Raw genomic sequence first — 72,089 nt, forward strand, 5'->3', positions numbered from 1 at the left:
CTCAAATTAAAATAAAATCCAGTCAACAGCTATTAAATTATTAGTTACTACCTTTTCCTAAATCTTATTTCAGGTAGCCTTTTTATAAGGGAGAGTTTTCCAAAAGAAATTATAAGATGACACAAAATTGAAGAAAAATATTTCTCCAGAGGGTCTTTTTATTTTGCTTCCTCTTAAATTGCTGAATGCTAAAATACTTGAAGTTTAATATTTTAAGATCTATCCAGCACTGTCAACATTCATGAGTCCGTTGCGTGTCTTTGAGAGCTTCAAGATATTTAGCAACAGCGCTCAAACTATTTAAAAATGACTACCTAATCTTTTCACTGTTTCATTATATTTGCCATGTTTAGTTATTTAATTTTTTTTATATCTTTGCTTTATCTTATTTTAGAACGATGAATTTAGGAGCCTTCGCATGGAATTACTTATAATCCAGCTCATCGTGGGGTAGATTGAAATTCAACCAGTGTCTTACTTAGGTTTTATTTTACAAAATAAGTGGAATTCACTGGTAATCTTCAGAGTGTTTCTCTATACTGTTAATCAGCTAAACATAACCATCAATTATAAATGCAAATTTTCAGGGTTAAATTGAGTGTTCAGATGCTCTAATGTAGCTTTTATTGGCTGTACATTGCCAAGTCTACACAACACAAAATAAAGTGTTGGGTCAATATTTATTTTTGAATTGGTGCTCTACAGAGAGCTAATATGGGGGTAATTCAGGTCAAGAAAAAAGAAATAAGGGTGTTACAAATGCAATAAGAAGGGTTTTTTTTTTATTTGCGTAGTTTTGCGTGAATTATCTGGATTATGTCAACTGTGTAGACGTCTGTCTGGGAGTAGGATCTGGGAAGTTTATTCAAATGCTGACACTTACGAAGAATAATATGAAGAGAGTACAGAAATCAGAAAAGAAAAAACGTATTTTCACACGTGAGGAAGAGAAAAAAAAATCATGGACCTTGGAGACGATGTTTTTTCATGGTCATTCCTTGTCCACCATTTTCTGATGAAAGCCTAGTTAAGAACCCATTTTCCTATCGAAATGTTATAGAGAAAAATAAGCAGAGCTTAGTCATACAGCCCAATTTTTTCCCCTTTTTATCAACATCTCCAGAATAAGAATCATTTATAAGCTTTACTAGCAGTATACCATAGTGACAGGCTTCCAAACAAGGAGAAATAATTTATTAGCTCACAATGTTTTTCCAGCCTCCCGCCCCCCCCCCCGCCCCACCCTGAGGTGGTGTATAGGTTGTGCAATGAATAAATTAAGTATATTTTCTGCCCTGCGCTTGGCATAAATCATTACTTTTCCTGGACCAAAGGGTGATTGACTATTTGCGCTACTATTTTGAGTTAAATAAGCTTTGTAATCAAGAAGAGTGGGCATTTCACTTTATTTATTTATTTTGCGATAAATAAGTAAATAATATCACAAAATATTTATTTGCAAGGTAGCCGTGACGATTAAAATCATACTTTCTATTGTGAAAAGAAAAAAAAAAAAAAAAACCGTGACTGAGAAAAGACCAAGAGGATGAATCCACGCAAAATCAAATTGGTTTACTGAGTTTTCACTGCATGTAAAGATTTCTTTCCTTTTGGTTATAATTACAGCTTTTATACCAAGCATAACATATCCATAATGTTATTTTTGTTATAATTATTGCAGCTAATGGTATCACAACTTACAAGGAGGATTTTCTTCACAAAGACAGTTAGGCATATATAAAATGTATCTTATTTTATAATACGCTGTTTCATGTATTCCCAAGGAGACTGACTATTACGGAAGAATATATTTTCATGTGGAACCATTGAGTAAATGTTTTAAGGGAAGACAATTAAAACCCTAGTCAACGATGTATATTTATGCATTACATTTTATAGCCCTGTTACATCTTAATAAACTAAGACAAATTACAATTTTTTCTTTAACAGGGATTTTAGGAAAAATGAAGATCATAGCCTCAGCTATAGCTCTTTTCATGCTCAAGGCATTACATTAGACTTTCGAATCAGAGCAACAGATGTGAGAAAACGTTACCACACCAGGCAAGGCATTTTGCAAAAAGGGTCTAGAGCTCGCTTTTGCTCCCCAGCCCTACATCTTGATTAAATGTGGAGCAGGATGATAGTCCAAAGTAGAATGTTTGTCAGAGGATGAAAAATGGTTGGAAATAATAATTTAAAAAACCAGACTAATTTAAAGCTAATTTAAAACATAAAGATGTTAACATAAATTCAATGATACGCCTCCATTAGAGAGGATGCAGATGATAAATTTAAGATCGTGGGAAGGTGCCGGTAGTATATCAATACCCAGACAAAGCAAGTTACAAAACCAGTATGTACCTTATAATGTAACTTTTCTAACATGTTACAGACTTGCAGAAGTAAGTCTGGAAGGAGATACACGAAGATTTTAACCCTACTTATTTCTCCCATTTAAATGATCATTATATCTTGCATGCTATATCTTCTCCCTGTTGTGTACCGACCAGAGTAGGATTGCTTCTGTAATAAAAATGAGTGACTTTGGAATTTTGAAACACATCTTAATTTCAGAATCTTTTCTCTATAGCTTGCTATCAGATTTTCAAAGTTACCAGTATTTTTTAACTGAAGTTCATTTATGCATTTATTTTGAGAGAGACAAAAAGAGAGAGCACAGGTGGGGGAGGGGCAGAGAGAGAAGGGGACAGAGGATCCGAAGCAGGCTCTGTGCTGAAAGCAGAGAACCCGACGCGGGGCTCACACTCACAAACCACGAGATCGTGACCTGCGCCGAAGTCGGAAGCTTAACCAACGGAGCCACCCAGGTGCCCCTATTTGATGCATTTCTAAAAGGAGAACATCAGAGCTGTACCAAACAGCTCTCACGTTCATATGTGGAACGTGAGAAACTTAACAAAAGACCATGGGGGAAGGGAAGGGGAAATAATAGTTACAGAGAGGGAAGGAGGCAAACCATAAGAGACTCTTAAATACAGAGAATAATCTGAGGATGGATGCGGGGGGGTGGGGGAGAGGGGAAAATGGGTGATGGGCATTGAGGAGGGCACCTGTTGGGATGGGCACTGGGTGTTGTATGTAAGCGATGAACCACGGGAATCTACCCCCAAACCCCCCACACTTTACACACTGTATATTAGCCAATTTGGCAGTAAATTATATTAAAGAAAAAAAAAGAAAGAAAAGAGTTCACAGGTACAGAAATTGAAAAGAAAATGTAACTTGACCTGATGTTGAGATATTATTCCAGAAGCTATGAAAGATATAATCACGGGAAATGACGTAAAAAATAACTTGACAGGATATAAACATTTGTATATTTTAGTAATAATTTATTCATTTTAATCCATTTGCCAGCCAGATATTAGAATTTCTTCACCAAGATTTTGTGGGAACGTGTGAGAATGCTTCCAGACTATCATGAACTAATTATTTCAAGGTGACTACATAAACAAAATGAGTCGTAAGTGTTAATAAGTAGGGAAGATTGTGTTTTGTTTCATTTTTCCTCTCAGTGATTTAACTTCAATAATTATTTGACATTTCTGTTATTACAACAAAGGAGGTAAAGAGATGAGTTTCTAAAAAGCGTGTGGTTTTTTTTAAAGCGCTGTACTGAAATATCTCCCCGCTCAGTTCTCTCTGGAAGGTTCCCTTGGGCTTACTGGGGGCCCCTGTGTTGAATACACGGGGGACCAGAAGTGAGAATGAGAGTCATGTGATCCCGTGAGTAGAAGCAGAGGGCAGCTTGTCTGAAGCAAGCAACATTTAAATCAGTGGCCCTGCTGCCGAAAGCTGTAATCTGACTGGAATATTTAGTTTCGTAGTGTTCAAAAGAGTTTAGAGTTTTGTTTGTTTGTTGTTGATGTTCTCCCTTTTTGGAGGAAAGATAGGCTGCACACTTAATAAATATTTATACACCGTGATAAATAATACAATGCATCTCAGACGAAGACAGCCTCTCAAACAGGTACAAATAATTTACCAGATCATATATATATATATATATATATATATATTTTTTTTTTTTTTTTTTTTTTTTTTTTTTTTTTTTTTTTTGCCTTTTTGTCTCCGTGAGCATCAGGTTGGTTGGGTTAGAATTTAAGGAAGAGAGGAGAGAAATGGTCATTCTTATTAAAAGTAGCAGTCATGTGAACAAAACGTGAACTCTCCCTGGCATTATGGGAATCAACTCTAACTCTCAGGGATGATTTAAGCACAGTGCTTCTAGGCAACCATTTATTTTTGTTGTTGTTGTTGTTTTGTAATTTCTCCATAGTGAGATGTCCCAAAGTGAATCCTTTGACGCTCCTGTTTGTAGTGTGAGATTTCCTAGTCTGCCCCCAGGCGGTGTGCTGATTTGGGGCGCCTTGTTTAGTCCAGAATGCGAGCGCTGTGCAGCATCGGAGCCTCAACATCTACGAGGTGCCCACGTATGGGAGCGAAACAAGAGTGTTCGCTGAACCCACGGCTTCTCAGTGACCCTCTTAAGGCAGGCAACACAGATCTCAGGTTTCAGATCGATGGAAAAAATTATTCTTTCCCGACAGACACTCTCTTCTTTTTAGGTCATTTAGCTGAATGGGAAAGAGGCCCCCCTTGCTGGCTGATTCAGTGTCATCAAAAGACGGAGGTCCCTCTCAGGGTCTCCGTCTTAGACGTTCTGGTCTTCGCTCAAATACTACCCAGTGTATGATTTCTTCAGTGAGCTTTGGACCTGGAAGAGAAGTAAAACGGACTTTCCGAAATTTTCCAAAGTCCCCCCCCGCTTTTTTTTTTTTTAAAGAGAACCAGAGATCAACTACTGATCTTGAAGGTCACGTGCTCTCCTGGCACGTGAGTCTACCTCCAGAGAACTTAAACAAGGTACCTTAACTAAAAAACAAAACCCTATTTAGAGGTGAACTTCAATGAACCATATTCATGTGACTCTAGAAGGGACAGAGAGAAGACACCTGTCTTTCTGTCTGACTTCTCCTGATTCTCTGTTAGTTCTAACGGCAAGAAAGGAATGTTGGAATTAAGAGATGAAGTTGGGAGGGCCAGCAGGCTATAGGAATTTCTTCTGAGAATCCTGTATTTCACCTCTCTTACTGGGGCCTTTAAGTCATATAATAATGGGTTTCCTAGGGACACCTGAGTGGCTCAGTCGGTTAGGCGCCCGAATTCAGCTCAGGTCATGATCTCACAGTTTGTGGATTCAACCTCCACCTTGGGCTCTGGGCTCCTTCAGATTCTGCGTCTCCCTCTCTCTGCCCGCCCCCCAAAAAATAAACAATATATATTTTTTAATATAATGGGTTTCCCCTTCATTGTATGTAATCGAAACATCCCATTGAACAGTAGAAATTCAACATTATTATCTTTTCATAAAAAGAACATTTTTTTTTCGTTAGCTGTTGACCTATATGTTATTCTCAACACTCTTCGATACCTTCAGCGCTTTTCCTTCCTTGTTTGGGAGAAAAACAGTGAAGTTTTACCAATGAATAACGATGTGAATAAATACATGGTGTAGGTAATGAAAACCTTGCGGGCGGCACAAGAAGGCCGCGCCTTGAAAAGAGTTAGGAAACCAAACACCAAATGAGAGGTTGAGCCCTTGAATATAATCAAGGCGAACATCTCAGCCATAGGGCCTTAGCTCTGATTTCACAAAGTTTTAGGTATTGAAACACTCGCTCGCACTTTGTGAGCTTGGGAAAACGAAATGCGGCATGCATCAGTGAGCACATGCCTTCGTGAGCACATTTGGAGCCGGTGGTGCTTGAACAGGCACCTGCCACTCTTCGGAATCTGGATGGATTGGAACTGGAAAGTAAACACCGCGGTGAGGTGAGCAGGGGGCTGTGGTAAATCATGGCCAAGGGGGGCCATTTGGGGTTTCAGCGGGGGAGGGACCCTGGAGAGCTGGAGATGAGAGACGTCTGGGTGCAATGCTGAAGGGACCTAAGAGTTCTGTGATGAGTTATTGAATTGTTATTCCTTGAGAGAGAGAGAGAGAGAGAGAGAGAGAGAGAGAGAGAGAGAGATACTGGAATTCTTTTTTATACTTTTGACTGCAGGACCAGGTATTTCTTAGTTCCTTTGGGAGTTGTGACCCTATGTGGGTTCCTTTGGTGCCTAAGGCTAGCTGAGGCACAAGATCTTTTGTTGGTTTGCATTTAACTTCCAATGAGTTAGCATACAGGGTCATATTAGTTTCCGGTGTGCAATGTAGTGATTCAACACTTCCATACGTCGCCCAGGGCTCATCACAGCAAGTGCACAACTTAATCCCATCACCTAGTTTACCCTTCCCCCCCCCACCCACCTCCTCTCTGGTAACCATCAGCTTGTTCTGTATAATTAAGAGTCTGTTGCTGGGCGTGTCTCGCTTTTTTACTTTGCTCATTTGTTTTGTTTCTTAAATTCCATGTTTGAGTGAAAGCATATGGTATTTGTCTTTCTCTGACTGACTTATTTCACTTAGCATTGACTCTCTACCTCCATCCAAATCATTGCAAGTGGCAAGATTTCATTCTTTTTTTGTGGCTGAGTAATATTCCATTATATATATATGTGTGTGTGTGTGTGTGTATACACACACACACACACACACACACACACACACATATATACATATATACACACACACACACATATGTATATATTCATCAGTCATCAGTCGATGGAAATTTGGGATGTTTCCATAATTTTTATAATTTGGCTATTGTAGATAATGCTGCTATAAACACAAGGGTGCATATATCCCTTCAGATTAGTATTTTTATAAATATCTAGTAGTGAAATTGCTGGACAGATCTTTTTGAGTAAATGGCAGGTGTTCTTCTATCCCATGCACACTACGTTGACTTTGGAATGGAAATGTAGACCTTTGCATTCACCCCCAGTCAATTTTACTAGTTGACTTTGACCACGGCTTTAAACTAACCATAACTCATAGAATGTTATATTAATATTGAAAAACAAGTAGTACATGTTACCTACAGTTTAGAAAATACTGAAAAATAAAAGGGAAAAAAATAACCTAAAGCATGTCATTCAGAGATAACATTTGGAATAATAGCCTGTTTTCAACCAGTCTCTTTTCCCCTAAGCTATGTATATATGCACACACAGTGCCTATACATAAAGTTTCATCCCTAAAAAAAAATGAAAGAAAAACTATCTCATAGTATTAATGTTCAAAAACATGCTTTTATGGTGGCATAGCTTTTGACCCGCAAAGCTAGGCCAACGAGGAAATGCTGAAGAAAACAACCAGAAATGGAATTTTTCTTTCTGATTCTTATCAATCAATTAATCAAGTGTTGGCAATTTGTATTTAAATATCCTTATATCATGCAATTACCACCTATCTGTCATGTCCAAGAGAGAAGTCTGAGAGTCATTGTTTTTCCTAAAAGCCTGACTGAAATCAAGTTATACTGTCAATGGCATTCCCCTCATCTACCACTCGTTAACCATATCAAAAATGGAAATGAGTTGAGTTTGGCATAACTCATAATGTCATTTGGGAAGAAGGAAGAAGGAGCAGAGCCAACATTAATGTGCACTGTGTGAATAATTTACTTTAATTTCAATTAAAGCACCAGGATGGGATGTAGGAAACCTTTTCTGTGGCTGCTCTAAGCTCTGGGATTTAATTTGGTTAGCAGAACAATTTAGATAGCTTAGGGACCTAAATTTGGAGCCAAGATGTTATGGGTAAGGATACAAAATAAATAGTAGTCTACAGTGTATGAAGGCATTACAATAGGAGAAGTAAAAGCCGGAAAGAAAACACCAGAATAATTTGTATGAATCAAGGCTGTAAATTAATAATTTCTATAAAGGACACACAGAAAGTGAAGACAAAACAGGTCAAGGACCTCCAAGGAGCTTTGGAGGGTCAAGGAAATGAAGAAGTCAGAGAAGTGTGCATTCCTAAGAGAAGCACAGAGAATGCACATCTTGCCTTTGTATCTCAAAGATCTGGGGCTGTCTCTCTTGGATCCACATTCTTATCTTTGCTAATTATCTGAAACTTTTGGCCAGTTTTACTGAAAGTCTCCCAGAAAATTTGCCACTGTTTTCTGGGATAACGAAGCTGATTGTATCATATTTCCAATGTATAATTTCCTTTTTTCCTTCTGAAGTTTTCCTCTGCTATTTTTGTTTTGCTTGTCAGATGTGTCTGCGGATGCTGAAATTTCTGTCTTACCCACACATTCTATTCATCCAGACTGACCCAGCTTGAAATTGACCAAAGTCTCTTCTGTTCTAGCAACTGCAACACCTTCTATTTACTAGGATACCTTTAAATCTATAATGTTGTATTGGATGTTTTCTCACGTCCTCAAGATTGGTCTGGAAGTCATGGGTAATGCAGAGACATCTGGCATACCCACATGTGATCAGGGACAGTGTGCATAATGTTTCATTCATTTTCAGAGATTTTAGTGCAGAAATATTCTTCCATTTCCCCATGGTAATACAGTAGATAGAAAATGATCTGGTTAAAAAAAAAAAGCCATAGCTCCCAAGTCTCAGACCACTTTTGGCCACCTCAACCAGTCTACCTATGTCACTGAATGAGGTGATATGTAAATAATGCAAGCTATGCAGATATGAAATTTTATTCACTTGGGATACACTTTATGCACAATGAATGCCATTAACTAGTTTTGATGGCAGGCTTAATACTGAATATACTTGCCAAGTATTTAGAGAGTGGTTAATTCAAATTTTATATATTAACAAAGCAGCCTCACATCTAACCATTCATCACAGGGGTTGGCAAACTCTAGTCCTTCCTCAAAGTCTGGCCCACCCACTGTTTTTGCCAATAAAGTTTTATTGCAACATAGAAATAGGCACTCCTCTACATAGTTTCTATGATCAATTCTGTGCTAAAACAGCAGAGTTGAGTGATTGCCACAGAGGCTGTATGTATCTGCTTCTTTACAGAAAAAGCTTTTCCAAGCTCTGGTCTTCCACATTCAACTACACACAGAAATTCAAGTGAGGGGTAAAGTTACTAAAGTTACTAAAGTAGATCTTCCAACATTCATTCAGTCAAATATTACAGAGTCCTGGGAGTAGAGGAACAAAACAGCCCACGTACCCACTCTCTTAGACGGGGCCAATTAAACAAAAATTTATTAGGATTAAGCTAATAAAAATAATTGAAGAAAGCAGAGAATTTGCTTTGCATGGTCAGAGTAAACATGAAACACGACTCAAAAGACAAGAAGACATCAAGTGATACAGAGGGAGGAAAGCAGCTAAGGCTGAAATCTAGTTGCATCTATTTCTTTTGCAAGGAGAGTGTGGGAATTGGAACCACCTTACAGAGAAAGAGACTCTGGTCTCGGAGCTGGCAAGTGCCTGGCCAGCAAAGCAAAGAGGATCAGGACCTTGGCATTCTACTCCAGACGCCACACCCCGGGTTGATCAACGATATGCTCCCTAACACCTGCTCTGCCTCTCAAATTCTACATCCTACAATTCTATGATTCCACCTACCTGTTCAAAAAGAAATGGCTGATGTTTAAGACAAGAAAGCCAGGTCTCGCAATTGCAAGCGTTTCCATTACAAGAAAGTTTAGAAATTCCAAAGGCTCTCCTCGCCAGCTTTCTTTGCACAGATGCTAAATCTTGGGTTGTTTGTGGCCTGCTGTTCTTGATGGACTCGTTCAACTTGTTTTCATGGACCGCTGTTGTCTAAAGATGAGCAGAAATCACCCAGTTATTCTCAAATGGGCAATATACGCAGGGTCTATTCATGCATGCGCTTAAGTTTAAACATTCAACAGTTTCAAGGAAATAAAATCTTGAAAGAATCCATTTCACGGCTATTCACTACACTGAATATCCCTTCTCACACCATTTGCCCTCTGAAGGTAGATGTGTCTTCGGCAACAGTGGTAGCATCACATAGCATCATCACCTGGTTTCATTAGTTCATGCATATTCTCAACAAAGACATCTGTTTAACAACTTCTGGTTCTTTCCCTCGTCTTCCAATAATGGTTTTTTTCTTTTTGAAATTCACCATTGATTGGGGCGCCTGGGTGGCGCAGTCGGTTAAGCGTCCGACTTCAGCCAGGTCACGATCTCGCGGTCCGTGAGTTCGAGCCCCGCGTCGGGCTCTGGGCTGACAGCTCAGAGCCTGGAGCCTGTTTCCGATTCTGTGTCTCCCTCTGTCTCTGCCCCTCCCCCGTTCATGCTCTGTCTCTCTCTGTCCCAAAAATAAATAAATGTTAAAAAAAAAAAAAAAAAAGAAATTCACCATTGAGGGAGATTCATTCATCTGAGAATGACTGCTTCATTTGCTTCTCTTTGAAAATTCACTTATCCCTGGGGGCTCCTGGGTGGCTCAGTCTATTAAGAGTCCGACTTCAGCTCAGGTCACGATCTCGCGGTCCGTGAGTTCGAGCCCTGCGTCGGGCTCTGTGCTGACAGCTCAGAGCCTGGAGCCTGTTTCAGATTCTGTGTCTCCCTCTCTCTGACCCTCCCCTGTTCATGCTCTGTCTCTCTCTGTTTCAAAAATAAATAAACGTTAAAAAAAATTAAAAAAAAAAAAAAAAAAGAAAATTCAGGTATCCCTGGGCAAAGAAACATAATCTTGTAAGTGGTTATCAAGTATCTTAATTGTTTGATAGAAGTAAACCATGTGGTTTCAGTCCGGGCAGAAGGAATTTAAGGAACTCAAAGTCAAAGGGTTTAAGAAGCACAAGTTGGTCACCAATCAGATTTCATGGAGAAGGTTAAAAAGCTAAGTTGACGTAACCAAGAGATCCTACAAATTGGTGGTTGAAAGAATAAAGAAATCATCTCTCTCCCCCTCTCTCTCTCTCTCTCTCTCTCTCTCATGTAATGGTCCTGGATGAGAATGTGGGAAGCTTTGCTCTGCCTAATCATTCATTTTGTTTTCCCACCAATTACATCTTGGAGAGGTGTGGATGAGCAGGTAAAGGGGGTAAACAGTGTTTGGATTAAAGATGCGTTAGTTCTCCCCGGGTTTCTACACTCAAAAGTGACTACATTTGGTTAGTAGTCCCACACTCAGGGGGTGGGAAATTAAGCTCTATCCCCTGGGGAGGGTATCTTCATTTATTATTTGTAATTCTGTAAGAAAGTTTTGCGTCTTATCCCCATTTATTTATTTATTTATTTATTCAGTCATTTGTTTATATCAACATGGACTCGATATTTCTTTTATTCTTTGGGCTATAATCCACGTACTGGCATTAATTGTTTTGTTGCTCAGATTAGTCGAGTCTTAGACATTCTTTCATTTTGACTCCTGTGTTCTTTTGACATGTGTGTATAAATATAGACAATTCTGTACTTTGTGGCACCGCAAGATGTTCCAAGCTCATCTTGTCTTTTCTATACCCTGGTCCCAGAATCATCCATTTCTGTGAAAAGCCCTGATTCCTCTACCTGGGGAGCCGTATTAAGAAGTCACAATCTGGGCACTAGGTATTCTTTAGACTCCCGGAATATCACTGTTTCCAGGCACTTTCAGCAAACACAGAAAGGAAATATACACATGTATATGCCCAATGTGTGCCCACATATGTATATTATATCCGTATCTATCTATTAAAATAAATGTGAGTTTACACTGATATCTCCAACTCAAACCTAATACCACAGTGTGGGGTTCACACTCAGGAGTGAATATCCTCCTCCTATTTATTTGTGACTTCTTTCTTCAAGAGACAGAGACTGTCTAGGGATGAATTTTAATTGTAGTTGAAGTAAGCCAATTGCGTTCATTGATACAACACAGTATTTCATTTTTGGCTCCTTTTCTTATATGCTATCTTTTATCCTCTTTATTGGGTGGTTCTTATGGCATTTATAAAATTATGACATATTGTTCTATTGATTGTGTTTACACAATGAGTTTATAAGTAGCCATATAGCTCTCTTTTTTTTTCTTTAGATACTGTTATGCCCTAAAACTTGTTTTGATCCTTCCTCTGTGTTCAGAGTCAAATTAAAGATGATTTGTTTAATACTTAGGATTCTATCAATAGACTTATTCTTCTTTCCATTAGGTTCTTCATTTTTCTTCTACTTTGTTCGTTTTACTACAAATGTGTCTATATTGTCAGAAAATATAACATTTACATGTTATTTCTTCCCCTTCCTTCCTTCCTTCCTTCCTTCCTTCCTTCCTTCCTTCCTTCCAATTCTTGGCTTTGGCTTTTATTTACTTTATATTTTTAATTCTATTTTTTTAATGTTTTTATTTATTTTTGAGACAGAGAGAGACAGAGCATGAGCAGGGGAGGGGCAGAGAGAGGGGGAGACACGGAATCCGAAGCAGGCTCCAGGCTCTGAGCCGTCAGCCCAGAGCCTGACGCGGGGCTCAAACTCACCGGGTGTGAGATGATGACCTGAGCTGAAGTCGGACGCTCAACCCCGACTGAGCCACCCAGGCACCCCTTAGAGTTTTTAACTGAAGTACATACAATGTTTATGTTAAACACGTTTATATTAGTTTCAGATGTACAACATAGAGACTCTGTAATTCTATACATTACTCAGGGCTCCCACAATAAGTGTGGTTGCCACCTGTCACCATACAGTGTTATTACAGTGTTATTAACTATATTTCTTATGTTGTACTTCTCATACCGATGACTTATTTATTTTACGCCTCGAAGTTTGTCCTTCTTTTTTTTCAATTTTTTTTTAATGTTTACTTATTTCTGAGACAGAGAGAGACAGAGCAGGAGTGGGGGAGGGGAAGAGAGAGACGAAGACACAGAATCTGAAACAGGCTCTGAGCTGTCAGCCCGACTCGGGGCTCGAACTCACAACCCATGAGATCAAGACCTGAACCCAAGTCGGTCGCTCAACTGACTGAGCCACCCAGGCGCCCCTTGAGGTTTGTGCTTCTTAATCCTTTTCACCTATTTTGCCCATCTTCCCACCTCTCTCCCCTCTAGCAACCACCAGTTTGTTCTCTGTATTTACGAGTATGTTTCTGTTTTGCTTTGTTTGTTCATTTGTTTTGTTTTTTGGGAGACTATATATATATATAAATATATATATAGATATATATATACGTGTATATATATATATGTATATATATGTATGTATATGTGTATATATATGTGTATATATATGTATATATACGTGTATATATATATGTGTGTGTGTGCATATATATATATATATATATATACATATATGAAATCACACAGTAACTGTCTATCTCTGTCTGACTTATTTCACTTAACACGATAACATCCAGGCCCATCCATATTGTCACGAATGGCAGGCCTATTCTGTCACGTTATTTCCAGTTGCTAGTTTCCATTCTGCAGTTAAACATGTCTGTGCTTTTCACTAATATGTGGTTGGTCCTTTCTCAGGAGGAATCGGTGGGAAAAATACTTCAAGCTCTGGCACAAATTTTCACCATTTCTGTAGCCTATTCTTTGAATATCAATTTGGTTAGGGATGAAACATTTGGATTTTTTTTTTTAATTTTTTAAATGTCTTAAGCATGCTGTTCAACATTTTGCGGATATAAAGCGCTGGTTCTGATAAGGGAGATGTCAATCTGGTTTATTTTCCTCATTAGTGGCCTTTTTTTTTTTTTTTTTTGCCTTGATGTCTAATATAGGATTTTCTTATTTTAAAGTCAAGTGTATTTATTAAAATATTCTTAATGTTGACTCTTCTGGTGAAATATTTCAGTGAAACAAAGTTCCCATTTAGTAAGTAGCTTCAATTCCTCTTTCCTCAAGAAAAATAGTCACCTTTAACTTTCTGGTAGTTTTGTGTTTTTTGTTTTGTTTTGTTTTTTGTTTGTTTTTGGTTAATTCCATTATTTTGGTTCTCTACATCATATGTTGACTCTGACAACCATACTCCATCTTCCTTACATTTGTCCTGGATGTTATTAAATTATTTTTACTTGTTTTGACAGTTTTAATTTTCCATTTTTTTTGTCCTCTATTTTCTTAACGAGTTTGTCCTTTCTCAGATTATTTTTTCCTCTCCAGTTTTCTGCTTTTCCCAGAAGTGTTTCCTGAATTCTATCAGATCTTATCTCATCTGCTTTTTTTGTTTTATTTTTAAAACATTATTTTTCAAAAATTATCGTATTTTGAGAGACAGAGAGCAAGCATGAGTGGGGGAGGGGCAGAGAGAGAGGGAGAGAGAGAATCCCAAGCAGGCTCTGCACTGTCAGAGCGGAGCCCAATGCAGGGCTCAAACTCACAAAGCTTGAGATCATAACCTGACGTGAAGTCGGACGCTCAACCGACTGAGCCACCCAGGTGCCCTGAACTGGTTTAATTTTAAATTTTATGTTATTTTTCCATGTTGCTGAAGGTGCTTCCCTTGTGTGTTACTTCATGATTTGATTTAGTTGGCTCTTTACTACTACGACACTTATACTTTGGGTTCACCTGCAGTTTTTTGTTCTGTCATCATGACTAATGGATATGAGTCTTTGTAGCTTAGGAAATTGACGTGTAAGGATTTCGGGTTGATCAGCATAGGATTCCTGCTTCTCTGATCCAGACCTCCTCCATCTGTTGTCATCTCAATTTCTTCTTGCAAAATCGCTTTTTCTGTTAGCCACTTCCTCTATTCTCATCTGCTTCTATCCCTGCCTTCAGTAAATGAAACTTCTCTCTCCCCTTTATCCCTTGTCTTTCAACCTTGCCCAATATAAATTCCATTTCCGGTATTTTCCCCCACCCTCCTCCTGATGGGTCTTTGACATTCTAAGCAGGAGGGGGTCTTATTTCTTATTTTTTTTAGATGTGGGTATTTTTGAGGTCTTTGAGAATCACCCCAATTCTCATTGCTGCTCTGATGACCCCATAGGAGAGCTCCATTGTCTGTTTTTAACTTACCCGTAATTCGGAGCCAAAAATTACCCTTTCTAGTTTCTCTGAGTTTTTCAGATAACCTCGCTGCATATGCACCTCAGAGATGGGTTCTTTCCTTTTGGAGGCAATTATTTAATGGCAGTCTCCATGTTATGCTGCTTTAAGGACCATTAGAAGTCTCCTTTCTCTTCCTTTCACTACCTATGCACAGTTGCCAAAGTATGCAGCCAAACCTGACCAGTTTATGTCCCCACCCACTTACACCCTGGGGCTCTAAACTTCTGTCACTTCTAAATGTTAAATAAACAGCATCACACAGTATGGAATTTGCTTATTTCATGCACCGTGTTTCTTTGAAAATCTATCCAAGTTGTCGTAGACAGTGTGTTCCTTTTTTTTTTTAATTTTTTTTTCAACATTTATTTTTTTGGGGGGGACAGAGAGAGACAGAGCATGAACGGGGGAGGGGCAGAGAGAGAGGGAGACACAGAATCGGAAACAGGCTCCAGGCTCTGAGCCATCAGCCCAGAGCCTGACGCGGGGCTCGAACTCACCGACCGCGAGATCGTGACCTGGCTTAAGTCGGACGCTTAACCGACTGCGCCACCCAGGCGCCCCGACAGTGTGTTCCTTTTTATCGCTGTGTAGTATTCTATGATATGTATGTATCACAGCTCATTTACCCACTCATCTTTTGAAGGACGTCTGGGCTCTTTCTAGTTTTGGGCTATTATGAATCAATCTGAAATGAACATTTGTGAAATGCAAGTTTTCATTCTACTGAACAAATGGCCTAAAGCACAATTGCTGGGTTGTACGGTAATTGCATCTTTAGTTTTATAAGAAACTGCCAAATTGTTTTCTAGAATGGCTATATCATTTGCTTTCTTACCAGCCACGTATGATGACTGATCTAGTTTCACTACATCCTCACCAGTATTTGATGTTGCAGCTTTTTTGTTTGTTTTGTTTTAACCGTTTTGATAGTTACAGGGTAACATCCTATTGTGATTTTAACTTGTGTTTCCTGATGACTGACTATTGAACATCTTTTAATATGCTGACTTGCCATCTATATATCCTCCTCAGTGAAATGTCTCTTCGCACCTTTCGCTCATTTTCCAGTAGGAATGCTTATTTTTTAATGTTGAGTTATAACAGTGTTTTGTAACTTCTAAATACTAACTCTATGTCATATATGTAGTTTGCAAATATCTTCTCCCAGTTTGTAGCTTGTCTTTTCATCTTCTTCATGGGCCTTTAATATGGAAGAATATAAGGTTGATAATATTTAATTAATCAATTTCTCCTTTAAAGATTTTGCTTTTGGTGTCATCTAAGAACTCCTCACCTTTGTCTTAGATCCCAATGATTTCCCTCCGTTTTTTTTCTTTTGTTTTTCCTAAAGGTTTTATGGATATACATTTACATTAAAGTCTCTGCGGCATTTTGAATTACTTTTTTCTGTAAGATATGAGGTTTAGCTGAAAGTTAATCTTGTTCTACCTAGGGATATCCAATAGCTCCAGCACGATTTGTTGATAAAGCTATTCTTCCTTCACTGAATTCCTTTTGTATCTTTCTTTAAAAATGTCTTGAGCATGTTTGTATGGATCAGTTTCTGGGCCTCTATTTGATTACACCGATCTATATGTCTATCTCTCTCTCATAGTACACTATCTTGATTACCATAGCTGTATAATAAGCTTGATAGGATGTAGAGGGATTGCTATACTTTATGTTTACTTAGCATAGTTTTCTTAGCTATTCTAAGGCCAGTGCTTCACATATACATTTTAGAATATTATTTTCTTTTCTCTTCTTTTATTTATTTATTTATTTTTTAATTTTTAGAGAGACAGAGAGAGAGCACAGTGGGGGAGAGAAACAGAGGGAGAGGCAATCTTAAGTGGGCTCCCCGCTGAGTACAGAGCCCAATGCAGGGCTGGATCCCATGACTCTGGGATCATAACCTGAGCCCAAATCAAGAGTCAGATACTCGACCAACTGAGCCACCCAGGCACCCTATAGAATAAGATTTTCTATGTCTACATAAAGCGTTGATGGGATTTCACATTTATATACACATATATGGAGAATTGGCATCTTTAATAAGTTGACCCTTACAATCCATGAACAAAGTATAGCTCTTCATTAGTTTCCTTTTTGATTTCTTTCATTGGCATTTTGTAATTTTTAACATATAAATTCTGTACCTGCTTAAGTGCATACCTTAGTATTTCCTTTTCTTTGGAGCAATTATAAATGGTGTCACGTTTGTAATTTTGCTTTCGTAGGCTCGCTACTTGTATATAGAAATACCATTGACTTGTAGACATTGTACTTGTGTTTCATAACCTTGTCCAATGCACTTATCAGTTCTAGGAATTTTCGTAGCAGATTCCTTGGGATTTTCCATGTAGATAACCATGTCACCTGGTACTACAGACAGTATTATTTCTTTCTTTTTACTATGAATGCCTTTTATTTCTTTTTCTTGACTTATTGCAACAGCTGTAACTTTCCAATGTTAGAGCAGACATCCTTCCCTCTTCTTTACCCTACAGAAAAATAACTTGGTATTTCTTCCATTTACTGTGATGCTAACTGTAGGTTTTTTATAAATGTTCTTTATCAAGTTGAGGCAATTCCTTTTTATTTCCTACTTACTGTTTTTTTTTTTTTAAGTAATGAATAGGTATGGGATTTAAATACTTTTCCGCAAAAAAATCAATATGATCGTGTGATTTTTCTTCTTTAGCTTACTGATATGGTGGATTGAATTGACTTTTTAATATGAAACTAGTATTGCATATGTAAAATAAATCCCTTTTGGTCATAAATATGTTTATACACTGTTGGATGTAGTTTGCTAATATATTTTTTGGAGGTCTTGCATTTAAATTTATAAGTGATACTGGTCTGTAGTTTCCTCAGTCTGGGTGGTCATACATATTTAAGAAAGCAAGAAAAGAGAGATTTCTCATAAGATATTGGCTCACACAATAGTGAAGACTGTGAAGTCCACAATCTGTAGAATTTTTCTCCTGTTAGGAGAAGTCAGTCTTTTTGTTTTACTCAGGCCTTGAACTGATTGGATGAGGCCTACTCACATTATGGAGGATTATGCTTATTCAATGTTCACTGATTTAAATATCAGACTTATTCTAAACCATCCCCTCCCAGATGACACATAAAAATAACTATCACAATGGCATGATTTTTTCTCTCATCATTGCATTAGCAGCATCCTATGTATTCTGATCTGCATATTTTCATTCAGTTCTATGCATTTTTAATTTCTTACAGACTTATTCTTTTACCCACAGATTACTCACAAGTGTGTTGCTTAATTTCTGTGTGTTTAGAAATTATCCCGTTTTTGTTAATGATTTCTTGTTTGAGTCCATTGTGGTCAGAGAACATACTTGACACAATTCCAATTTATTTAAACTTGTTCATATTGGTTTTCGTTTCCTTTCTTTCTTTCTTTCTTGTTTCTTTATTTCTTCTTTCTTTTCTTTTCTTTTCTTTTCTTTTCTTTTCTTTTCTTTCCTTTCCTTTTCCTTTTCTTTTCTTTCTTTTAAGTAGGCTCCACACCCAATGTCAGGCTCAAACTCACTACCTAGAGATCAAGAGTTCCATACTTTACCAACTGTACAAGCCAGGCATCCCTTGTTGAGATTAATTTAATCTACCTTGATAAATGTTCCATGAGCACTTGAAAAAAAGAAGTGTACTTGTTCTTACAGTTGGGTAAGAGCATTTTCTTTCATTTTCTTCTGACTTTCACAGTTTCAAATAAGAAGTTTACTGTTAGAGAAGGAGGGAGCCAAATCATTAGAGACTCTTAAAAACTGAGAATAAACTAAGGGTTGATGTGGGGGTGGGAGGGAGGGGAAATTGGGTGATGGGCATTGAGAAGGGCACCTGTTGGAATGAGCACTGGGTGTTGTATGGAAACCAATTTGACAATAAATTTCATAAAAAAAATAATTGGCTTCTATATTCAATTTGTCATTTCCCTTTGTATACCATTAAGTTTTTTTCTTTGTCTTTAGTTTGTGGCAGTTTACTTAATGTGTGTCTTAGCGTGGATTTCTTTGTGTTTATTCTTTGGGGGGTTTTCTCAAATGATATTTTTCATCAAATTTGTGGAGTTTTGTGATTATTTCTTCAAATATTCTTTTAGCCCATTGTCTTTTTCAAATTCTCCTGAGACTTCAAGTTGTCCATTATTGCCTTACAGGTCCCTGAGGCTTTCTTATTGTTCTTTCTTTTGTCGTTGTTGTTGTTTCTTTTTCTTAGTTTACTATTTTCTCTTTGTTCTCTGGTCCTACTCTCTGTCATGTTCACGTTACAATTGGGCCCATCAGAGAGGTTTCTTTTTTGTTGTTTAATTTTGGGTTATTGTATATTTCAGTTTTACATTTGGCTCTTTTTTATAACTTTTACTTATTTCCTGAGACTTTCTATTTTTCTTTTGTTTCAAGAGAATTTGAAATGACTTGTTGAGACATTTTTATGATGGCTGCCTTAAGAATCTTGTCAGATAATCCCAACAACTGAATCACCTTGGGATTGGCATTCGATCATTGTCCCTTCTCGTTCAAGTTGTGCTTTTCTTGTTTCTTGGTACAATGAGTGATTTTCAATTGTGCGCATTATTTATGATGTTTTGGGTCTTATTTAAATCTTCTATTTTTGCAGAGAATCATTCTGTTTTGGGAGGCTGGAGTTCCCATGACAGTTTAATCTTCAGTATACTTATGGGTTTATTTTGGTTTACTTTGGTTTACTGGGTTTATCTGGTGCTTCTAGGGCTCCCACTGGCCCCTGCCGGTGCTATGGAAGGGAGCAGATAGGGTTTCCCTGCCAGGTTTCTTAAGTGCCTCCCGGTAGGGGATGGAGTCTAGCCTTCCTGGACAAAGAAGTATTTCAGGGCAAGCAGCTCATGTGGCTGCGTCTACCTGTTTGGAAGTTTCCTGGTGTTGGACAGTGGCCTCAGGCCCATGGGAGCAAAGAGGCTTCCCTGAAAGGGCACTTGTTAGAGCAGAATGCCCCTGCCTGGTAAAGACAGAGATGGCTGCCCAATCAGGTTTCTGTTAAGGTGGTGTGCCCATGTCTCTGGTATCTTAGGTAAGGGACAGGAGTCTCAGTCTCCTGGGCACAAAGGTCCTTTCTTGGCTGCTCCTCCTGTTGTTGAATCCCTCTGGTGAATCTCATCTTCCAAATCCATACCTCTCTGTGGGAAAGGGAGCCTCTGGCTCCATGGAGGAAAAGAACACTTCCCTGGCTGTTGGGGTGTTGGCTAACCCAACACTATTCAATCCAACAGGGGAAGGACCCAATCTGTAAAGCCTTCTTTTGTTAAGTCAGTGGTCAGAAACAGGGTGTGAGTCATCTCCTCTGTTGGGTGGGGAGACCACAGTCCCCCTAGTCCTGGTCTCTGAGCCTGTTCTTCTCACCCCAGTTCAGAATTCTTGTCTCTTCTGTTATTTCAAGTGATTTTAGTTGTGTTTAGTAGAGAGTACCATGGAAAAAGAGGTCTAGGCCATCTGGCCTGGACCAGAAGTCTGTGTTATTTGTCTGTTTGTGTATGTATGTATGTATGTATTTATGGAATTTAGGGAGAATATATAGACTATTTTGCCATGAAAATCTTGCCCTAACTGGAAGTCCAGATTATAGGTATGTTTTGAGGCTGAGTCAATAGGACTTACTCAATGCTTAGATGTAGAGTTTGAACTGAAAATAGTAATCAGACAGGATTTAATTTGAGACTGGAAGAACTAGATAGAGAGTGACCCATTAACTGAGATAGTGAAAAATTGAGAGAAACCAAGTAGCCTAAATCAAAGGTTTTGGTTTTACATGTTATGTTTTAGGTCCTTATCAGTCAACGAAGTTTGGTGTGGTCACATAAGTGGTTCATTTTAGGAATCTAGAGTTCATGGTAACAGTCTTCTTTGAATAAAGAAATTTTGAAACCAGCATTTACATGGCAAGTACAATATTAAAATAGTAAGTATTTCAAGTGCCTGGGTGGCTCAGTCAGTTAAGTGTCCCACTTTGGCTCAAGTCATAATCTCACCGTCCTGAGATGGATGCTTATGTCAGGTTCTGTACTGGGTGTGGAGCCTGCTTAACATTTCTCTCCCTCCCTCTGCCCCTCTCCTGCTCACACTTTCTCTCTCTCTCTCTTAAAAAGAAAAAAAAAAAAAAATATATATATATATATATATATATATATATATATATATATATATTTATACCAGGTGCCCTGAGATAGATAGATAGATAGATAGATCAGGGCGCCTGGGTGACATAGTCATTTCAGCATTCCATTCTTGATTTTCGCTCAGGTCATGATCCCAGCCAGGGTCATGGGTTGAGCCCTGTGTTTGGGCTTGAGATTCTCTGTCTCTCTCTCTTTCTCTCTGTCTTTCTTTCTCTCTCTCCCTGTGTTTCTCTCTCCCTCCCTTTCTCTCACCCCCTCTGCCCCTCTCCCCTGCTTTTATGTTTTCTCCCTCTAAAATAAAAAAATGAAATAGTATTTCAATATTTTAGTATAGTAGTAGCACTAAGTCAAGTTTTTTGATCTTGGATCCCAAATTTAGAAGCCTATCTAGTCACTTGGTGTTGTTCTTAAGTGTCTATTAACCTTTACAAAAAAGAAGATGATTATACCTAATTTTGGAAACGGAATATAATTGTGTCACTAAGCAAGTCTACAAAATCCAGAGAGAGGAGATTATCTTGTTTAGAACGTTCTCACTTCAGATTTCTCCCCCTCTCCTTAGTTGAGATGACAGTTGATGTCTATTCAAAGTTTGAGAAGTCTAAATGGGAAATCAGGAACAGGCTTGCAAAATTATCATTTCAAGTAGGAGACAGAAAATCTAGAAGATTACTTACGGAAAATCTGGAAGACTCCTTCTGGAAACAAGAGGGTGACACTGAGCATTGCTGCTTCAGGCAAACAAGAAGGCAGGCTGTGCCCTCATACAGAGGTAACACAACGGTACAGCTGCCCCTGGTTTATAACAAACTCCAGACTCTGTATATGGCCAAGACTCACACGCAGTCTTTCTTTATTTGCCATTATAATACATATTTTTTTTTCTAAAACAAACAAACGAACGAAAAGCATCACTTAAGTTCACTTTTTTTTTTTCTTCTAGGGAAAGAACTAGACTGAGGGAACCTGGCCTTATCCAATTTTAGGAAAGTGTATTAAAGCCTTTTTGCAAGAAGCTGTGATGAAAGGCAAGTCACTAATAATTTCAGGGAAGGCCAGCAACAGCAACAGAAGTCACTGGTTGAATAGTCACTGGAAATAGGTATTTAAAGTAACCTTGCAACTTCAACTCAGGTCGTGATTTCACGGTTTTCTTGTGTTCGAGCCCTGCATCGGGCTCTCTGCTGTCAGTGTGGAGCTCGCTTTGGAACTTCTCTCCCCCCCACCCCTCTGCCTCTCCTTCTCTCTTTCTCTCTCAAAAATAAACAAACATTTAAAAAAAGGATCTATCTAGGGGGACCTGGGTGGCTGAGTCAGTTAAGTGTACAACTTCAGCTCGGGTCACGATCTCACGGTTCGTGGGTTCAAGCCCTGCATCGGACTCTGCACTGACAGCTCAGAGCCTGGAGCCTGCTTCACATTCTGTGCCTCACTCTCTCTTTGACCCTCCCTGCTCATGGTCTGTCTCTCTCCCTCAAAAATAAATAAACATGAAAAAAGTTTTTAAAAAAGAGGATATACCTATAAAAGCCATGATAAGAGGAGACTTTTACGAAATGTGTGAAGAAAGATAGCGATCAGAGGAATTGGGGGTCCATTTTAGTTCCATTTTCTTCCTTGAAATCCTGCGTTAAACACACACACACACACACACACACACACACACACACACACACACACACACGAGGTTTTTAGTCAACTAGAAAGCCAAAAACGAAAATCTCACTTAAGTTATTGGAAAATCCCGGTTGCAATATTGCAATGTTATCTTAAAATTTGACCTCTTACTTACACAACAGATACTTAATATTCTTAAATAGCATGCAAAAGCCATTTTCAACGTTCTTCAATCTATAGGGTTATCGTGACATTTCTTTGTGGCAACAATGGGTTATGAGAACCTTCACTTTTTTTCTTTTCAATCTCCCCTTTATTTTTGTTCTTCTCAATATAAATGGCTTGGAATTGATCATTTGCAGCCCCGTATCTCCTCCCCCACATTATGTTCACTAATATTTTATTTTTAAGCTCTGTTTGCTCTTCTAGAAAACAAAACAAAATGTAACATAGTAGCCACAGGTGACAATAAATATGTGCCCAGGTCTTCTGTGGTCACGGAGCATGGTAAACTCCTTTGAAGCGAAGTTTAAAATATACAGTGGGTCTAAGGGAGCCTGGGTGGCTCAGTCGGCTGAGCTTTGAATCTTGATTTTAGCTCAGGTTGTGATCCCAGGGTCGTAGGATTGAGCCCTGTGGGGTTCCATGCTGAATGTGGAGCCTGCTTAAAGATTCGCTCTCTTCTTTCTCTCTCTTGCTTTCTCTCTTCCTCTCTCTCTGCCCTTCTCCCACTTGCACATGCTCTCTCTCTTTCTCAAATACACACACACACACACATACACACACACAGTGGGTCTAGATTTCATGATCACATTTGGAAGGCAAATATTTTTATTTCTTAGTGTCCCTCAGAGCTGTTATCACGTTTGTTTCATTTAAAGCAACTTTCTCTTTGATTGCTGAAGCATTTTACTCTCTCGAACATGTTATACCAAGTCGACATACTTTTTTGTTTTCCATCTCTTTTCTGAGAACAGTCAGCAGGAATTGTGTTCTAAAGTGCCCTGAGAACAAGGACATTGATCTCTCCGGTTGGAGTTTTAGGCCACCTTCTCCTTGTCACTCTCAGCTGTAATTTAAGATATCGGCTTTAAATTATTTAGCAGTTTATAAGTATAAATAATTCACCAGTCAACAACTAAGGTGACAGTCCATTAATCAGCCCGCGGATGTGTGCACAGGTGTCATGCTGTGGTCTGCACTGTGCTGAGTCCTGATGAGGTCACCATGCTTAGACCCACTCTCACTTCCTTTCCCTCCCAAATATGTGACCCATCTTGCTTGTGGATCGGATTGATTGGTGCTCAAATTGAGAGGTGCACTCAGGCACTCTAACCTTCGGAGACAGAATCCCACTTTGTTACACGTGTGGATGCCATCTCAGCTCTTCTGACTCTGACTGGTTCCAACTCTGTGATGATGCCACCAAAGGAGACGTGTGGAGGAAACAGATGCAGTAATACCATTGCTGGAGAAAGTTGTGACTTTTAAGTGAGGAAGGCATAGTAATATTGAATGTCTATTTTTGTCTTCTTGTTCAGGCAGAAACATGGCAGCTTCTTTCTATAACCTTTGGGCATAATTCGGGTTAACGATGGACTTTATTTTTTACAATAAGGTTAATACTCTTCTTATAAAAATAGGAACTTATGTTAGTTTCAAATCCATTTAAAATGTGTACACAGATGGATAAGGATATTCTTTTGGCAAAATTGTAGACTGTGGGGGCGCCTGAATGGCTCAGTTGGTTAGGTGTCTAATTTCGGCTCAGGTCATGATCTCATGGTAGATGGGTTCGAGCCCCGTGTCGGGCTCTGTGCTGACAGCTCAGATCCTGGAGCCTGCTTCCGATTCTGTCTCTGTCTCTCTGACTCTCCTCTGCTCATGCTCTGTCTCTGTCTCTCTCTCTCTCTCTCAAATATAAAATTTAAAAAAAAGCAAAAAATAGATCAAAAATAATTGTAGACTCTGTACAGAAGGGTAACTGGTAAAACTCAGATTATCACATGGTTATTCAGACCCTCTTTTTGAGTATGAAGATACAACCAAGAGAACAATCCACAGATCAGGTGCTCACCTGATCTCTAATCATCTCCAACTGCTTGTTTGTTTGTTTTTTTTCCAGGCTCTCCTGCACCAACTTTCTGAAGGCAGAAAGTAAGTCCCAAAGTTTTGCCCTGCCCTACTTCCCCAACCGAGTGCATCTACTCTGTCTCAGTGGCAGGTGTCTCCATGAGAAGGAGCCCGTTGGCCCGGCCTCTCTCTGTGGTGCTCAGTCCTTATGGGTAGGAGCTCCACTATGGCTGGAAAAGGACATTCCTTTCCCGACTCTGAGTTTCATTACTCAGAGATTACACAGTTTGTGTCCGACCCCTTTCAGCGCTATTATGAATTCAGCCCCGTTGGTTTTTGCTAAGATACCCACAGAAGCTGGTTTCAAGGTGGTGTCCAAAGTCCACATGGGCATTTCATTTGGACTATAATCCAAGCAGCAACATCAACCCTCCACTTGAAGGGTCTTCTCCCCAGTCTTCATGTAACAGTCGTCTTTGCCCTGGGTCATGTAGTCCTCACTAGGAGGGGGTTCTTGATGCAAGCTCTGCCCAGACTCAAACCCCAGTGCACAAAGTGGACCTATAATTTTCAACCATGATCATCACCTAGTCACCTAGTCATTGTCCAACCCCAATCACATAACCATCATTTGGCAAAGGCTGATGATGGGCCAAGCACCAAGGAAATCATTTTCCAGGTATTTTATCACTTACGTCCCCTAATAACACAAACATGCTAACAGAAATGCTGCAAGGTACTGGGCTAAGCATAGGAGAGTGAGAATCCAATTTAGGCTTGTCTGACTCCAAAGCTCTTAAACATCCACTGTGTTGCCTCCTGCAGTCATGATTCCCTCATTTCTGAGATGAATCCCCATCACACTCACGTTATTATCGTTGTCTCTCAATTGCTTCCTCCAGGGGCACCTCCTCTTTTAGCCAAAAGTAACAATGCCAGTCTAAAAACACCCTTGTCCCCCCACATCTGGTAATAATTATTGTATCAACCCACTTGTCTCCTGTTATATTTACGTAAGTCCCGCTACCGGAGAAGTCAGGTGATGTTCTGTTCCCTCTTCCCTCTGTTCCCTCCCTAAAATGAACCACTGATTTTAGTATAGATTGGAGGAAACCATTGTTTGTTTTATGTCAAATTCTAAATTGGGCTTTGCAGTAAATCATGTCCCTGAGTCCATTAACTCCAAAACGTAGCTCTTGACTCATGTACCTTTTCTCTTCCCCCAGGCCACTGTTTCCTTGGTGTGGCCACTGCACCTTAAGCTATCGCCCTGTGTCAGCCTTTTCCTCAAACGTTGCAAAGAGTGAGGGAAATGAGCCCGAGGGATAGTGCAGCAAAGCCAAGTTTGTGGAATGCGCCTGACTGTCCTTGGTCTCTTCGACATAAGAGTTTCCTTGGGGAAAGTTTTCCTTAGGCTTTTTTGCTGTGGCCAACTTCTTGAACGCTTCCATCTTCTAACACTCTTCATAGTTTTCCTCTCCTTGAATTTCTATTTGCTAGTCCCCCACTCTCTCTCCATCCTTGGCTGCCCATGGAAAATGTGTCCATCTTCCAATCTGTTAAGCATTGCACAGAAGATGTCTCTTTGTATTGACTTGGTAGTCCGCTCTGCCCAGCACCAGAAGTTTTTCAACCAAAACCTCTGTCGAGGACCATTCATATGTTTTCCTATATAAAATCAGCCACCCGTACAAAAGATAAAGTATGCTGTACCTCCAAAAGGCCGTTCTTCATGCATAATGGTCAAGCAATTATTTGCTGAATGAAGAAACGCATTTTCCTATACTTACCATTCCCTTTGGCATGCAATGAAAAACAATCTGAGTCGTGAGAATATAAGATCACTCCAGTCCGCCCATACCTTTGTTAAATACGCCACTTTATACACACTTTGAAACTTTCATCACAGCCCACTGAAGTGGCAGGACCCAAGGCCAAGAAACAGTCAATTATTTAGATATTTACTGCATTAATTTCACTTAGCATACAGTTACAATCACCAACGACTCAACAACCGGAAGTGAGCACAGAGAACGTAAATTTGCACACGGCATACACATGTTGTTCTTCTCTATATGGAAAGCTTATCCCTGCACCAAATTCCCCTCCTTGGTAAGTCTTGGTGCTCGTTCAAGATTTATCTTAAACTTCAGTTCATGGACAAATCTTCCTCTAGGCTTAACCCTGTGGCAACCACTGTATTTCCTTTATTTCTCTATATTCAGTGCCTACCCCTCCAGGCAGAGAATTGTCACTCAAGAGGTGTTTAATTAATTACAATCATGATTTTATCCTTACCAAGTTCACTGCTGTGCATAAAAGCTTGATAGTCGTGTCCTAAGAAAAAGCAATCGTGATCGTTTATTTCTTAGGAGAAAACGATGGCACCGTCAACCACGACACTTGGTCAAAGTAGACATCGAATATTTTGGCCGTTACAAGCCAGTAACTGCATTTAAAAAAATATCTTGGTTTGTTCCATTATTATAGTACATCTCATGTTTTTCCCATGAATCACTGGCATATTTATTTTATACTCAACAAATTTAGAATATTCATCCTGAAGAGTAGTTAAGACAATATGGCTTATCTGTAAAATAAATGCATTCATGTCCATATGATATGATGCTTAGTAGTAGAGTAGCTGGGGATTAAACTCTACACATGTAAGGGAAATTATGAGATAGTTTATAATATATATGAATGAAAAAAGCAGGAAGTTACAGTTCAAAAACTACTGAAAGTGAGGCAAAATATTACATTCGATAACAAGATAAATTTCTCAGTAACAATTTCAATTTTAGTAATTGTGACTTTTTCATCTCTATTATTTACTTTCGGAAAATACATACACTAAGGAAGCATTTTTGTAAATAATTGCTAAGAAAATCCAGGCCTTTGATTATCAAACTCTACTTTGTAATGTAAAATATATATAATTTTATCAAGACAGGATTTCATATGGTTCGTAGAAAGCATAGGTTTGAAATGGCATTTTCGGGGTGCCTGGGTGGCTCAGTCGGTTGAGCGTCCGACTCTGGCTCAGGTCATGATCTCACGGTCGGTGAGTTGGAGCCCCGCAGCAGGCTTTGTGCCGACAGCTCAGAGCCCGGAGCCTGCTTCAGATTCTGTGTCTCCCTCTCTCTCTGACCCTCCCCCGTTCATGCTCTGTCTCTTTCAGTCTCAAAAAAAAAAAAAAAAAAAAAAGAAATGGCATTTTCAGTGACTGGAGTTCTCCTACAGCAGTGAGGCTCCTTATGTATATTTTGTTGTCTGTAGAATCGCAATTTCGAAATGGTCAAATAGAGGTCTTCTAATAGGGTTGCACAGGACCCCCAAGAGCTCCCACTTCAATCCCGTAATCTTGCAATCCTCCTATGAACGCAGTTTTTCATGAAGACATGTTGTTTTATCAAGGGGCATTTTCTCTTAATAGCCATGTAATCTCTCTTAATGAACACTCATAAACTAAATATCTAGTAGGAAGGTGTTTTAGACATTTTCCTCTGCCTTCTTTAGAATATTCTCACTAGCTGTCAGCAGCAGTGAATGCATAAGGAAATGAAACCCAACAAGTTACCATGTTCAACATCAGGAGGTTTTGTAAAACCTGCAGGTATTTTTTAAGTGTGCAAGTTATCTAGATATCTGAGACTTACTAATAATCATAAATATTATAGGTGATTGAGAGTTGGTGGTTTGGTACAATAGACATAAACTTTTTTTTTAAATTTTTTTTTTTCAACGTTTATTTATTTTTGCGACAGAGAGAGACAGAGCATGAACGGGGGAGGGGCAGAGAGAGAGGGAGACACAGAATCGGAAACAGGCTCCAGGCTCTGAGCCATCAGCCCAGAGCCTGACGCGGGGCTCGAACTCGCGGACCGCGAGATCGTGACCTGGCTGAAGTCGGACGCTTAACCGACTGCGCCACCCAGGCGCCCCTAGACATAAACTTATTAACCCTGTGAAGCCTTATTCATTTTGGAGATCAATTTGAAATAGCGAAAAGTCTGGATTATAGGGTTTAGGGATGGAAAGTAATCTCAACTAAGGGGAACTTCGAGGACAGAAACAATAGATTAGCAGAGGTAGCACCTAAGCTTTCATCTACTAGTACAAAGTCCCTTGAACCACTAACAACACGTATGATCCATCTCAACAAAAGGATACGAATATGGAGGTATAGACAGTTCACATGGTCCCGAAATGACATTCTCACAAAAAAAAAAAATAAAAAAAATAAAAAAAAAAACAATCCAGGACATGCAATCATATTTATATCCATTCATTTGCCTCGTGGTTATGTTTCTGGAAACACTCTGATGGGTGACTACCACCAGAGACAGGCAAAATTGTCATAAATTCTATGTCATTGGCATCAAATTAATGAAATTTTGACAGAGCCGTGAAAGCATACTCCCTCACACCAGTCATCAATCCTCCAAAATGTGGAAGTGTTAATTCTCTGGCAAAAGCTAAGCACGCAGTAAACAGAAAATGTCCCACGGAATGTACTAAATGAATCCCCAGGCTGGTAATACTTGTAGCAATTCTTTGATGTGTATCGAACACATTTAATGAGCATTATTGAATTTCTCATCAGGTCAGCAGGCAAGATTGGATGATGTTTCAATAGTGCAGCTCCAAATTTTAATAATGCAGTGTAAATGTTATAATATGAGATATTAGCATGCGAAACCCGGGAACTATGGGAAACGGTGGAATGTGCAATGACCGGTTATCATTTCGAAAAACTGAGAGTAGAAAATATTGCCCCTTTTAGAACTTAACTCTTATAGAATTCATGAGTTTTATAAACCTACCATTATTTCGCAATATCTCTATCTTTCATAGGCATTGCCATGTTTTCTTTCTTTTTTAAATTTATTTTTGTATTCTTTATTTGAGAGAGAGAGAGAGAGAGAGAGAGCAGGGGAGAGGGGCATAGAGACAGGGAGAGAGAGAATCTTAAGCAGGATCCATGCTCCAGATGGAGCCCAGTCTCACAACCCTGGGATCAGGACCTGAGCTGAAATCAACAATCAGATGCTCAACTAACTGAGCCACTCAGGCACCTCTCTTTTTTTTTAAGTAGGCTCCATGCCCAATGTGGGGCTTGAACTCACAGCCCTAAAATCAAGAGTTGCATGCTCTACTGACTGAGCCAGCCAGGAGCCCCGCCCACCTCATTTTCTAAATAGATAAATGGAAAGCAAAATTAAATTGTTAAATTAAAGACCTCGGGGCGCCTGGGTGGCTCCGTCGGTTAAGCGTCCGACTTCGGCTCAGGTCATGATCTCATGGTCCGTGGGTTCGAGCCCCGCGTCGGGCTCTGTGCTGACGGCTCAGAGCCTGGAGCCTGTTTCAGATTCTGTGTCTCCCTCTCTCTGTGACCCTCCCCCGTTCATGCTCTGTCTCTCTCTGTCTCAAAAATAAATAAACGTTAAAAAAAAAATAAATTAGGGGCGCCTGGGTGGCACAGTCGGTTAGGCGTCCGACTTCAGCCAGGTCACGATCTCGCGGTCTGTGAGTTCGAGCCCCGCGTCAGGCTCCGGGCTGATGGCTCGGAGCCTGGAGCCTGTTTCCGATTCTGTGTCTCCCTCTCTCTCTGCCCCTCCCCCGTTCATGCTCTGTCTCTCTCTGTCCCAAAAATAAATAAACGTTGAAAAAAAAAAATTAAAAAAAAAAAATAAATTAAAGACCTCAAATTCTACTTCAAAGAAGGTAGACACAGCAATTGAATACTCAAAGAGCTATCTTAGAAATTCCAAGAATAAAAGAGTGAATTAAAAGATACATTTGCTGAAGACTAATGAGGAATATGTGTTACCTACTGAATATGTTTCATTTTCATTGGATTTGAATTTCTGATAAAAACAATATACCACTTATTTTTCTTAGAGGACAAACAGGTAAGTAAATGATGTAACTTGAAAGCGAGCACAATGCTGCAAAACAAGAAAGAATTTTGTTTTAAACTACCGCAGAAATAAATAAAAATTAAAAAAAAAAAAAAACGCAGCAGGATGTATCGGGTTTGGGGACCTGGGGAGAAAAAGGACAAACCATGCTACAATGGCTATGTTGTCTATACACATGAAAAGGAGTGAGATATAAGAAAACAAAACACAAATGAGTATTTATACACGAAGTTGTGCTCTCTTGGGGATTTTGAAACCTATAGGGACCATTTTCATAGCAGAAATGTTAACATGTCTGGAAGGTAAAAGCAGCAAAGAATTGAAGAAAAAGTAAAGTTAAAATAGCGTCAAGTCCTATCAAATGCCTTTTCTGTTGCAGTAAGCAACAGTTTGACAGTGAAGGGCCAGGATGAATGTAACAATGAAAGACAACTCAAAACAGAAAACCTTTCCCTGCTTATCTGCCGTAAATCTCCAGACTGGAAAAAGAAAAGGCTGAAAATCCTTAATTTAAATAACATATCTATATGTTCCATGAGGGAATTAAGCTCCTTATGTGTGCAGTGCGTTCAAAAAATATCCAAACTTTAATGAGATTCTATCATTACTCAAGACGGAGAAAATGAGAAAACAAGCTGGAGAGAGAGAGAGAGAGAGAGAGAGAACAGCTTCCTAAAACACACAATAAATATTTAAAATTAAAGAGTAAGGCTTGTGAGAACAAAAAAAAAAGATATTTAGAAGTCAGGGGTTTGGGAGCATATTATTTGAGAAAAATTAATTTAGGGAATTTTATAATCAGTTAGCAAAACCTACAAAAGTGAAGGCACCCCAATTTCTACCTTTTTACTTCCATTGGCCCTCTGGATAGAGGAAAAATGGTCCTGATAGGGAATTTCTTAATGAAGGCTGAAACTTTTGTCATGCTTAGGTCTGTTTATGGCCTTAATTGGCTAAGCTTTTCTTAGAATATGTTTTTCCCAGCCTACCTGTGCGACTTCTAGGCCATGTCAGTGATGAAGCTACATTATCCGTCAAACCTTAAGCATGGGGAATTGCCCACAGTTCTTGTTCTCCACCTCAGCAGCGTGTGACGAGAAGTCAAGTTTATGTGGGGAAATACACTCATTAATGAACAGTAAACTCTCTTCGCCAAGCACTCATATTTATTAGTGAGTAACTGGAAGAAAATTTTTGAGCAGTCCTAGAAAATAATGGGGGGGGGCGGGTATAAGAATACGGATTCTGAAAGAAATGGGTGTGAATAACTTCTGTTTGTTGCTCTTCAAGAGACTGCTGAGCCTAAATTTGGAAATGACACACGTGATCTTAATGCCGTTCATTCATTCGCTCATGGTGGTCTCCTTCTTAGGTATGTAATACAAACTATACATGAGCATCGGCTCTTTGCTGAACCACAGAGGGTAATGAGAAATTCAGCCTCAGAGTTATTCAGCTCTTGGAGCTCTCTCTCTTCCAGAGCTGGTGGGGTGGAGATTCCATGTGTGGTTTACAGTGGGGCCCACTGGTTGACATACACCGGCCTGACCCGGGAGTTTGACGGAAACAGCCATGGATGTCCTACGTGGACAGGTTTCCTAATGTACACGTTGAAAGTGTTACCTCAAAAGAGTATTCAGTGATGGGAATAATAGATGTAACTAACTACTGCCAGCTTCAATTTTGGTTTCTACCAGATGAGGAAAAGGCCTCACGGATTTAGCCTTCAGAAGAACCTAGCCCCACATGGAACCTCCCCGTCTTGCGGACCTCTCACTATTGCAAAAAATCCACATCAGGCCGTGTTCCAGCAGAAAGAGTTGCCTCAGAGAATATGACCAAACAGATGCTCATGAAGACAGTTTTGCAAAGATGTGAGCAGAGCAGAGGGAGGAAGGAGCCCTGAAGTACTCTGGGACCAACAACGGCTGGTTATCATTAGCGGGGTTAAGCCTGACAGTCCCCAGGGAGGAAGCAATGTGCTTAGAACCCAGAGAAAGCTGACCCAATAAAGAGGGGAACTGGGCAAGCAGTGTCACGTTAAGGGCAGTCACTGCCAGACGCTGCTGAACAAGGGAAGGGAGGCAAGAATAGGTACCTTTCACTCTCCAGACTCCCGCTGGTGTCTCCTTTGGGTTTGGCCAAACCCAGAGTGTTATATCGCTCTCCTCCAAGTGCTTTTTCGTTGCTCTTCTTCTTTTTTTTTTTTTTTTTAATTTTTTTTTCAACGTTTTTTATTTATTTTTGGGACAGAGAGAAACAGAGCATGAACGGGGGAGGGGCAGAGAGAGAGGGAGACAGCATCGGAAACAGGCTCCAGGCTCCGAGCCATCAGCCCAGAGCGTGACGCGGGGCTCGAACTCACGGACCACGAGATCGTGACCTGGCTGAAGTCGGACGCTTAACTGACTGCGCCACCCAGGCGCCCCTTTTTCGTTGCTCTTCTAACAAAATCTATAAAAAATATTGTTTAAAGCTCTACGTGAACAAGTTTGTGTCTGTTTCTCCAATTTCACCTATTCCAATCTACTTTTGTTCACCCACCGTAGTATAGCCACATTTGACTTCCTTGCGCTTTCTGGAAAAAGCCAGATTGTCTCCCATCCAGGGGCTTTTGCTGCATAAGCTGTTTTCTGTGCCTAAAGCACAAGTCCCCTAGAACTTAGTGTAGTTGGCTTTTTTTTTTTTTTACTGTTTTCAAACATTCATTTATTTATTTTTGAGAGAAAGCGCAAGCGAGTGGAGGCATGGCAGAGAGAGAGGGAGACAGAATCCGAAGCAGGCTTCACATTGTCAGTACAGAGCTCAATGCAGGGCTCGAACCCACAAACAGTGACATTGTGACCTGAGCCAAAGGTGGAAGTCTAACCGACTGAGCCACCCAGGCACCTCATGTGGTTAGTTGCCTTCTTTTCTTCCATATGTCATCCTGGAGAAACGAACCCCTGATTCCCAACCTAAATGTACTTAACCTACTTAGGTACAGCCACCCTATCTGAGTTAGTTCTCTCTGCACTGGAGTTATCTCATTATCTGTCTATATCTTTGTTGTCTTTCTTCCCTTGTTAGAATACTAGCTCCCTGAGAGTAGAGACTTTGCCTATCTTGTCCGATATTTCTTCAGAGCCTGGAACATGATAGGAGCTCAATAAACACTTGTTGGGGGAACAAATGTGCATATAGTTAAGAAAGGTACATTCAGACTAATTCACCTAGTTAGAAATGCCTAAAAACACTTAAAATCCTTATTCATATGTGGAATTTAAGAAACAAACCAGAAGAACATGGGAGAATGGAAAAAAAAAAAAAGAGACAGAGGGAAGCAAACCATAAAATAGGCTCTTAACTACAGAGAACAAACTGAGGGTTGCTGGAGGGAAGTTGGGCAGGGGGATGGGCTAAATGGGTGATGGGTAATAAGGGGGGCACTTGTTGTCATGAGCACTGGGTGTCATGTAAGTCACACGTCACTAAATTCTACTCCCGAAACTATTATTACACTAGATGTCAACTAACTAGAATTTAAATAAAAACTTGAAACATTAAATAAATAAATAAATCATCTAATTCGTTTGCAAAAAAAGAAAAAAACCTCTCAAAATCAAATGCTTTTAAGAATTCTTTCAATCTTTAAATTGTTGCTTCATTTAACTTATTATTACGTTCCAAATACATGTGCTAGACTCGGAGAGGGTTAAAAATATGTATAAGTTGGTTCTTAGACTTACAATATTTAAATTCAATAAGGGAATAAGTAATTTATGTATCACCATAGCACCAGACAGAATATTCATGCATTAAGAGGAATTATATAAGAAAGCGTTAAATGGTTTGAAAAGCTGCAAATATGTCATTTGAATAGGAATTTGAAGGAAGTTTTATTTAAGGTAGTCGTTGAATATAGCTAATAATTTTAACAGACGGGAATGGGGTGGGGAAAGGCATAGTAACACACATCTGAGCCAAGATGAAACATGGGCCATATTTGGGAAGAATGAGTAATACAGCATTGCTGGACAATACTCATATTTAGTAGTCAAGGGTTGATTATCATGAACCACATGTTACATAATTTATTCTAAAAATAATCTTATAATAATTATTGTGATAACCATTTTATAGATAATCTGAAGGACAGAGATTAACGCACCCACCTACAGCCACATAGTTACTCAGCTGTAGAGCAAATTTGTTGGACCAACGCGATTTGAATCCAGACCGCTGTTAAACAGTGAATCGGAAGAGTAAACATGGACGCACACGAAGGAGAATCCTTGAATACAAAGCTGCAACCTTGGGACTTAATCCGGAAAGGGATCGAGAATTGAGGTTTTTGAGAAAGATTTCTATGGAAACAGTGTAATGGAACATCATATTATATTTTATATATACACGTGTGTGTATATGGATACATGCCTATATACATAAACAGACTTGAAGGAAATGCAACTCGAAGTTAACTTATATATATATAATAATATGTATTATTATATATATAAAATTCATATATATTATTTATATAAATTATGGGAAAGTTTTATTCTTCTTGTATTTCCTGAATTCACCCGAATTTTCAAATTTCGACATACAGTTTAGCAATCAGAAAAATTATATATATTATATTATAAAATATATTGATGTCTAGACTATGATGTCTAGCATTGCAGCTGTGAAGATCTATAGCAGGATGATCTTCAAGGTATTGGGAAGAATGTGAAGGACTCCAAAGTAATTATGGCATTCAGAAAAGAAAAGAGAAAACTGGATATTTTCCAGAGATTGTCAAAGTATCAAGGCAAATGGCTTCCTTTTCTAAGTGAACAGGCACAGAGTTCGAATATCACAAAAAAAATTGAGTTGATTTTGTTTACGTGTATTTATTTTGATAGAGAGAGAGTGAGTGGGGAAGGGGCAGAGAGAGAAGAAAGAGAAAATTCCAAGCAGGCTCCCACTGTCAGCACAGAGCCCAACGCAGGACTCGAACTCATGAACCTCGAAATTCTGACTTGAGCCCAAATGAAGAGTCAAACGCTTAACTGACTGAGCCACCCAGGTGCCCCATGTTGATATTTCACAACGTACTTTTTTTTTTCTTTGCCAGAGATTTTGTTCTTCTGTGTATAGGAACACATCTCTATTTATGTGAAGAAAATTGGAGGAGAATTAGGATTCCATACATATTTAAATATTTATATGTATAGCTTTTGTTTTTGTAAGAGATGAAAGTTATTTATTTATTCCAATACAATTAACTTGTATACATTTAAATTTATTTACTGTGATAAGAACACTGAACATGACATGGTCTATCCTCTTAACAAAAATTTAAGTGTACAATATTACTCTGAATATAATATTAGATGTAGGCATAATGTTGCCCAGTAGGTTTCTAGGACTTACTCCTCTTGTGTAAGTGAAACTTTATATACTTTTCAAGAATTGACTTATGTATGTATCTACGTATGCATCCTGTAGATGGAGGCATCTATTTTATTGTTTAAATTTTTTTAACCTTTATTTATTTTTGAGACAGAGAGAGACAGAGCATGAACGGGGGAGGGGCAGAGAGAGGGAGACAGAATCTGAAACAGGCTCCAGGCTCTGAGCTGTCAGCACAGAGCCTGACGCGGGGCTCAAACTCACGGACTGCGAGATCACGACCTGAGCCGAAGTCCGACGCTTAACCAACTGAGCCACCCAGGCGCCCCTGGAGGCATCTATTTTAAACACCAAACAATCATTAAGTACACAGTAGAGAAGATCTTCGTCATGCTTCTCATTGTCATTGCCATTCAGGCATTAGTATAATCATCTTTATCCAGAACGATGAATGAATAAGTAAAATGAAAATCTCCCCTCTCTGCAAGTGTGAAGCCTATGCTCTTTTTTGTTAATACCAGTCTATTTTTGTTAATTATTGATGAAGTGTTGAAAAGATTATAATAGTAAAACCTCAGTGTAAAAAAAAAAAAAGTAAAGTAGTGCAAGAAACTAGAAAGAAGAAAATAAGTGTTATTTTTATTACCCTATGGGCAGTCATTGAAAATCATGGTATTTTCTTCCAGGAATTCTTTAAGAAACATTCCACAGTTGAGATCATAAAGTATAAACAATTTTGATACCTGATATTCCATTTTAATATTATAACACAAAAAGTTCCCATATTGTAACTAAATTAATTAATAGCTACCTTACACTTCATTATACGGAGGCACCATAATTTATTTGACTACCTATTATCTAGCACTTAATTGCAGCTGTCAATATCTTTGTGAATCAATTTATTTTCCACTTTATTTCTAATTGTATTTGAGAAATAATATTTAGCAAATTGTATTTTTAGATTGCCGAAGTCATGGCATCCTCATTATATCAAAATTAGATATTATGAAAAGACTTAAAAAAAATCACCGATTTATGTGCCATCTCGCCGATGCCAACTGTTGGCACGTTTTACTTCATCCTTGTAAAGTTTATGTTTAAGTGCTCTCTTTATTTCTATCGATACAATTTTGCATATTTTGCGTTTAACAACATGTCGCAAACATCAATAAATAACTGTTCACGTCATCATCCTTCATAGTGCAGCATATGGATTTATCATAATTAATCAGCCTAATGTTGTTGTTGGGCAAGTATATGTGAGCAGTTCTGTAATATATATTCCTGTCCTACATCATTGTGACCTTGTCATAGGTTTTAGGTTCTTGTTTAAATTCCGATTGGTTGACATACACTGTTATGTTAGTTTCAGCTATACGCTATCGTGACTCATTCCTTCTGTACATCGCCCAGTGCTCATCCTAGCAAGTGCACTCCTTAACCCCCATTCGCTATATCTTCCATCCACAACCCGCCTCCGCTCCGGTCAACATCAGTTTCTTCTTTACAGCTAAGAGTCTGCTTCTTGGAAAAGTAGAATTGCAGACTATATACTTAAAATGTTTCATCATATACATTGTCAAATTGTCCTACCGTATCCTCATTAGAGGACTGGCCTGCTGTTTTTCCCACATTCTTCCATAAATCACTATTCTTTGTAGACTTCATTCATGTAAAAGACAGAAAAGTGATGTGTGTGTGTGTGTGTTTCACTTCATTTGCATATAATTAGGGCCGCATTTTTTGTCTGTTATGATGTGTAATTTTTAAGCTAATTGTTCATGTACATTGTCAATTTTTTATGGAGATGTAGGTTATTCTAAAGGATTGGAAATTACTTGGTATATTCCAAGGATATTAAACCTTTCTTATATATTTTTGTATGTCAGAAATAATGCATTCCATTTATGTACGTTTCACCTCCCAAAACTGAAAAAAAAAATTATACAGTCAAATCAGTACTTTCATTGATAGCTTCACCTTAAGAGTATGCTTAGGACTTCTTAAGTTATTATGGAATTATGTTTGTTACTGTATTATGTTAATATTCACATTTTTTTAGTTTTTATGGTTTATTTTTACACTGGAAAACAATATAGTTGGTATTTCTTTCTTCTTCTTCTTCTTTTTTTTTTTTTTTTGCATTTAATGTCGGCACTTCCAAATTGTTTCTTTGTTTTAGTCTTGAAATGATAGACTCAACTAATTGACTATAATTCTACCATTCCATATTTAACATTTCACAAATATCTAGGAATGCATTTGTGATGGCAAAATTAAGATTCATAAGTAATAAGATGACAAATAGAACATGACCTACTTTTAAGAAGTAACCAATTTATGGAGAGTTGGAGGGAAACATACATTGGTCATAAAAACAATTATATATAAACTTGGCTTTAACAAACAATGGCACTTGCACAAGATCTTAATTACATGTAATATTTTAGAGGAAAAGAGGAAATAGTAAGCATTCCAGGCAGAAGAAAGATATTGCCTTTTATAGCTTATTTTTGGATTTTAAAACAAACCACAATTTCTAATGTAAGTTAACTTATTGACATCAAGAATGGAAGTTTTCTAGTTTTAAAATCATGGCACTATAACATGTTATCTCTGCCTCATGATATCCCATCTGTGTTTATATTCACATATATATTCATTACATAAATGCTAAAGGAATGGGAACTTGTCCAGTCTTGTAATTTGTAAAAATAGATCATTGTGCTTAAAAAGTTATCTCAGGAATTTGGCTATTCCTTCTCATTAGTTGTTCATTGTTATTGAACTTGACTTTCATTTAGTCCTCCTAACTTCCTTACACCTCAGTATGTAGGATTTACAGAGATCCCAGGGTAAAGATCTATGTTGGACCACTAACCCTAAATTGGCTGTAACGTCGTTTGAATCTTCCTCAGAAGTAAAAAGTTGTGCTGGCTGTAAAGTTACGAGGCAAAGAGGAATCTATGCTGACAAGTGCAGAAAGTTTTTTTATGGAGAAAAAAAAAAAAAAAAAGCTCATCATTTTTCACAAAATGATGCTCCTCTGTTCAGACCTGTATTGTAAGCTTGCATTGTTCTCATGCCCAACGATGAATATACGTTGATGCTTTTTTTTTTTCTCCTTTAAAACACATCTCCATCTGAGTTCTGTTTGTTACAAATGTTTAGACACACAGCTGTCGATCTGCAGTGGTTCTGCATACTTGTATGTTGAAGAATGTGTTCCAGTCAACGTTCTTTATAAGCCCGCAGTACTGTCTGTTCTTTTGTTACTGACTCAGGCCCCGTGTGTTCTTAACTTTAAAGAATTGTTACTTCTGCATATGACTAATGAAAAACAGCCGTCTAAACATGGCTTGGAAATCATAACCAAACGCTAAGGAATACTGTCATTTTAATACCCTAAAATTTGAAAAACTCTGTCAGTAGTTGCTGCAAGGACAATACTTCTGAAGTGGATAATACTGGGGGTGGGGGGTGGGGGGGAGCAAGGCACAGATGTTTTATAACAAAGCGTGAGGGGAAATAAAAGTGTGTGACATTGCACACTTTGGGAGACTAAGGAAAACGAGCAAGCCTAATCCAAATTGTGCTAAATATCAACATAATGTCCTGTGGGAACTCAGTGGGCAGAGTTTTGATTAAAACGTGTGATAAAGGCTCGCATGCACAGGCTGCAATAAGAGGGAAAATATTCTCATTGAAACTTTTAAACTTAGTGAAATGTACATATGATGCTAGTGGATGTAGCAAGAAACCATTTTAGGGTTCCTGTTTGCAGATCACAGAAGTCAACTCTGGTTATGGATGTGTTAAACAAAGTAAAGAACAAATTGATAAGATATAGCTCGTGCTATATCTCAGCTCGGACTCAGCTCGTGCACAGGAGACTGGGTACCTATTTGGGAAACAGAAACTATGTGTTAGGGTACCGGCAGCATGAATCCAGAAAAGCTGGGTAATACGACAAGTAGCCAGTGCTCTGGTGCTGCAGGGTCCATGCCACCCAACTGCCTCCCCCCACTCACTCCTTCACCCCAGACCCTCAGCTGCCCAACAGACCCCTTCCCAGCTCAGGCTTACATTCTTGACAGAGATGATTTTCCATCTTCTCTGTTCTCCTGAGCCCAGTGGTGCTCCAAGAGTTTGGGCCAATTGTACATTTTGACGAAACATAGTCCACCCAAGATCACTCCCACTTCTGACACCAACGGCAAGTTCAAAGAGTTTCCAAGACACCTTGAGTTTCAGTAATTTACTAGAAGGGCTCACTGAACTCACTAAAAGCTTATACTCACAGTTTTGTTTTACTGTGGGAAAAAGATGATACCAATTAAGATCAGTCAACAGAAGAATTACATAGGGCAGAGTCTAGGGAAATATTGAATGCAAGTCTTCCGTGCTTCTCTCCCTACGGAGTCAGGACACTTTATTTCCCCTCTATTGATGTGTGACAATGTTCATGGAACATTGCCAACCAGGAAAACTCACCTGGCCTTTATATCCAGAGCTTTTCCATCAGGGCTCCATCATAGACATGACTGACTGATTGATTACCCATGTGGTTGACCTCGGTCTCCAGGAAAACTAATGCCATATAACCCAAATCAAAGCCCCTATCCTAAATGAAATTGGTAGCCTCTCTGACATTGCCAGCTCCTACTTTAATTCATATTATTAAACCATCCAGTGTGAGTCAAGGCTTCCAGAAAAACAAAGACCCTCCTGTCAGGCATGATATTCCAAGAGTTTAAAGAGACTCACTTCCAGAAGCCAACACCCAAGTCCAGTCCTCTTTGGAGGCAAACTTAAAATCTTTTCTACAATGATGCCATCTTTGAGCTTAATTTTAACAGTTCTCTTCCTTTTGTATTTTACAGAGATGACAGAAGCAAGCAGATAGTAGGGTTTTCTCACCTCACCTCATCAAACAGACCCCATCACCTGGACCTGAATACACTCTGCTCTTCGTGCCTCCCACTATGATGGAAGAGGATTGTTCCTCCTGTCCAAAACTAATTTCTGTACCTGTGCTTTGAATGTGACTCTCTGACTTTTCCAGGATCCTCATTTTTAGCAGAAAATGCATTCTCTGTTCTTTGAGCTCAGCCTTTCTCTCTGTATTAACACTTTTCCATTGACATGCAAATACGCTCAACAGTCTTCTGACATAAAAATAAAATTTCTCCAATCCTCATTTCCATCTTCAGCTACAGCCTTCAGGGACTGGCTTTTCCACTGACATTGTTTTCCCGATGGTCACCAGTGACTTCCTTATTATAGATTTAAAAGCAATCCTCAGTTTTATCATTTCCATCTCTTAGCAACATCTAGAACTATATACAAATTCTAGAAATATTGTCTTATCCTGTTCTCTAGACCATTCTCTCTCTTTTTATACTGGCCTTTCACCTGAAATTTTTGGCCTTCCCTTCTCAGAATATCCCTCAACTGTTGAGTTCCTTCATAGGCTACTCTGAACACTACTGTCCTCACTATGATCTCATGGTTGTGAGTTTGAGCCCTGCATAGAGTTCTGTGTTGACAACCCAGATCCTGCTTGGGATTCTCTCTCCCTCTCTCTCTGTCCCTTCCCTGCTTGTGCTCTCTTTCTCTAAAAAATAAATAAACTTTAGGGGCGCCTGGGTGGCGCAGTCAGTTAAGCGTCGGACTTCAGCCAGGTCACGGTCTCGCGGTCCGTGAGTTCGAGCCCCGCGTCAGGCTCTGGGCTGATGGCTCAGAGCCTGGAGCCTGTTTCCGATTCTGTGTCTCCCTCTCTCTCTGCCCCTCCCCCGTTCATGCTCTGTCTCTCTCTGTCCCAAAAATAAATAAAAAACGTTGAAAAAAATTAAAAAAAAATAAATAAACTTTAAAAATATGATTATTCCCTCATATTCCATAGAAACTCACTGGCTTAGTCATGCTGATTCTGTAACTTTGAAATAACTTGTGAATCTATCTTTATTCCCATGCCTTTTATCCTGGTTCAGTTCTGAGTGTGGCATCTGGGTCCTGTAACAGAGATCTTTTTCCTGTTGATTGCTATCTGCCTCCAATCTTATCAGCCAGTTACCTGTCTAAAAGACAAAGCTGCTCACATCGCTTTGCTGCTTTATTCCTTCAGAGATTTCAGTGACATTTCCCTTAGGATAAAGTCCAAACTCCTTAGTGTCGTGTAAATGCCATCTTACCTCATCGGTGTCTTCCACCTTGAACCTCTTGCCCAATTATCTTTCACCTCCCCACCTCTTGAGTACCCCATGCTTTCTCTCCTGGCCTTTGCCTATGCCTCTCCACCACCCATTCAACCTCCAGGTCTGCACTTGGACACCCGTTCTGCTGGGGAGAAGTCCCCACTTTCCTGTGATGGGATTATGTACTCACAAAATCCCATTTTGCCTTTATCCACCATGTTGTGATTGCCTGTTGAAATGCCTGCCTTGTTTTCAAAATTGGACGCTTCGAGATGATTGAGACTCTGTCACTTTCAATAAATCTTGAATTTCCATCATCTAGCATAGGGCTTGATACCGTAGGTTTTTGAGGAGGTGAATCACCATAAACATGAGACTAGAAATAAAAACTGAGGATTAGCTTTGGAAGAACTTACTTGCCAGGCTACTGGTTTTGTCCAGGTTCTTAAAAATGAGGGTAACATAATGAGACCTTACATTGTGCCAGCTCCAAAGGGCACTTACCCATTATTCTCATCTCTCTTCTGCCATTTTTGCTGGATTATGTATTATAGATTATCTTTCACTTTTTTTTTCCCTTTAGTACAGAGATTTCATTATAACCACTGCACAAATGTTTTCCTTTGGCAGGATTTACCTAATGACAGCTTATATTAGTCTTTGTGCTAAGAACTGGGCCTTTTTGGGGGGCGCCATGGTGGCTCAGTTGGGTAAGCCTATGACTTCTGCTCAGGTCATGATCTCACTATTTGTGAGTCCGAGTCCCACATGGGGTTCTCTGGGTGTTGTATGGAAACCAATTTGACAATAAATTTCATACATTGAAAATAAATAAATAAATAAATAAATAAATAAATAAATAAATGTTTTTAAAAAAGGACCGGGTATTTTTATTACTTTAGAATTTACAAAATACTGTCACATGAAATCTTCATTTGATCATTGAGACAAGTTCTGTGAATACCTGTTTTATTGATGAAGTAAGTGAGGTCCAGAGAGTTTAGAGACATGCTAGCCATAGAATGCTAAAGGAGGTGAATCTTGCTCATGCCTTAAGTTGAACCATGTGAAATTGCCATTCTTTTGGGCAAAAATAAAATGGTTGAATATTGACAATTTCATATGGTTCAACCTAATACATCTTGAAATAATTAAGTGACAACACAAGACAGTATACACATAATCAATTGTCAAAATGAGTGACAAATATAATAAATGCTATGGACAGACAATAATTACATCAACTCAGGATGAGTGTAGAAAAAACTGAGTTATTAATCTTTCCTCTATGACTGTCTCCTTTACTTAATTTCTCCCTCAGGGAAGTGCTGATATTTTTTCAGTGTCCCAGGTCAGGTGTATGTTACCACTTGAAAATGCTGCCATAACCCCAGAACTTAGTAGGATATCTTGAAACCTATATCTCCCCATCTATACCTTCACCACATCCTTCCTCCTGTTGTCCCCATATTACAAACTAGATTTTTTCTGGACCACGTTCTTCTGTTTCATTTCCTACACCAACTGTGAGACCATGTTCACTGGAAGCTCCTTTGATATCATTAAAAACCCAATTTCTCTTTTGAAAATGTCTACAATTGACTTTGTCTAATATTTAATATATCCACTACAATTTTCTTTTAAAGAGCATTAGTAACATACTTTTTTCCATCCTTTTCTTTTTATTGTGTTGTATCTTTATATTAAAGTGTGGTTTTTGCAGGCAAAAAAAAATGTCTACAATTCTCATAATTCAAGTGTAACTGATCCTATTTAGCAGTGCAGATTTTTTTTAGAATAGCATTTACATTGTTGTAGAAGTGCATGAAAAAATGCACACATTGTAAGTGTAAAACCCAGCACACTTTCACAAAGTTAGCAGACCCATGTAAACAACACCTAGAGAAGAAAACACAATATTGGTAATAATCCAGAAGTTTCTTCATGCCTGCTCCCAGTGACTGTCTTCTTCTACCACCGTGGAGTAATTTTGCCTTTTTTGAACTTGATAGAAATGGGATTTTTTTTTCCTTGACAATTTGTGAGCTTTCTTCCCAATATTATACATCAAATAGCTCATTCATTTCTATTGTTTTAGTGTATTCCATTAAGCAAATATGCTGGGTTGTCTTCAAATTATGGCTGTTAGGAATCTTACTGCAGTTAGTATTCTTGTACGTGTCTTCTGGTGCATAGATGCATGCATTTCTGTTGGGTTGTATACCCAGTAGTGGTGGATTTTATTCCTGCCTCAATAGATAATGCCAAGAATTTTCCAAAGTGTTTCAAATAGCTTGTACTCTTCTTCACCAACAGTTAGTATGGCTAGCCTTATTCCATGGGAGTGTAATAATACCTCACTGTGGTTTTAATTTACAGTTTGCTAACATGGATGGGAAACGTCCTACTTATGAGCCATTTGGATATCTGCTTTCAAAAATGCCAATTCAAGCCTTTCCTTTAAAAAAACATGTCTGCTTCTTTTCCATTTGTGGGAGTCACATATTCTGAATATAAGTCCTTGGTCCAATATTGCTCGTGTAGCTGTATGTATATTGTTACTGTCTGCAATAACAGTTGTGTGTGTGTGTGTGTGTGTGTGTGTGTGTGTGTGTGTGTGTTTTACTCTGTTATCGGTATATTTTGGAGACTTGAGTATACTATTTTAATATAGCCTCATTTACTAAACTTTTCCTTGTGGATAAGAGGATTTGTATGTTAAATGGATAGGGAAATGTTATCTTTCCTCAAGACTGGGAACACATTATTCTATGTTGGTTTCCAGAAGCTTTATGATTTTTCAACTTTCATAATTAGATCTGTGTCCATTCAATGTTAATTTCTGTGTGTTGTGTTGAGACAAGGGTCAGTATTCATTTTTTCCCATATGAATAGGAAATAGACCAAGTAACATTTATGGAAAAGAAGACTATTGAAGTTTTGCCCACTCTTCTGGAATGTCAATTTTGTCATGAAAAAAATGTCCATAGATATAGATATAGATATAGATATAGATATAGATATAGATATATAGATAGATAGATATGTTTCTGGGCTTTTTATTCTACTCCATTGGTCTATTTGTATGTCTTTAAGCTAATACCATACTGTCTTAACTATTGTTTATTTATATCTGGAGGTGAAATCCTTCAACTTTGGTCTTTCTCATGATTGCCTCAGCTCTTCTTGACCACGTGCATTTTCATACAAATTTTACAATCAGCTTCAGAATTTTTGCAAAAACAAACAAAAAAACTAATCACCTGTGCTAGGATTTTCACTTGTATTGTATTAAACCAAATGGATATGGAGAGAAATAATATCTTCGTAATATTGATTTTTTCAATCTATGTGCAATAATTTGTCTCAATAATATTCTGCAGGATTTTTATGTTGCAGTCTTAACTATATACATTTGGTAGACTTATTTTTAGATATTTGGTGTTTCTTGGTATTAAGATAAACAGTATTATGGAAAAAAATATTCCAAATGGTTTATTGCTGTTATACAGAAAAACGACCCATTTTTGTACCTTGGTCATGTATCCAATGAGTTTACTAAATGCACATAATAAGATATATAGGTTGTAGATTTAAAATGTTTCCCTCTATATGATCATGCCATCTGCAAAGAGTAATATTTTTATTTCACTTTTAAATCTATACATTTCTCTTGCTAATTGCACTAGAGAGAACCTCCAACCCAGTGTCCATAGACATGCATGGCGCTCATGGATATTTTTGTGTCTTTCCCAATTTAATTTGGAGAAAGCTGTTAATATCTAATGTCAAGTATAATAGTTTTCTAGATACCTTGTATCAGATTAAGTTTTTCCTTTTCCTTTTCTCCTGTACTAAAATATTTTTGCTATTGTTCTTTCATTTAATTCTTTTTACATTAAATTGTAAACACATGGTGAATTTTTACATTTCCATTTCATTTTCCCTGTCTCTCTTTGTCTCTGTGCGTCTGTCTCTTTCCATCTTTCCCATCCCCTTTTGGCCCTCAACATCTATCGAGAAGATGGTTCTCCTCTAGTTTCTTAATTGTGATTGATTCCATGGATGGGATTTGAAAAGTTAAATTAGCCTCACACTCCTGGAATGTATCCACCTTGATGGTGATATAATTTCCTGTACATATGTATTCTTGAACTCAATTTCTAATATTTCTAGGATTTGTTCCTAATGTTTGTTTAGGATTTTTACATCTATGTTAATGAGTGATATTAATCTATAATTTTCCTATCTGATACTGTTCTGGGGAGTTTGCAAGCATCTCATGCTGGCTTTGCAAAATGAGACTAGAAAGGTTCTCCTTTCTTTGTTGCCTAAAAATTGTATACATTTGTGATATTTCTTTTTTGTTAATATTGAGAAGAATTCATCAACAAAGCCATGTGAGTTTGCATTGCTTATTTCTGGGAAGACTTTTAATCACCATTGTAATTTCTATCCAAATTGAATCAGCTTTAGTACATTACAATTTTCTCAGAATATGTCTTTTTCGTGTGAGCAAACTTACTGGCCCACAGTCATGGCTGATATTTTTCTGCTATCATTTTTTTTTTTAATTTTTTTTTCAACGTTTTTATTTATTTTTGGGACAGAGAGACAGAGCATGAACGGGGGAGGGGCAGAGAGAGAGGGAGACACAGAATCGGAAACAGGCTCCAGGCTCTGAGCCATCAGCCCATAGCCTGACGCGGGGCTCGAACTCACGGACCGCGAGATCGTGACCTGGCTGAAGTCGGACGCTTAACCGACTGCGCCACCCAGGCGCCCCTTTCTGCTATCATTTTAATGCCTACAGGATCTGTACCCTCTTTTTCACTCTGATATTGTTAGTCTGCGCCTTTGATTTTTAATCTAGAAGTCTGTATATCATTTTGCCAATTTAGTTTTCGAAGAACTAAGTGTGGCTCAGTTAAGTTTCTTTTATGTTAAATATTGTTGTAGGATTTCTCAATTTGTGCTCTTCCTTATTTTTCCTTCTAAGTTACGTGCATTCAAGCTCTATTCTTTGTCTAACTTCTTAATCGATATATAGAAAATTGATTTTTAGCCTTTCTTTTTCCTTAGCACTTGTATTTAAAGATACAAGTTTTCCTTGCATGTATGGCTTTATTTGTTTCCCACATGTTTAATATGTAGCACAGGGGCGCCTGGGTGGCGCAGTCGGTTAAGCGTCCGACTTCAGCCAGGTCACGATCTCACGGTCCATGAGTTCGAGCCCCGCGTCGGGCTCTGGGCTGATGGTTCAGAGCCTGGAGCCTGTTTCTGATTCTGTGTCTCCCTCTCTCTCTGCCCCTCCCCCGTTCATGCTCTGTCTCTCTCTGTCCCAAAAATAAATAAAAACGTTGAAAAAAAAAATTTAAAAAAAAAAAAATGTAGCACATTATTATTATTATTATTATTATTATTACATTTACTATTATCCAGTTATAAGTGTCTCCAAATTTTCGTTGTGTTTTAATTTTCATTTAACTTCCATTATAGCTAACATTAGAGTATTGTATTAGTTTCAGGTGTGCAATATAGTGAATCAACACTTCCATGCATCACCCAGTGTTCATCACAACGAGTGCACAACTTAATCCCCATCACCTAGTTCATTCATTCCCCCCCCCCCACCTCCCCTCTGGTAACCATCAGTTTGTTCTCTGTAATTAAGAGTCTGTTTCATGGTTTTCCTCCCTCTCTTTTTTCCTCCCCATTTGCTCATTTGGTTTGTTTCTCAAATTCCACATATGAGTTAGATCGTATGGTATTTGTCTTTCTCTGACTGACTTCTTTCACTGAGCATAATACTCCCTAGCTCCATCCATGTCATTGCAAATGGCAAGATTTCAGTCTTTTTTATGGGTGAATAATAGTCAAATTTTTATTTTGAGTCTTTCCTAGACCTATATGCTATTTAAAAGTTGCCAATTTGTGTTTTTAGATTCGTGAGGCACCTTTTGGTTAATGAGTTTTAGTCAGTTCTACCCTTGTCAGAGCACATAACCCCATATAATTTTAATCCCTGCATATCGACTGAGCCTTGCTCTTTTAGCTGATGTTAGGGTCAGTTACAAAAAAGAGTCCACGTTCAGGTGGGAAAATGATGTATCTCGCTGTTGTTGGTTGCAGTGTCCCATGTATGTTGATTAGATCCCTTTCATTAGTCATATTATTTATGTCTTCCATATCCATATTCTTACTGATTCGTGTCTATGGTTCTGACAGTTAATGAGAACAGTGTGCAAAAATTTTCCACAATGATTATGGATGATCTATTTGTCCTTTGAGTTCTTTCATTTTTTCCCTCTCATATATTTTAAACATGTGTTATCAATGCATACAACGTTAGAAGTATCATCTCTTCCTGGTGACTTGAACCGTGAATTATGAGTCATGTTTCTTTCTTTCATGTAGAATCAAGTTCATATCAGTATATCTAATTAGTCTTGTATCCAACTTTTTATGAATAGGAGTTTCAGAGTACATGTTTTTTGTACATTGAAAGTGTAGCTCTTATGAGCAACATACAGTTGTTTTTAATCCAGTTTGACAATACTTAATTTTAATTTTGAATGATTTAGTTCGTTTACATTTAATTGAATTGTTTGCACGTTTCAGTATGAGTCTACTATTTTACCATTAATTTTACATTTGTTTCGTCGGTTCTTCTTCTCTCTTTCCTGCCTTTTAAAGATTTAATCATGCATTTATTTCCCTTAATAGACTTTTTAAAGGTGTTTTTTTAATTTTGATTTCAGTATAGTAAACAGTGTTATATTAGTTTCAGCTGTAAGGCACAGTGATTTACCAATTCTATACATTACTCAGTCCTCCTCGTGATAAGTGTATTCTTAATCCCCTTCACTTATTTCCCAGACACCCCCCCACCCACCCACCTCCCCTCTAGTAGCCATCAGTTTGTTTTCTAGAGTCGAGTCTCTTTCTTGATTCCTCTCTTCTCTTTCTCTCTCTTCTTTTGAATAGACTTTATGTTTTTGAACAGGTGTAGTCTCACAACAAAATTGAGAGAAAGGTACAGAGAGTCCCCATATACCCTCTGCCCCCGCACATGCATCGCCTCCTCTTTATCAGTATTTCCCACCAGAGTGGATTATATGTCACAATTGGCAAGCCACATTGACACATCATTATCATCCGAAAGCCGTTGTTTACATTTGGGTCACGTTTGGTGCTGTACATGGGTTGGGAAATGTATCCACCATTTTGTTTTTGGTTTTTTTTTTTTTTAATTTTTTTTTTTCAACGTTTATTTATTTTTGGGACAGAGAGAGACAGAGCATGAAAGGGGGAGGGGCAGAGAGAGAGGGAGACACAGAATCGGAAACAGGCCCCAGGCTATCAGCCCAGAGCCCGACGCGGGGCTCGAACTCACGGACCGCGAGATCGTGACCTGGCTGAAGTCGGACGCTTAACCGACTGCGCCACCCAGGCGCCCCTGACCATTTTGTTTTTTATACAGAACAGTTTCACCGTCTTAAAAATCCTCTGCGTTCTGGCTACTCATTCATCCCCCACCCCCTGGCAGTCACTGATCTTTTTACTATCTCCACAGGTATGCTTTTTCCAGAGGCATATTCGTATTTGGAATACAATTTGTATTCCTACTAGAAATGAAAAAAAAAAAAAAAAATTCCTGTTGCTTCACACCCCCACCAGAATTTGGCGCTTGCAGTGCGTCTCATTATTATTTTTATTTGTAATTCTCTAATGAGATACGATATTGAATGCCATCTCTATCTGTTCTCCAGTGGAGGGGTCTGTTAAGGTCTTTCATCCATGATTTAGTCAAGTTCTGCATTTTTCTTCCTGTTGACTTTTTAAGAATTCTTGGAATATTTTGGATAGCGATCCTTTATCAGATGTGTATTTGGCAAATATTTTCTCCCAGTCTGTGCCTTGTTGTTTTTTTTTTTTTTTCCTCTTGACATTGTCTTTTGCAGATCCCAAGTTTTTAATTTTAATGAAGGCCAGCTTATACATTATTTATTTAATGGATTGTGACTTTGATATTGTACCTAAAAAGTCATCACCATACCCAAGGTCCTCCAGATTTTCTCCTCTGTTATTCCCTAGGAGTTTCGCGGTTATGCATTTTACATGGAGGTCTGTTACCACTTTGAATTAACTTTGTGAAAGTGTAACGTCTGTGTCCAGATGCTTTTTTACTTTTATTTTTTTGCTGGATGCACGTTCAGTTGTTCCAGCACCATTTGTAGAAAAGACTATCTTATCTCCTTTGTATTCTCGTGCTCCTTTGTCTAAAATCAGTCGGCCATATATACACAGGTCTAATTCTCTCACTACGTTGGTCCACCAGTGATCTATTTGTCTAGTTCTTCACCAATACCACATTGTCTTGATTACTGCAGCTTGTAGTAAGTGTTGAGGTTAGGTCGTATGAGTCTTCCAACTTGGTTCTTCTTCAATATTGAGCTGGCTATTTGGGGCCTTATGCCTTCCCATATAAACACTAGAATATATTTGGGGATAGCCAAAAAATAACTAACTGGAATTTTGTTTGGGATTGTATTACATCTATAGGTCATTTTGGGAATAACCAACATTTAACAGTATTGAGTGTTCTTCGTCATGAGCATGGACTATCTATCCATTTATTTAAGTCTTTTTTTCATTTCTTTTAGAGTTTTGTAGACTTTCATATACAGTTTGTGTATGTATCTTGTTAAGCTGATACTTAATTATTTCATTTTCTCAATGTAATGTGCTAATATAAATGGCAATTTTGTTGTTTTTGTAGTTTTAAGTTTTTATTTAAATTCCAGTTAGTTAGCAGACAGTGTAGTATTAGTTTCAAGTGCAGAATTCAGTGATTCATCAGTTACATACAACACCCAGTGTTCATCACAAGTGTATTCCTTAATCCCCATCACCCATGTAACCCATCCCCCTGCCCACCTCTCCTCCAGGAGACAACAGCTTGTTCTCTATAGCGAGGACTCTGTTTAATGGTTTCTCTGTTTGTCTTTTTCCCCCATGTTCATTTGTTTTGTTTCTTAAATTCCAGATATGAGCGAAACCATTTGGCATTTAAATTTTTTCTGACTGACCTATTTCACTTAGCATAATACTCCCTAGCTCCATCCACATCATTGCAAGTGACAAGATTTCATTCTTTTTTTTTTTTTTTTTTTTTGGCTGAGTAATAGTCCATTGTGTATACTGTGTGTGTGTGTGTGTGTGTGTGTGTGTGTGTGTGTGGATGCTGTATATACACACCACAACACATTCTTTATTCATTAATCAGTCGATGGACATTGCGTCTCTTTCCATAATCTGGCTATTGAAATGGCAATGTACTTTTTTAAATTTTTTAAATGGTTTATTTATTTTTGAGAGAGAGAGAAAGAGTGTGAGCAGGGGAGGGGCAGAAAGAGAGGAGGACATAGAATCCTAAGCAGGTTCCAGGCTCTGAGCTGTCAGCAAAGAGCCCGATGCGGGGCTCAGACCCATGAACTGTGAGATCATGACCTGAACCAAAATCAGACGCTCAACCTACTGAGCCACTCAGGCACACTGGAAATGTATTTTTAATAACAAATTCTATTTTTTCATTGCAAATATATAGGAAACTGATTGACTCTCCTGCATTAACTTTGTGTCCTGCAAACTTGCTATAACCTCTTAATTCCAGGAGGTTTTTTTTTTTTTTTGGTTGATTCTTTCATCTATAAACTAAGATAGGTTTATTTCTTCCTCCCCAATCAGAATATCTCTTATTGTCTGTTCTTGTCATAACTAATACTGTATTTATTTTTTGTCATTCTTTTATCTTTTTCTATAAGCTGTTAATTGCACAGATCCTTATTATGATGTCTTAGTTTTCCTAAATACATAATAATTTATCTTAGAAATATTAAAGGGGTGCCTGAGTGGCTCATTCAATTAAGCATCTGACTTCAGCTCAGGTCATGATCTCACCATTGGCGAGTTCAAGTCCCACGTCGGGCTCTTTGCTCACAGCTCAGAGCTTTGACTCTGCCTCAGATTCTGTGTCTCCCTCTCTCTCTGCCCCTCCCCCACTTGCGGTCTCTCTCTCTCTCTCTCTCTCTCTCTCTCTCAAAAATAAGTAAACATTAAAAAGCTTAAAAAAAGAAATATTACAGTCTATCTTAAACCAAAATTTTCCAATTTCACAGACTTGAACACACATTATGGCAATTTATCCCTTCCTGCCATTTTTAATTAGTTATTTTAATTGTATATGAATATTAAACCACAGAAGACATTATAATTTTGTTTATAGCAAATATTCATTTAGATTTACCACCAGTTTTTACCCTTATGTCTTCTTGCATTTCCACATAATCATCTGAGATCATTTGTGTTCTGTTTGCAGATTTTTTTTTGGAGCATTTTTGGTCCTTTTGTTCAAGTCTACCAGCTTAAAAAAAATCCTTTTTCTGATAATGATTTAATTTCACCTTTATTTTTTTTATTTACTTTCATTTGTATTTTTTAGAGAGAGAGAGAGAGAAAGTGCATGTGGGCAGGGGAGGAGATGGGGGCAGGGAGAGAGAGAGAGAGAGAAAGAGAGAGAAACAGAGAGAGAGAGAGAAACATAAGTAGCCTCCATGCCAAGCATAGTTTGGACCTGGGGCTCCATCCAAGAACCTCATAAGTTGAGCAGAGATCAAAAGTTGAATGCTCACCTGACTCAGCCACCCAGATTCTCCTTCATTTTCCTGTTTTAAGGCTGTTTTTGCTGGCTATAGAATTCTGATAAAAGTACATTTTTTTAAAACCTTTAATCATAGATTCAATTTTTGAGTTGATAACTTAGCTTTTAGTCTTATTTTTGTTCTTTTGAAGGAGATCTTTTTTCCTCTTTCTCCCTTTTTTCCTCTTCTGTGTACTTCTAATATTTATTTGGGGTTCAACAGCTTTTACTGGATTTGTATTTTTTATAATCCTGTTTAGGATTTATACTGCTTTTAAAACAATTATTAAGTTATTTGATTGTGAAAAATTCTCAAAGGCCATCTCTTAAATCTTACTCTGTCAAATTTTGTCTCTCCTTTTCTTCTGTGATTCAAGTTACATGTATATTTTCATGCTCTATACATTTCTTATCCTAATTGCAATATTCCTTGTAGGTTTTTCTCTCTGCGTTTCAGTCTGATATCCTCTACTAATCTCTTTCTACTTAATATTTCTTCATTTCACCAGTGTCTTACCTACCATGAATATCATGTCAATATCATTGTTTTTCATTACTAATTTTTTCCAGAACTGACATTTGAGTCTTCATATGAGTTCAATTTCCCTTTGGAATTTTTCCATTTTGCCATATATTTTATCATATTAATCACAGTTTTTTATCGTGTGTATTTAATAACACCAATATCTTGATCATCTGTGGATCTTCTTTTATTGTTCCTTTTTTGTCTTTATTTTGGTCTCATTTACGGGTCTGCCCAAAGATTTTTGGTAAAATTTTGTTGGAAAATGTGGTATTAAATATGGTTGAGGTTTGGGATGAAGGTTCTTTCCCCCAAGATCATTTATTTTTGCTTTTGGAAGCTATTAGTATAAATTTTTTTTTACTTCAGTCTGGTTTGGAATTGATCTGATTTGACACTGAATTTAGTGAGTGCTGGTTCATTTTCAAGCCAACCTTACATCTAAGGTATAGCCTTTCAGGTTTTCCAAGTAAAAGTCTGGGTTGTTCTTCAATATATTCCCCTTGGCTTCTCGTAGACTCCAAATTTTGTCTCCTGAGCACTGTGAGACTGCCAATAGCTCTGATCATTTTCTTCTCACTTGTTCACCACTTAGAAATAGGCAAATGTTTTGGGGCACCTGGGTGGCGCAGTCCGTTAAGCGTCCGACTTCAGCCAGGTCACGATCTCGCGGTCCGTGAGTTCCAGCCCCGCGTCGGGCTCTGGGCTGATGGCTCAGAGCCTGGAGCCTGTTTCCGATTCTGTGTCTCCCTCTCTCTCTGCCCCTCGCCCGTTCATGCTCTGTCTCTCTCTGTCCCAAAAATAAATAAACGTTGAAAAAAAGAAATAGGCAAATGTTTTGAAAGAGAAAGCAACATAGAATGTCACCCCTTTGTCTCTCTAGAATCTTGATTTGTCAACCTCTTTTTCTTTAATTTTTTTAATGTTTGATTTATTTTCCTGAGAACGAGAGAGACAGAGTGAGAGTGGTGGAGAGGCAGAGAGAAAGACACAGACTCTGAAATAGGCTTGAGTCTCAGCTGTCAGCACAGAGCGTGACGTGGGGCTGCAACCCATGAACCACAAGATCATGATCTGAGCCGAAATGGGATGCTTAACGGACTGAGTCACCCAGGCACCCCCTGATTTGTCAATCTTGACCACAATGATAAATCTAAATATATATTATTTTCTCAATTCCATGGGACCACTTGAAGCTTTGCTCAGCGTCTCAGCTTCTTAGCTGCTACTTTATCTTAAAGGCGGTCTCTCAGCTCACCTTGCCTAAGAAGCAAATACCTGCAGTGAAACAGCAGAGCCAGTGTGGACTCACTTTAATGGATTTCCATTTCCAAGCTCTTGGCTCATCAAGTGTTGGCTTCCTGGGTAGCTCACTGGTTCCACATTTTGTCCAGATTTCCTAGTTCTTCTCGGCAGAAGGGTTGGGCTGCTCTTAGCTGGGATCCAGTACATCTTTGCCGGAAGTAGATTCTGAATCTTTGAGTCACAAAGGAGCTCAGATAGCATCCACTTCTATGCCCCTCGCAAACTTCTAACCCATCTTTTGCACTATTATTTATCCCTGGAATAAACATTTTTATGGTAGAAAAACATACCTAGATTCAGGTACTGGCTTTTACTTGTCATTTACTAGCTATGTGACCTCTGACATGTTACCTAAATTAAGAACTAGTTTCCCTCATCTTGAAATTAGGGATGATAATACAAAGGGATTACTACGTAATGCTGCTTTAAAATTAAATGTGATAATGTACATGAACTGATTAAGAAATTCTCTTCATGGATTTTTTAATATGAACCTCTAATCCCAGCTTTCATGATTTTGCCTGAGTATTAAAGAGTTGTGAATGTCAGACAAACCACCGATATATTTTTAGTATAATTATGCGATATTTGAAACATACTTATATCCCTCAAAAACTGACTTTTATATAAAGTCCCAATTTAACTGGGCATCCTATGTTTATCTGGCAAACTTAGGTCAATTTCTCTTTTTCATTCCCATCCATAGGTCTGACCCCAGTCGCTGCCCATCTTCCCAAGTTTCTTCTCATGTCCTTTTTCCCCTAGGATTCTTTTTTAGCTTTCAAAATTCTCATTGCAAGGCACAACAATGTTACTATCTAGTTAAGATTTTGTCCCTGATCTTCGCTGTTGTGCAAACAGCCCACCTATCTACATTGCACACTTTTGTACGTGTGCAAAACCTTTTGACCTTTTTCATTTCCCATGGTTTGTCTGGACCAGTGTCGATGCTCAATTTATGTGAGAGCTTTAGCCAAACTTAGTTTGTCGCAGTATAAACTTTTCGTGTCACCCCCTCGCCCCTGGTAATCGCACACACAAACACACACGCACACACACTCAGGCTCCTTAGTGGCCCAAAAGACAAAATTAAAAATCCGTGACGTGGAAGGGAGGCCTTTCAACATCATTATTTCCTGCCAAGACTCAGAATTAAGCTCCAGTCTTATCTGATCTCTTGCTATCTTCCAGAAATGTGTTGTCCAATATAGCAGCCAGCAGCCCCTGCCCACATATGGCCATGAGCCCTTTAAATATGGCTAGTCTGAACTGAAGTGTATTGTAAGTGAAAACGCCACTTGGAATTTCAAAGACTTTGTAGTGCGTCTCAAAAATGATGTAAAGAGATCATTAATATTGTTTCATATAGATTGTATGTTAAAATGGTGAAATTAACTCCAGCTGTATTTTTCTTTTTTGGTATGTTTCCTTAAAAATATAAAGTTATACACACAGCTTGCATTATATTTCTGTCAGGCAGTGTTTTTCTGAGTTGTCCTGGACTCTTGCTCACAAAGCCTTTGAGCATAAATTCATTAATCACCTTCTGTCCATTTATGGGGAGCTTGGGTGGCTCAGTTGGTTAAGCGTCTGACTTCGGCTCAGGTCATGATCTCACGGTTCGTGGGTTGGAGCCTCGTGTCAGCTTTGTGCTGACAGCTCAGCCTGGAGCCTGCTTCGGAGTCTGTGTCTCCCTCTTTCTCTGTTCCTCCCTGTCTCACACTCTGTCTCTGTCTCTCTCTCAAAAATAAATAATTAAAAAAAAAAAAAAAAACTTCCGTCCATTTATGGATACAGAAATCAAGCTGATATGTGTATGAAGCAGTCCTTAAATCCCCAAGGAGAATTATCGTCTCCCTGTCTATGTTCCTGGAGAATGTTATAAACAAGTCTAACAAACACATTGTTGTAAGTGACAATCATGCGTTGTTTTCACCACTAGGCTGACCTTTTCCAAGTAAATGAATACTAAATGGTTTAAGATTCTGATCGATCAATTGGTTATTTAATTTAATCGTGTGTTCCCTTTGGCATTGTATTTGGCAAATCGTTTTGGTTATCAAATGCTCCCCTTTCTCGTGTGGACTATTTTGTTTTTGTTCTGGTTTTCTCTTTCACTTTATTTCTTCTTGCACTGTCTTGAAATAGACTTTTGACCTGGACTATTGAAACACTTCCCTGCTACGTTCCCTGCTCTTGGAATTAGTCTACTGTGCCTCATATGTTATGTTCTTCCCTTATTTTGGCTCCCTGCCTGAATTCTAGAGTGCTTTCCTGCACATTGAGCCTAAAGCCCCGTGACATAGCCCATAACCTCTGCTCAGGCTCCTCAGTATAAAATACCGGTTTGCATGTAGCTCCTTCCCAACACTTAGATGGTCTAAATTACAAGGACAGCACTTGTCCATCTATATCATCACCTGCTGGTCTGCAGCTTTCAGGCTGCATTGTTTTATTCTCCATGCTTCTAGCTTCTCCATCAACACAAGAGCGCACATCCTTCTCTTCCTCCCACATGCACACACATGCACCATATTTTAACTTCAAGTCTATAAGACACGGCTATTTGAGCAATCAACTAAAGGGCCATCAAACTTTCAGCTACTTCATGGAGACTTTTTACTGTGTTCTTTGGAGATTTCATTTAACTTATTTATTTGTTTGGTTTCTCTGATGCTGGACATTTGTCTATTGGAGGTGCTGTAACAATCAAGTGGATTAATAAATAAGGCATTTTTATTAGTAAAGCAAATGACTAAGTATCGTGAGAAATCAATTTGTAAGCAACAGAAGCATTCGGCGTTTTGAATTATTTGTTTATGTGTCAATCGACTGTTTTGTTTTTCATCTTGAAATGAGCTTCGTCCATGTCTTCAGTCTATGGATGCAGGAGAGGAATGGGCTGCAAATACATGTATAAAATTAAGACCGGGGGCACCCGGGTGGCTCAGTCAGTTAAGTGTATGACTCCTGATTTCAGCTTAAGTCATGATCTCATGGTGGTGGGTTCAAGCCCCGTGTCGGGCTCTGTGTTCAGCATGGAGCCTACTTATGATTCTCTCTCTCTCTCCCATTCTCTCTCTCACTCTTTTGGGGAAAAAAAGACCTATCCCTTGCTTTCCACAATATTAGAATTTATTTGCAGAGAAACGGAAGTAACAAATACAAAAGAAATGTCCAAATTGAGAATGGAATGGGTGTTACATCAAAACTCTCAGAGCACAGAAAGGGTAGAAGATGAAGCCCGTTCCAGCTAGGATTGTTCTCAAAAGCCTTGGTGGAGGATGGGGGCTTGAATGGGGTGTGAAGGTGAGACTGAAGCAGGTATTTAGAGGCATCAGGCCAAAGAAGCATGGAAGCAGCCGATGACCAGACAAGTTCAGTGCCAAGGTGGGAATGACTGGGGCTGAATAGGCAGGGGTTGTTAAGGACCCAGGAACAGAGGGATCAGATTGTGGAGCTGCTTAGAGGGTAAGGGTTAAGAATTGAACTTGATTTTGTGAGCAGGCAGTGGAGAGCTGCTGAAGAATTTTGATCAAGAATGTGCTAGAAGAAGAGAATGGGCAGGATGGATTGGCAAGGGAAGGAGGGGTTGGATGGAGCTATTACACATGGTTGTCAGCTGGCTCTGTCCATCATGACAAGGGCAACAGCGGAGAATTTAGAGAATAAGTTTCCATATTTCGTCTGTGTCACGGTAGGAACTTACTCATTCGCTCACACTTTCTCTCAAGATTTATTGTATTAATACTTGTTGAACAGACACAAATTGAATTAGCAGTCAACACTGAATCTTTGAAAAATCAACAGTTGAACCAAGACTATCCAACTACAAGCTTCTGTGTCTAGCAGGCATTCCAAAAATATTTTTAGAACAAATGAATGGGGAAAAAAGTGCTAGAATGTCTCTCCATGAATATTTGGTGTCCGAAGCCCCAAGAATGACTTTTTAAGTCTAAATATTCAGTATACGGATTCATTCTGATTTGACCACATTCTCCCCCCGCCCCCCACTCCTGCCCCAGAATGTGGAGTGAAAGTGGCCACTTCTGCGGGCAAAAATACGAGGCTTTATCCAGGGACACTGCATTCATACCTATAACCTTTCTATTTCCAACGAAAGTATGCAGAGCATTGAATCTTTAAAGAATTCCCGGTGTTGTAAATCTACTCTGCTGATTTCACAAGTTTCAGAAAATCAATTGGACCAAAGGGCTCTTGTCCAGATCAAAACTCGAGTCGGCTTCAGGCTCCCTGGGAGCTACAAATAGAGATGCCGTCCAGGCCTGCTTGGTGCTCCGCGCATGCTAAGCAGCGAGGAAGCAGTTAAAGGTGATGTCCACTAGCTTACGGTGAGCATGGATATTTTATCACCCTTCTGGACCTTTCTTCCTACTGTGAAAAAAGGCATACAGCATTTCATTATGTTAATGGGGCATGAGAGACACAAATAAAGCACTTTGTTCATACTGGGTACCTGTGAGAAGAGAATATTTTTAAATATCTGTAGGTGGTTCACTAACACAGGTAATTGAGTTTCAACATATTTCTCCTCTGAGCCTTTCCACGGGTGTTCTGTCATACTGTTAAGTTGGGAAATAAGAAGCGAAACCTTTTAAGGAAGTATTGCCTTCCTTAGCCTGATCCTTTAAAAAAGTACTTTGTTAAGTTCCTTAATGCTCCCTTTTATAGCAATCTTTTTTTTTGAACTCAGAAAGAAGCAAACCCCATTTTTAGAGAGATGGCAAAGGTGCTAACACTCCCACTTAAGGTAAGTGACAGGGATATTTCACAAAAGAGCAGAGGACTCGTTCAAGGCGGTGTGCACAGCAATGACACAAACCCTTCTCCGTGTACATTAGGAGGACAAATAGGTCTCTTGGTAATTCTAAACATATGTAAGTTATAACCTTCTCCCCTGAAAAAGGGTTTTCTTCCTTCTCTTTATTGTGATCAGATGCCTTTCAGTGTGGGCTTACTTTACATTCATCTACATTAAGAAGAGTCGATGCTAAGGGATGCATTTAAAATGAGGAATTTTTTTCACTTGCTTTTCCCGATTTAATAAATCTGTAGACGCGCTTCTAAAACAAAAAGGAGGAGAAGAAGAAGAAGATGGGACTACGGGCCCCAGGCACTGCCACGGTCTCCTGTTTCCACTTTCCGGTAGTCTCTCTCAGACCTCCCAATACTCAGGGTAGTTACAAAAGGTGAGCCCTAAGTACTATTAACTTGCCAAAAGACACTGTTCACCATAGAATGGAATTAGACGTAAGGTGGGATCCATTTTTCCCCCCGGCTCTATTGAGATGTAATTGACATAAACATCGTGTAAGTTTTAGGCGTACAACATGTTGATTTCATACCCTTCTCTACTGCAAAACAATTGCCAGGGTCCGTTCTTAGCTTATGTGGTTGAAAGGGTATAAAATGTCGAAAGTTCCTGAGAGTGATCGTAGCAATGGAACGGGAATCGATTCAACGCACAATTCTTGTAAATGAGGGAATCCAAGTGCCAGTGGTTCACCTCACCCTCCAAAGGTGAGATAGCTTGTTTTCAGGATCCCAGAGACTAGAAGGTGGCTCTAGGCTCACTCACTGGGACTGCAACATCCTGGGTCTCGGTGCCACCTTGCTGGGGGTCATGACGGCCACCCATTCTGGTGAGTCAGAAGACAGCACAGTCAGGCTCTTACACCTGACTGTCCAATTTCAATTAGCAAAGTGTTTTCTCAAGTGGACAAAAGGCTCGTTTCCGTGCTAGATTTCGCATCTGCAGTGCCTTAGGGCACGTGCTCAAAAATAAGAACTTTACGTTGTATTTTTGAAAGAAAGCATTCTATTTGGCCAAAAAGGTCTGGAAAGAGATATTTTTCAATAAATCTCTGTCAAAGTATTCCATGCAATTCCATGGGATGGCAGACAGGTATTTTCGATACATCCAACCTTTTATTAAATTATTAATGCATGTATTCACTTAGTCACTCAACCAACAAATACTTACAGAGCTCTAGTAATGTGGATAGAGTTATAAACAGAACAGTAAAAAATACCCGCCCTCATGAAATCATATTCTAGGGAGGGGAAGACGGGCAATAAAAGAAGCAGACAGGGAAGTTATGGAGCGTGTTTAAGAATGACGAGTATTCCAGAGAAAAATAAAATGAGGAAGAGAAAGTGTTTGGGGAGTGGGGGTGGGGGTGGAGAAGGAATATGTTGTACTTTTGACAAAGATGTAAAGGAGGCAGTGCTGCCAGTCATTGTAAGAAGTGTTTCCTATGTTTTATCTCATTTAAACCTCTCCCCAAACCTACAAAGTGGTTTTATTTTATCTCAATTTAAGGGATCGGAGGTTCAGAGAGCTTTGATGACTTTCCGAAGGTCACAAAGCTAAGATGTAGAGGCATCAGAAATTTGCACCCCAGTTGTCTACCTGGTAACCTTCTTGGTCACACTGTCACCCATAATTTTATATTCAGCAAGACCTTGTTTATTACCAGATGATAGGCCCTGTGTGTGGGGTATGTGTGTGTGTGTGCATGTGGGTGCGCGCACGTGTGCGTGCGTGTGTGTGAGTGTGTAAGTGTGCGTGCTTAACATAGAACTGGAAATTCACTCTGCAAAGTATACTTCAATAGTTTAATAACAAAAATACAATAATATAAATGCGGCATTCCCAATTCATACAAGCAACACTATCAAAGGTGTCACGTTTGTGGTCTCTTGCCACTAAGGCATTAAATAGTCAAACAAGAGGCACACACACTTCTGTTCAGCATCTCAGCATGTGAAGACTCATCATACTTTGTCCCTCTGAAGCAGAAGGTTACAGCTACTATATCTGTGCAAGAGAAGCAATGAACAAAAAAGACATCTGTTGGAGATAAGCACAATAAGGAAATAGTTCAAAAGCCACTGTATCATCATTTGTGTTGTGAGGAATGTTCACATAAATTTCCTTGCCAGGTAGTTCTCCAAAAGTTAGGTCCCAGTGGGTGAATATCAATTTTGTGTGACTTAGTTCTGGGAGCCCTATCCTTCTATATCCCATATGCTGAAAAATCACACTTGCCTGACGACTGCATCAGAGAAGCAGTGCACTTTGGGATCCCTGGAGCAGCAAATACCCAATTGCTATGCCAACCGGTCTTTCCTTATCTCTTGATTTTGCCTCTATCACTGGGATCATTTCATATGTAGAGACCCTCAATTAGATTATTAAAGGCATCAAGTCATTCTTTAACGGGCATATTTTTGATTGCTTGACTCCCTCCCCCGCCTTTAAAAAGGAAAAAAAAAAAAAAAAGAAAAAAACAGCAAAAGCTAGAGTCTGCATGACAAGTGCAATGTAGGTGTCCTTGAGCAGACCGTGAAGTCAGATATAGATGTGGGTAGCTGGTTGAATTGCACAGTGAGAGACGGTCTTCTGCAAACTGGTGGCGCTTCAGTCCCTGTGTTTAGAGAGCAGCTGTTCTGGGTTCTCTGTGGGGATGGCCGTGACCCACCAGCACACGCTGAGGGTGCTGCCGGGTCCGCTGTCGCAAGTCAATTCACTTCCTACAACATTTGGCAGGCAGTGCCTGGGCAGTGGGGAATGATGGAGGTGGAGGGGGACCCGATCCGCCATGCTGCAATTGATATCTGATTGATGAGCGCAGGAAATTGTGGGAACAACCCATTAAAAGTTCAGCTTTGAGAGCGAAAGTTCGAGCAGCACTTTCATGTGGATATGAAAGCTTGAAAATGATTTTACTTTTCAAGAGGGGAAGAAAATGATTTTCTATCTATTTATCTGATAAAAAGAAAAATGCAAATATAATATATTTTCATATCAAGACAGCTAAGCAAAAGGAAACAGCTTTAAACTATTGAGAGAGGAAATGAATGGAGAGTCCCCAATTAGGCTGAAATATTTAAAGCAGTAGCCTTATCGGTCTTGCATCCGAACTTCTGCACGTACAGTTAAATAAAAATAAATAAAAATGGCTACGAGATCAAGGGTGACATAAACAAAGAATGACTTCTTTTAGTTGAAAAGTTAAAGAAACTTAGTTCTTTTTTCCCTGGAAAAAATGTTACTTTTTAAAATCCGAATTAAAAAAAAAATCATCACATTAATTTGACTTGCAATTATTTTTATTCGTCATTTAAACAGAGCAGTGAATATGCCCTTCCCACATAGCCTCCCATCCTCATTTCTTTCTTTCTTTCTTTGAGGGGAGGGGCATTCAGAATGAATCAAATACATGAAACCTTTCAAATTTGCTTTTTCTGTGGAATGTGCGATACCATTCATTGCTGGAAAGGAGAATCCATTCTGATATTGATTAGGCCGTGTTAGATTGTAGATTTTCTATGAATGTGTGAAGGCTGTAAACAGCAACAATTCCCCGTGGTTTAACAGAATCATTCCTCCTCTGTCCACATAATTGCTAAATTGTGCATGTCAAATGGCTTCAGGATACTCTGTCCCCTTTCCAGCAGGTTATCAAGGAAAACTTGCTGGAGACTGGTGTTGTTTGTGTGTCCTTTAAGTTAGGAACTCAAAGGTCAAGAGTTGCCAAAAGCATTTTCACTGAGTAACTGCTTCTTTTCCCAAGCTCTGTAAATGTGCCTCACCACTGATCCTTACCATTTGTTTCTAAATGTGTGTATTTAGCTTCCAAGCCAAAGTCAACTTTTATGCCCAAGCTTGCTTGCAGTTAATCACAATGATTGGCTATATTGCACATGTTTATTACACGTCTATTTGCCAAATTAACACAGCGGTATCGATTTGTTTTTCTCATAATTATTTTTGAAGACATTTAAGAAATGTGTTTTTTCCCCAAAGGTTTGAATTCCAGTACAAACAATAATTAAATATTTAGGGTACAATAGTGTTTAGTGTGATCTAAGAGCCCTTCTTTGTAGTGGGATAGAAATCCCTCCTCTTAATAAGAGTGTTTTTGTCTGATTCCAGTGGTACGTTAGGAGTAAGAAGATCCTATTAATACATTGTGAGTAATGCTAGAATTGAGCTGTTAGAGCCATTTAGTGTGTAGTTCAGAATCTCTGCTCTTCCTGAGTGTTTTCTATGAGTCATACTCCTGAGCAGCTGCCATTGGTTCTTGTAGTGGTTAAACTGCTCGTGCAAGATTAATCTTGAGTTTTGACAGTTAAAACAGGTTGTAGCAATTAATTACTAGGGAATAATTCCCCATCCCAAAAGTGCAGACTATGAAAACATGTTCATAAATATGCTACAACGCTTAACCGTTTCCTCAAAGTATAACCTAAGACGTCTTTGCAATGGCAAGTCTTTAAAACTGGCAAATTTCATATTCCTATAAGCAAAAGAATATGGCGGGGGGGGCGCAATTTGTTTTTTGTTTTTCTTCAAGTGAGACGTTCAGCATTTCCTGATTCCACTGCATATGTGAACTCCAATCTTCTGTAAGGTCTTTTCTCTTGCTTTGCTTAATTGTGGTGACATCATTTCAAGAAACGTAGTTTATGAGTGTAAAAACTGAGAGAACAAAAGCAAACAATGACGAACAGGACAGGACACTATATTCAAACTACAGACAAAGAACGAAGCAGCAGATGAAATCTGCTGCATCTGAACCAAATGAAAGGAAAACAGATTGTCATCGAATCTTCTTTTTTTTTTTTTTTCCAAAAGTTTGATACATATTTCTTTGGGGAATAGTTTGCAAATGATATATAGAATATGTGAGATACAATTGTAAACAGACATGCAATTTACCTAGGTTACAATCTGTTCCATGATCTTTGTTCATTCTGAAGAAAAAAGACGGGGTCCGCCACTTGGAATAGGGTTCTACCAAAATAAATCTGAGATTGAATTATTAGAACTGACATTATTAATATTTTTTTAATATTCCATGGCTTTCTCATGATTCTTCGCATGCCACATCTTTAGCAAACTCCAGTGCCTTAATCAGTTTAAGATTTGCTGTGTTCTCAATAGCTATTTGCTGGTATGCAAGCACGATCTCTTTGAATGGCAATAAATATGCATGGTTAAAAAGAAAGCTATAGTCAGAAAATCGTAGGTCTCAAGTATTAACTGCTATATTCAGTGTTTCTTACACTCTTGTTCGCTGAACACATGTTGCCCTCGGGTCTGAAACTGAGCTACCCTTGGCCTTTTGTGGCACTTGGGTTTCTTTCTTTCACCGAAGGCGGGCGCGGTGGGGGTGAGGTGAAGGGGGAGGGGCGGGGGCAGAAAGGGCAGGAGGGGATGGTGACTTCGGGACAAGAAAGGGAATGCTCTCCGTGGGTCGCTTGTTGTCGGAGCCTGGGAAACCCGAATGCCACCGCCCCAAAGTGCCTCCTTCCACCCCACTTCACCCAGCCTGGCCACCAGTCACTGACCACGGCCTTGTCGCGTCTTCTTTCCCCCTTTGAGCTTGCACATGTGCCAGAGCGCTGACTGACACGGCATTTTGAAACTGATTGCACCACATTGTCCGGCACAAGCCATGCAGAAACCGCAGCCGGCTGTGCGCAGGGCAGGACTCACAGCAGAGAACATTGCTTTCTAGGTGGTCAGCGGCCGAGCACGGGTTCTGACAATTGTTATTGTGTCTGTTATCTGGCTGCAGAATCGCTGGAGTAGAAACGCAGGATGCAAGGCTTGCAGAGGGATGAAAAGGCAAAAGATCAGATATATAGATAGATAGATAGATAGATAGATAGATATATTATCATGTATCTCGGGGCTGGCACAGGTTTTAGCATTTAGGGAGGCCCTGGTGTAAGAAGCAAATGTATCAGCCCTTCTCCCTACCTGTGCCTTACAAGGCTCCAACAAGTCAGCTTTTATGGAGTTATTAAAAGGTATAGTTTGGATAAGCCATATGCTGATCTTACTTAAACGGAGAAGAGTTTTCAAGAAAAATAAGATTGCAGCTGGTAGCTACGGTAGTTTACTATTTTTGAACGGCTCTTTAGTATATGGTATTTTAATTCATCCCACAGATTCAAATTGGACTTTGACTGTGTGCACTGGGATATACTGTATGGCGTTCTGAGTAATGCTGGTTTGCTAAAATTGCAATGTAGATTGATGCTAAAGAGGCAGCTTTGCCATTTCTAAAATCTTCTCAGGCATTTCGTACAGAATGAAAATGCTGACGGCTAGCTACCTCTGCAAACATGGGTGCTGTAAATGCATATAGGCTCCATCCTTCTATTTTCTAAGTACAGAATGGGTAATTAGTACTGCTCAGGCTGTGCTAGTGAAAGATACACAGTAGTCCCATTATACCAAGAATGCTGATTTTCAGGGGTTTATAATCAGGCTGGGAAAAAAAATGCTGTAGATAAAATTGGTACCCGATTTCCAGCGATGGGCAATCTTATTTTTACTTAAGAAAATGTGAAGCGAAGTAATCAAGGCTAGTCCCAGGCTACAGAAATCTAGCGAGTGGACACCACCAAAATTCTCTGGATTTCTGGCGGATGACCGGCATTCATTTGCTTTTCCACTTTGCACAGGAAACACAACGTTTGGTGGATGGTTTGCCTGGATCTCACAAAGTCCTCGGGAAGAGGTCTCTGCTGCTGAGCGTTAGTAGACCGCATTAGGGTGAAATACTTCTGGGCGCTGCATATCAGATGGTACCTGGGTGCTGGCGCTTTCCCATTGGCCGATTCCCCACCTTGGCCGGCCGGACTTCTGCCCCTGCTATTGGTGGTCGCGTTGCGGTGGGTTTCCTTATTAACACACGGCTAAGCCAAGGAAAACCTTACTCAGGCTACTCCACCACTGAAAGCAATTAACCTGTAACATGAGCTCTAACGTCGCTGCACAGTGCAGAGAACCAACAAAGATTTGTTATTTGGCGCGATGGCAAGTTTTCATCCTCTCCCAGTAGAGCTCTCTGGGGGATTTTTAGCACATGGACATGACTGAACAGACATGTTTCAACTGCCCCGGTATGATGCGCTGGATTTGTTCCAAACGTGCAAAGTCTACCAGAAAGCTAGGGCAAAATACTAACAATTGACCATAAAACATCCATTGGAAATTGCATTTGCTCAAAATCTCTGTTAAGTAAAGCCTAAGTAGGTTCTAAGAACAATATAGACCACCTTTGGATGAAAGCACCATAATGGAGATGGTTGAGCTTACAAAAACTTTGTCAATATGTAGAGCATTATCTGAAAACGCTTCCCGTTCCTTCCTTCTTTCTTTCTTTTCTTCTTTTCTTCCTTCCTTCCTTCCTTCCTTCCTTCCTTCCTTCCCTTCCTTCCTCCCTCCCTCCCTCCCTCCCTCCCTCCTTCCTTCCTTCCTTCCTTTCCTTCCTTCCTTCCTTCCTTCCTTCCTTCCTTCCTTCCTTCCTTCCTTTCCTCCCTCCCTCCCTCCTTCCTCCCTCCCTCCCTCCCTCCTTCCTTCCTTCCTTCCTTCCTTCCTTTCCTTCCTTCTTCCCTCCCTCCTTCCTTCCTTCCTTCCTTCCTTCCTTCCTTCCTTCCTTTCCCCCCTCCCTCCCTCCTTCCTCCCTCCCTCCCTCCTTCCTTCCTTCCTTCCTTCCTTCCTTCCTTCCTTCCTTTCCTCCCTCCCTCCCTCCTTCCTTCCTCCCTCCCTCCTTCCTTCCTTCCTTCCTTCCCTTCCTTCCTTCCTTCCTTCCTTCCTTCCTTCCTTCCTCCCTCCCTCCCTCCTTTCCTCCTTTCTCTTTCTTTCTTTCTTTCTTTCTTTCTTTCTTTCTTTCTTTTCCTTCTTTCTTTCTTTCTTTCTTTCTTTCTTTCTTTCTTTCTACTTACTTATTTTTTTTTAACTATGGCTTTTGTCCAGAACCAGGCCATGGCCCATGGCTCTGTCTCTGCCCTTGTGGAAGTACTCCTGGTTTTCACATCTTTCATTCATTCATTCATTCATTCATTTATTCATTCATTCAGGCATGCTACAAATGCTGACTGTATACCTGTTCTGTCTAGAGTTTTGCATTGCAATGTATTTTTGAAACGTATTTAAGTAGATCAACATTTTTTTTCTTTGCCTCCAACTGCACTTCGTGTGCATTTGCTTCCTCTACTCGCTGTTCCACACGACCAAGCCGATCTTGCCCCCGAAAGCCATGATTTATTTCCGATAGCTTCTTGACCTTCTTGCACGTACTGTTTGCTCCAAGTGCTCCACTATTTAAAATGTATTTGTGCTGGTTAACCTGGTCAAATGAATGTAGCAACAAAATCAACCACAACAAATTCTAAATATTTCAAATATCAACTCGTTTGCCCCGTCATTACCTAGAGAGAGAGAGAGAGAGACTCTTCCCCCTTCGTTTACCTCATTTTAGTTTCTTCATCTCGCCCGTCTCTCCAAAAAAAAACAGAACAAAACTGTTTTGACATTGAAGTACCTCCTCTCTATAGCTATATCACTGCATCTTAAAGAAGATGCGTTATGGTTTAATTTTGCGCCTATTTAACTTCCCAGCCAATGAAATATCTGATCAAGTTATTCTGAAGACTGAGTGTTTTCTTTAATGATATATTTTGCTTCTAACTAAATTGCTTTACTTAGCAATTTGTGTTACAAGGGAAGCGCTGATTTGATATTTTTCAGCAGGGGGATAAGTAGATCATCCAGTGGCTAAAACCTATCTCCTCGCATCACAACATTTTATCAGGAATGAGTACTTGCCAGTCCTGTATCTTTAGTACAACACTTAGTGTGAACGTCATGAAATACTAAAATGAGAAAGAGGCCTAGCAGATCCTGAGTCTGTAACTTTTAAATGAGGACCTCAGGACCTGATCACCGACCTCAGCTCTACAGCTACGGGCCAACAAAAAAAGGAATCAGCACCCATGGCTTCTGGCATAATCGCGGACTCTCCCGTCGCAGTGTGCAAGAAACAAGAAAACAAACAGGCAAAAATCCACGGCCACTGTTCTGTGAAGGAACACATCTCTTTAAAGAAAGTGAGTAGAAGGAAGTGAAAAGGAAACACAATAGGTAAATCTTAATGGCATGTGTGAGAAGAAGCCTGGAGGATTTGGGGGGTTAAAGGATGAAATTGAGCAGAGCAGCGTTTTGTGCGCATGAATTCTGTCCCTTCCGCATCTCTTAAGCAAATGCATAAGAAAAAATGCTGTTACTCACAAATGCTTCCCAGAGAGGGTGTTTTGAGATTGCTAACACATATTTTTTTCTCAGTTCATGTAAGTGGCATTCAAATCTCAGGTGGAGGGTTTTTTAATTTGACCCTCTTGGATTTACGTTTGACCGTCTAGTCGACTGGCACGTTTTCATTCATTGAAAAACATACACATTTAAGAAATTTGCTTCTCGTGCCAATAAGTGGGCTGTCAAACTCCATTTCAAAAGGGAAGCAAAGGGAGAGCAAGGTCTGTCTTCCCGTGTCCAGTTAGGTGGTGCGTGTAATCCGCTCCCCCCAGGTAGAACAAGCCCTTTCGTTCCCTCTGCATTTGCAAGGATACGTCCTGGAACGTAGTTGGCATGTTTATCCACTTCTCCAAAGGCAACCAGACAGAAAAGTTTCACATCTCCCGTGCTTTGAGCAACAGTTGCTGAAGCTACGGTGACACACATTCAATAAAAGCAGGCAAAACCGAGCATGGAAATACCAGTGTCCTGATTGCCAGGCAAGAGGCAGCATCAGATCTTGTTGTACCAACAGAGCTCCAGAAAGACACAGGACTGAGCCATTAATGCTTTGACAGCACCCTTCTCCAAGATAAAATTTCTTTTAGGGATTAGAAAAATATTTTACAATTGAAGCTATTTTCAAAGCACGATCGAAAAAGAAGCACGATCAAGCTGTTTGCTCCGTATTGGATATTATTAAAAAAAAAAAAAAAATAGCCAGGTGCAGAATTTTCTGGAGCAAAAATGGAAGGAGTTTCCTGATTTTGTAAACCATAGAACATATTTAATTGAATTGTTTTTACGTGGGTGAACTATTTTGCCCAGATATCTCAAATCTAGTCATTTACTCGGCGGAAGGCTGTGGTCCTGAGAAACGAAACCCTAGTAGAAAATGGTGATTGATTAAAATTACTTCCAGTTATCTTCTTCCAGGAACTCATGTAAACGGTGTGCAGGTGACGTCATGGAGCAGGCTGACGCCCGCACCTCTTCCTGTTTGGCTGTTGGTGGAACTAACTGCTTATCTATCACTTGTAACCAGCAAACATGCCTTATCTATGCGTGCCCACGTGCGCTGGAATATTTTCACCCCCACTCTGTCTTAGAGGATGTGATATATGTATATTACAAAAACGAATATATATGAATGTATATAATCACTAGATACATCGATCCTATCAAAGTGACTGAAAATACCAACCTTAAATAAAAATGTACATCCTTATATTTCTATACGGTTCTTGGAGACAAGTTAAGACAGGACCCTGGTGGGCCAAGGTACATCTGAGCTACAAATTCGGCCTTCCTATTATTCCGCGTTTGACCTCAAGTTGTGTTTTTGTCACCTTTAAAATAATGATAGTTCCACTTTGCGTGTTAAAACCAAGTGGTATTTTCTTTGTAAGGAATTGTTGGAAGTCGTGCTTCTAATGAAGCTTTATCGTTGGATACCTTGAATTTTGATATGAAAATTACAGCTATCATTTTCCACTTGCCCTTAACAATAAAGGCTCTTTCTAATGGAGTTAGATCTTCAAGTCTTTTTTTTTTATTATTATTATTTTTATTATTATTTTTTTAATGTTTATTTTTGAGAGAGAGCGAGACAGAGTGTGAACAGGGGAGGGGCAGAGAGAGAGGGGGAGACACAGAATCCAAAGCAGGCTCCAGGCTCTGAGCTGTCAGCACAGAGCTTGACGCGGGGCTTCGAACCCACGAACCATGAGATCGTGACCTGAGCTGAAGTCAGACGCTCAACCGGCTGAGCCACCCAGCTGCCCCTATTATTTTGTATTTTAATTTTTTTAACGTTTATTTATTTTTGAGAGACAGAGAGAGACAGAGCATGAGCAGGGGAGGGGCAGAGAGAGAGAGGGAGACAAAGAACCCGAAGTAGGCTCCAGGCTACCAGCTATCAGCACAGAGCCCGGCATGGGGCTCGAACTCACAAACCTCAAGATCATGATCTGAGCCACAGTCAGATATTCAACTGACTGAGCCAGCCAGGTGCCTCCAATCTTCAAGTCTTTTTAAAAACCAATGCCTGATGCTGTAGTAATCTGAAGAATTCTGTGGGGTTTTCGCTTTCTCATTGTTGGTCTTAGAAGAAGAGAATACACCAAGACGTCTTTTGACTTTCCTTAACTTACGTTGTAATATTAATGCTTTGTGTCCGTTGGCATTTCGGTTCTTTTTATTCTTAGGTTATCGATTCACCATCAGTAAGAAGAAGTACTAAAAAAGAACGTTGTTTTCTTTTAGAATATCTCTGATTTCCTTGTTTGGCCCCCAGTGGAGATGGCCACTTTCACAAAAACCTGAAGCAGTGATAAGCCAATTATTGAACACATTTCTGGAGGTGGGATTTATTTTTTTTTATTTATTTTTATTTTTTTTAATTTTTTTTTCAACGTTTTTTATTTATTTTTGGGACAGAGAGAGACAGAGCATGAACGGGGGAGGGGCAGAGAGAGAGGGAGACACAGAATCGGAAACAGGCTCCAGGCTCTGAGCCATCAGCCCAGAGCCCGACGCGGGGCTCGAACTCACGGACCGCGAGATCGTGACCTGGCTGAAGTCAGACGCCTAACCGACTGCGCCACCCAGGCGCCCCTGGAGGTGGGATTTAAAAAGTCCTTTAACTGCTCCTTTCTCACGTGGACTAGAAAACTGGATAATCCTACACAAATTTGATTCCAACTTTCTACAACATAAAATCAAATTGTCTCTCTTTTATGTTTGTTTATACATTTTGCCTATGTATATTTAAATTTTAACTCCGTAATCTCTTTGAATTATGAGTAACGCATATTCTGCAACGTATTTGTAAATAAGATTTCTATTCATTTGGGGAGGCAGCATATCTTCTTGTAGGATGAGAAGGAATGTAAATTGTCTGCAGATGATTTCTGTTATAGGTTATAAGCAAAAATACCATAGAGCAACATTTACTTTAAAGAGCAAAAGACAACAAACAGTTACATTTCTCAGTTTAAATATTTGGAAAGGAGATCTATAACATATGTGTTCTTTGTTCAAAATTCCCCAAAAATGGTAGTTTTGTTTAAATTTTTGTTTGCCATTATTCTATGAAATCTGTGTTCCAGAAAGCAGCAGATGTATA

Source organism: Puma concolor, chromosome A3 (genome assembly GCF_028749965.1).
Source record: "Puma concolor isolate L17-30 chromosome A3, mPumCon1.1.hap2, whole genome shotgun sequence".
Taxonomy (NCBI): Eukaryota; Metazoa; Chordata; class Mammalia; order Carnivora; family Felidae; genus Puma; species Puma concolor.